Source organism: Ananas comosus, linkage group 24 (genome assembly GCF_001540865.1).
Source record: "Ananas comosus cultivar F153 linkage group 24, ASM154086v1, whole genome shotgun sequence".
In the NCBI taxonomy this organism is placed as follows: Eukaryota; Viridiplantae; Streptophyta; class Magnoliopsida; order Poales; family Bromeliaceae; genus Ananas; species Ananas comosus.
Genome location: NC_033644.1, coordinates 2,680,329 through 2,747,680, shown reverse-complemented (window position 1 = coordinate 2,747,680; position 67,352 = coordinate 2,680,329). Strand labels below are relative to the sequence as shown.

Below are 67,352 nucleotides of genomic sequence, written 5' to 3'. Positions count from 1 at the left end.
TATATATATATATATATATATATATATATATATATATAGTAGGGCTATTATACTCTCATGAGTATAGAGCACTTTGTACTCATAAGGTGTTTTTGATATTGAGCTTTTCGAATCGATAGCTAGACCCGGCTAAACCCTAGCTAGTCATCTACTAATATTCAAAAGTTGGTAGTAAATACTGTTCTTATACTATTAGTAGTATTCTACCTGCAATGTATATATAGATATATTATTACAAATGCGCGTGCAATGCACATTTTACACTAGAAAATTTTAAAACTTTTTTATTACTTATAAATTTTGATAAATTAATTAATTTTATACAATTATAACCCTCTAATTAAAATATAGAATTGTAGTTGGTTTATTTAAAGCTCAATTTTATTTTTTAAAATTTAAATTAATTTAAAATTTTAAAATTGCATTAGAAAGAACATAAGAATATAGAATTTATGTGGTTTACCTATCAATGTGTCGACTTATATCCACAGATCAGACCAGCTCAATACGTTATTCGATAAATTCTCAGAATAAAAGTACAACAAGTAAGATTTGATTATAAAAAGCTTTGTAGCTCTAAGAAGCGCTCTCCACGTTTTTTTCTCAACTAATTATAAGGTATCTATAACGAAGCTCTCTATTTGATAAACCTCAAACAATAAGGTTCTAAATTCAAAAACATGAATTACAAAGGTTTATAATTGTAAAATCCTAATACTAATAGAAAACGATCTTCGTCATCAATTTGAGTCCTTGATTCATGTCTGACTGTCGATTTTCTCTTAAATATTCTCTCCAAAGTGTTGCTGAACCATTCACAATATCAAAACTCCATGTGTTAGATCAAATTGGAGTCAAATCCAATATATCAAACTCGTCATGAAGTTCAGTATTGATACTTAGCTTGGAGTACTAGACTGAAACACATCCGGGATTTCAATACCGATACTCAGAGTCGCGTTTCGGTATTCAGTATAAAAAAAAAGTTTTCACAACTTCAGATTTTAAGAAACTTCTGAGTTATTTACACAAATTTCAAATTCCGATACTTAACATTCAGAAACTTCAATTTTTTTACTTTTTTACTGTTATATTGTTTAGGAACGTGACTTAATTTCAATAATCCAATAATAGACTCTATTATATATGATTTACAGTATTGGAACTGCTTATTCTAGCGATGAGTCTAAGTTCAAATATAAACTTGGAATAGACCAATTTTGTATTTAGATAAAAATTAAGTTGTTTCCGGAAATAAGAAAAATAACGTTTGAATAGATATGATGGAATAAGAAAAATAATAAGTAGTTACAAATAGAAAATAATGATATTGCCCTATACATTATATTTGAATTTAATTTTTTAGTTTTAAATATATAACTTTTAAATTTAATAAATTTTAAATTTAAATTTAAATTTCTAAATCTCAAATTTAAAAATTCAAATTTCTAAATTTTAAAGTTTATATTTTAAATTTATAATTAAATCTAAATTTAAAAATCTAAAATATCAAATTTTAAATTTATAAAACTTTAAAATATCAATTTAAAATTTAAAATTTATAGTTTATAATTTAAAATTATAAATTTTAATTTTAAGATTATAAATTATAAATTTTTAAAATTTATAATTTATATTTTTTAATTTAAAATTTTTAATTTAAAATTTTTTAAAATTAAATAGGGGTGGGAGCAGCTACGTACTCCGACCCCTATTCCGGGGGATGGGGATTGCTAACCCCACCCCTAACGGGTTTTTCTTGGAAATCCTTGGGTAACCCGTGAAGGGTGGGGTTAGCAATCCCCACCCCCAAAAATCTAGTTTGGGGATAGGGGGGATAACCCCTTATTCCCCAAAATTTACCAACCAAACGAGCACTTATAAAAAAGTTCGCTTGTACTTTGACCTATTTTATAATGAATAACTATTTTACTATTACAAATTTAGTCCTTTATCTCTTCCCCTCACAACATTTTGTTTTGAGACATTTGGAAGCCACACATGCATATATAGATAGATGGGATTTAAATTGGCAACTGAATGCTGATATTGTGGTACTTCAAACTAGGCATACAGTTAGTTATGTACGTCTAAAAAGAAAAATAGTTATATTTTTCACCATGAACTAGGGGAAATGAATATATATAAATATTTTATTAAGTTTTAAAATATAGAGAAATATATTGGTGATTTAAACTTTGTCCTAAGTTCGAAATGTTTATTATTAAGCAAAATGGGTTTGAATTTCAAGCCGCGGAACGGTAGATTGAACGGCTGAGTTGCTGCTACAGGTACCAAATTAACGTGCAGAAGATATATATAATTTGTACTGTCCCTTCAATTAATCCATATATTACATGCTTTTATGCTTTTACATATGCATATTTTTAGGCTGATCGCGCGATCTTAATTCGCCCTTGCATTGGCTTCGCTTTGCTCATCAATATCCCACCAAACCCTATAGTTGTACTCTTTTTGGTAACATATGACGCGTATCACGATCGAGAGACGTGGGCCCTTGATTCACGCCGTGTCGTAGATACACGGTAGAATGTTGTGATAAATAAAAAAAATAATTATTTTTATATTGCACGTTAGAGTGTATCTATAGCATTGATATTGTCGCATCCTAAGACCGTCAATTTTTCATCCACACATCAAATTTTATGTCTAGAATGGAAGGATTAGAAGAGTTATAAATTTTTTTTTTTTTTTTTTTTTTTTTCGCTTTTCTTTTATTTTTTTAATAATATTGTCTAAAGTAAATTAAAACATAAGGGCTTTTACTTATATATACCTTATTACTGCTTAAAATTTTTAAATTTATTCCTCAATACCTAAAATACTCTTCTAAAAATCAATTCCATTATAAAATCCTAAGGGCAAGAGCATATTTGAAGGAAATTTTTATAATTAATAGGAGCATTTTGGAGGGTCAATTATAAATTAGATTCCTTTGAAGTTTTGAACGGTATATTAATTAAATATTATCCCTGAAATATTTTATATTATCTTTAAAGTATATTAATTATAATTATATTATTTAGGAAGAATTTTCTAACTACCGTTACATGTCTAGGAATAAAACTATATGAACCAGTACAATAATATAGCTTTATGAACCAGTATAATAATAGCCTTAAAAGAGCACGTTTAATTATCATCATCATTACTTATATTAACAGGATATCGCACTAAATTATAGTTTAAATAGTAAAAGTTAGAAACACCATAATAACCTTTTCTCTGTGCAAATTCAATATTTTAAGAAATGGTAACTTTCTCTCTACCATCTATCAAAAGAAAAAAAAAAGAACAAAACAAAAGTCAAAACCAACAAAAAGAAAGTGACTAGATGTTTAAATTAAAAAGTTGGGTAGGCCAACATTAATTATCTATATAAGCACTTAAGTCATAAAAATCTTCCTTTATAACTCGTCACATATTTTCGTACAAATTAAGCTACATATATAAAGATCTTCAGTACATTTTCCTCCCTAATCTCTGAAATTATCCCGTGTATTAAACGAAAATGAGATGTGTACTCAGTACAAGCTTATTACTAATTACTGGTGAGAGATAATGTAGGTGAGTGGTCCTTTTGACCCTTCCTACATATATTACATGTCAAAATAATTAATATTTGAAGAGTCCGGCTACTATACTATTATGAGTATAGATCTCATTATATTTATAAGTTTCTAACCGTTAGATCTACCTTTTTAATTTTCACCTGTTAGAGGCATATTATTCAAACAATCACCCACTCAACCCTTGAGGACTAGTATCATTTTAACCATAGACCACTATCATCCTAATCGTATATCTTTTTATCCAACGGCCGAAAACTATGAATACAAAGGGGTCTATACTCACAAGAGTTTAGTAGCCCCAGTCAATATTGTAGTATCTTTGGTGTTCAGCTTTCTAAGGCTTGTCGACACTCCGTGAGGGTGTCGGGACAAGTCCGAGTCTCGTTGGCGCGAAATAGACGCAAACGGACTCAGCGGGGACGCGAGAGCAGGGGTTAGTATTGGAATCTGCGAATTTGCAAATTTTCTGCTTGTTGTACCGGTACAACATCAGGGTTGTACCGGTACACTTTCTGTACCGGTACAACATCGGAGGTGTACCGGTACACTTCGCCTGATTGGCGAGCAGCTGCTCTCGGGTTGCCATCTGTACCGGTATAGGTGCCCGTGTACCGGTACACGGGGGTAGGTGAGGGGCAGATTTGTCTTTTCATGTCTTGTACGTGTCGCCCACTCCCCCCTTACTACTTAGTTGCGTAGAGAGGAGATGAGGGAGGGTTTTATGCTGGTTTCCTTTCCTCTCTCTCTCTAGCTTGATCCGAGCGTGCGGAGGAGCTCGGGTGGATTTGTTTCGTCGCCGACGTCGCGCCGCGGAGCCGTTCGAGCACACGAGCATTGTGGTGGCTGCGTTGGGAGGCCGAGCGAGCGTATGATTCAGCCGTTTCGACGTTGCGCCGGTGTTCATTTAGCGTTTCGAGGTGGGTTAATCGTCGGTTTACCTCCTAAGTAGCTATATAGTCGGCATGTGTTTATCGTGTTGTTTAGTATATTTAGATTGCTCGATTCATGGATTTCATGTCGTTATTCTTTAAAAATCTGAATTGGAGCTTTGTCTTTGGCTAGTATCTACTACACATGAGGGACTTGGATATAACTTAGGAGAAAACTCCGATTATGACCTGTCATATGCTTAAACTATCTGATTTAGCTCTAGGAGCTGTTGTTATTTTGTATCGCAGCAGTATCGGCGTGGTGGATACCGCAGATAGTTTAGATCTCTGTTACGCTCGTGCTAGGATGCCGAGTGTATTTTTGCAGTAGTGTTCAGACTGTTCCGGATAGTTGGGTGCCGTCGGGATTGACGGTGGACCCCGTTTGCCGTGTTGGCATCAGATTGTGCCGAAGGCAAGTGACTTGTTCGTTGCTAGACCAGTTGGACCCTGTTTCTTGACTTTAGTTTGTGAGAGTCTGATTGAGCTCGACAGAGATACGCTTGCATACTCGTTTCGGTCGCGCCCACGAGTGTCACTCCCGAGTCGGGCTTTATACTTTTGCGTTGGTGCCGTTGTGTCCTGGTTGGACTTGCTCTCCACTAACTACCAAGCGTGGTGGTTGTTAGTGTAGCTTCAATAGGCGGGACGGGTGTATCACAGTCCCTGGTGAGATTGGGTCAGGATTTACTTTTACTACAGTTGGTTAGTGCAGAGCATGATAGTGTAGTGGCATATAGCTGTAAAATTGTCTTCCAGTTTTCCCTACTATCTTTACTTCCTTCTGTAGACTTAGTGGGTGGACCGATGATATTGAGGGCGGCACCCACTGAGGACTACTTGTTTTACAGTAGTTCTCACGCCCAGTTGTTACCCTTCTTTTGTAGAGCCATCGGTTCCGGCTGCTGTATCTTCTGGGGCTGATCGTGGCAAGGGCGTTGCGAGCTAGAGCCCTACCCGACGAGTTGCTGAGATAGAGGATCCCCGCTGCAGGTAGATTTACTTCTGTTTCATGTACGTACAAATGTTATAACTCGCTGGGGCGAGCCCTTTTTGTACCTGGATATTATGTATGTATATGGAGCTCGCTTTTGTTTTACTTGTTCTTTTTCTTTCTAGCAGCTCTATACTACTGGTTGTAATGTTGTTTAATTATAGTTTCAGTACAGCTTCGCTTCGTATACAGGGAAAACTCCTTTGTATACGGCGGGTCTGTTGGCGCGCTCGGGGAAACGTGTAACCCGGGCGTGACAGATTAAGTTGGTATCAGAGCTTAGCATTAGGTCGTTGGGATCTAGGAAACCTAAGTTTGGCAAACCTTAGGAAGGCAAGACGCGAGAGGCGTGATTTATCGCGAAAGTTGCTGATTAATTGTTTTAACTCCTCCTGAAGTGGAGAGAGTGATTGAAGGAGTTTCTGTTTCGGTCCAGAAAAATTATGTTGGCTGCAGACGACATAATTTTGAGGAGAAACAGGAGCCCGCCTTCTAGACTTTCTTTTGATTGGGTCGAGAGTGTTTGTGTTTTATCTGACCCTGTTTTTATTTATTGCAGCTATGTATCGCTGCCGAGGTCGACCGTCGTTGCAGGAGCGTGCCCAGTTGGCGCAGGATCGTGTGGGACCTTCCGAAATACCGGAGTAGTCGGAGGCGAGTGTACCTCCTGTTGTGGAGCAGAGTGTTCGACCGGAGGCGAGTGCATCCCCTGACTTGGGTGCACAGATAGCCGCCCTAACAGAGGTGACGAGGCGACAGGGGGAGTTATTGGAGAGGTTGTGCGAGAGGGTAGCTCTGCCACAGAGTACAGTACCGAGAGAACCAGAGCCGGCTGTTCTACCTTCGACTACTTCAGCCGCAGCACCAGCCACAGCCGTACCCCCGCCAGTCGATATTCTCGCAGCGTCGGTTGCGCCTTCTAAAGGGCCAGGACAGTTGACTGAGGCCAAGCAGGAGCGGATGACCGAAAGGTTGGCTCGTTTTCGCCGTTTTGATCCGCCGACCTTCGATGGCAGTGGCACTGAGGTCTGGGTTGTTGAGGGTTGGGTCAGTGCGATGGAGAAGCTATTTGAGGATCTATTCATTCCTGAGAGGGAGCAGGTATCTTTAGGAGTTCATTGCTTGGCAGGCGATGCACATGCCTCGTGGAGAAGAGTGAGGCGAGATCTGGGACTGGTAGCGTTGCAACTTAGATGGGATGAGTTCTGTGGAATGCTGTATGGGATGTATTTTTTCAATAGTGTGAAACAAAAGCTCGAGGAGAATTTGAAGAGGATTCAGCAGCGGAATCGGCCAGTGCAGGAGTACATTCGGGAGTTTACTCGACTCCTGAACTGTGTGCCGTTTGTGGCAAGGGACGAGGCACACAGGGTTTATCTGTTTGAGCAGGGGCTGAGTCCCGACATCTTCAGGCTTGTGTGAGCGCAGAGGTCGAGGACCTTGGATGCGTCCATAGAGCAGGCCTTATGGGTGGAGAGAGGTGAGGTGCCGCTTCAGGAGAGGACTCAGGCAGCGGGACAGAGTCAGGACAGGAAGCGCCCAGCTCCAGACGACGGAGGACAGTCGAGTAGCAGGCGTCCGCCGAGACCACGACGATCACGCTCTCAGGGTCATGGGTCTTCGGGGCGTCAGTGTTCTAGGGGATTCCGTCAGCAGAGGCAGTCGCAGGGGTCGCCACAGTGTGTGATTTGTGGGGGACCACACGGGGCCCGACAGTGTGAGCAGCGTGAGGGCCGGTGTTTTGGATGTGGATAGCCAGAGCATATGTGTAAGGACTGAGATTTTTGCAGTGTAGCTAAACTCTCAGTTGATGATGTTTTTGTGTGTAATTTAATTACAAAAGCACTCGTCAAGTTTCGGGCGAAAACGAGTTAAAACGAAAATTCTACGCGATTTCCAAGTTTCACTTAAAGTGAATAGTAACTCGATTTTCCGGAGAAGCCGCGGTGAGAAGTTGGCTTCTGGCTCGTACCGGACTCTGTTCATAGCAGTCCAATAGCTCGTTTCGACCGGTTCAGCTGTTCTGGAACTACTGGCGCTGACGGATTTTGAGTTTGACGCACGGATTTCGAGAAAATCCAAAAATACATGTTTTATATGTATTTATGTGTGTGTTTCCTTCTATTCGAAGAAGGTTGGATTTTGTCGTGAATCCGTGGTCGATCAAGACGAAACGAAATCGTAGCTTTGTTGTCTCCGTCGTGCTGATCGCACTGGTGCAATCCGTTCGCAAATCTGACGGACGGATCTGCGGAGATCGCGCGTTGATCGAGGAGAGGTCGGTGTTAGCAAAACGGTATTTTCGCAAAAGTCGCGATATTTTATGTACCGTTTCGCGTGAGATCGCACGTGGAGGGGCGTTCATGCGTTTTAGTCGTACTGTGAGGGACTCGGATTGAAATTCCGATGTTTGAGGGGCTTTCTCGCTTAGTTGCACCCTGTATATAGTTGTTTTCTAGGGTTTGGAGCCATCTAACCCTAACCTAGCCTTGCCCTAGCCCCCTAGCCGCCTCCCCCACTTTCCCCTGCTCCTCCTGCGCGCGCCCCGGCCACCTGAGCAGCGCCGCCGACTGCCGGAGCTCTTCTCTCCATCTTTCTCCATCTCTTTCTCTCTCCCTCTCTCCTCTCGGGTTGTGTGAAGGCCCGGGGCTGCGCCTCCTGCAGACCCTCCCCCGGGATCGCACCGTGCTCCTGCGACCTCCCCCGCCGACCGCCGCCATCGCCGGGTGCCGCCGCTGCTGCTCCTGCGGTCTGCTGCAACCCAGGCCGAGCCTGGCCGAGCCGGGTTGCCACAGCCACCAGCGCGCCGCCGCCGCCTGGAATCCCTCCCGCCGACGTCCACGGAGCCCCGGCACCCCTTCCCGCCGGTCGCCGCCGCCCCAGCGCGCCGCCGCCGCCGCCTCGGCCGGCTGCAGCCGCCCAACCCGAGCCCGAGCCGAGCTGTGTGCGGCTCCTTTCCTCGCGCCGCCGCCACCCTAAGCCACCTGTGCCGCCCTTCCCCGACCTCCTGCAGCCCGCCTCCGCCGTCCCGGAGCTCCCCTGCCGCCGCCGTGGCCGCAGCAACTCCTGGAACCCGTGCCCTAGCCCGTGCGGGCTCATCTTGCCCCGTCGTCGCCGCCGCCGCCTCCAGCCGCTGTCTGAGGTGAGCACCTCACTCCTCACCTCCCCCTCACCCGACTCAGGGCCCCGCGCCCGCCGCCGTGCCGCCGGAGGCCGGCCGGAGCAAGGTTGCTCCGGCCAAGCCCGAAATAGGGCTTATTTGAGTGGGTTTCTTATTCTTGGCTTCCCGAGCTTCCCCGATCTGTACGAAAGGGAGCACGATGATCGTAGCTAGTTGCTGATCATCGTGCTCACCTTGGTTTCTGTCGGGAAGACTCCGTTCCGCTGTTTTGGCGATGTCGCTCCGTTTCAGCCTTGTTGGCTGCTGTGTTGGGGTTGCGCACGCTTATCCGGGGATCCGAGGCTGTCCTGATGCCTCCGGAGGTTAGCACGGTGATCGTTGGTCAGTGCTGATCACAATGCTCACCTCCCCTTGGATCAGAAGTGTCCGGTTAGTTCTGTACGGCGCGATCTTCCCTGACTGCGCGCTATTCGCTGAACCTTCGGGTTGCTCCCGCGCTTCCCACAGCGAGCCGCTGTGCTCCGGATCGTGAGCACGGACTCCGGTACGTCGAGACCTGTCAGTACGTGTCTCTGCGGACTTCGAAAGTCCTCGGTTTGCGTGAACGAGCCGCTTGATCGCTCAAATTACATAAAATGATGATATTTTATGTAATTAGAGGGTCTTTTATGCATTTGTGCTTTGCGTGGCTACTGTGGGCAGTGTGTGGGAGTTTGTAATGACCGCTGGACTGATTGTCCATGGTCCGTTAGCTTTCGCGGAAATCGGTAGGTCGATTTCGGTGCGTTTTTCGGCGAAATTCGCCGAAAGAACGCGGTTTCGGTTCGGATTCTTTCCGACGGTGTTTGGTTGCTTCGTGTTTTGTCGCTGAGCCTTGTTGGCTGGTCACCATCGTCATTTTGTGGGTTCGATGATGATAGGTGAGCGACGGAGGGTTCCGGTGTCGAAATAGACACTTCCGGGAACCCGGATTCGTACGATTATCCGGCGATGATCGTATTGTTGTGTGACCTTGTGTTCGCTGCCAAGGCATCCAAATTGGAATGTTTTGGGGCAGCGGGTGACTCGTGGTACGAGTCGGTGAGTTCGGGACACTTAGTGGGTCCCGACGGCGTCCCGGTGTGGTTTTCGGGACTTCCGGTGAGTTACGGTAATCGGTTTTGGGAAACCGATTACGGGGATCCTGTGTGGGGGTTTGTGAGTCTCGTGCTTTGGGTTAGTGGTTTGGATACTGACTTGGTGGATCTTCTTAGGTCCGGTAGACTTGTGCGTACCCAGTGTTCCGACGCGACAGTGACAGGTGGGTGCTTCGAGCTGGTAGTCGGTGAGAGCGTTTCACCTCCTTCTCCTGTTTTTCTATTCCAGTATATTAGCTCTACATGTCAGTTGTTTGGTTATCGTTTGGTTATCGTATTTCGTTGACTGCATTGGTTAGTGGTTGATAGACATGTAGAGCAGGTTGCATTTGTATTTCAGTATCTCTGTGGACCTTGGGTCCAGGCAACACATCGACTCTCTTGTCGTGTGTTTCGATCTGGTTGATCGAGGTTCGGCGTTGTACGCCCTAGCTTCTATTTCAGTTTGGCATTGTACGCCCTCGTTGTTGGCTTCGGCCTAGGCACCGGCTTTAGCCGGGTTTGTTTTTGTTTGAGCATACCAGCATGACTTAGTCACGGCACTTGGGGGTATTCATGACACCGGATCGGTTTGGCCACCGATCGGAGGTGTACTTATCCGGATAGGTCGTCCTGCGGGGCGGATGGATCAGGTCGGTGCAGTTAGTGACAGGTAGCGCTTGAGGTCTGCGGACCGATACAGCAGGCACAGATTGGGTACAGTTTCTGGTTCAGTACATTGAGGCATTCTTTGCATTGTTTTCTATACAGTAGCAGGTTTATTTATTGCTTCCTATTTATCTGTTGTAGCTACTGTAGTTCTATTTCATATCAGCTTACAGATATATACTTGTTTATCTATCTCCTTTGGTTTCCGGTGATTACGACTTGCCTTCGTGGCTCTGTCGTACCCACTGAGAAAACCATGGTTGCGGTTTCTCACCCCCCTTTCCCCCCCAGGTGACAGAGACGAGGAGTTGGTTTTTGGGCTCGACGAGAGGACGATCTAGTTAGACGGCAGTAGCGACCGTCACCCTGGTTATTTCTTTCCCGCACTTAGTAGTTTTCTTAATAATGGTTCAGTTAGCTGATCTTATGTATGCTTGAATGTATGTGAACTGTGGTGTTGGTTTCTTTCATACATGAGATTGGAGTTTTCGATCTGTGGTTTTGGTTCTGTGGAGATTTAGTTTTCTTGTAGTTATACATCGTGGTTTTCTACCCCTCGAGGTAGTCGGTTTTCAAAATAGAGTTTTCGTGTGGGAAACAGTTTTAAAAAGATTTTCGAATAGTTTTTATGAATGAATGAATTAGAGTTTAAAAACAAAAGCTTCCGTGTGGGGAGCACTTTTAAATAGGATGTTTGTTGTACTGTGCATTGCATCATCCAGCGCCTAAGGAGTGCCTAGAGGCATGCATCATTCTAAGGATTGTTGGCTGTATGAAAATGCATATCATGCTTTGGTTGTTGATTGGTAAATGTAGGTTGTGGTTGAGATCCTGTTGTATCCGTTGGTACGCCGTGCAAATACAAAGGAGACTCTGCCCGAGTGGACAGAGGAACTTTGTATTTGTGGCGGGTCTGTACGTCACGTGGGCCAGGTTGAAAAAAAAAAAAAAAAATGGCACGCTTTCCGCAACTCTATTTTCAAAAGACTTTTAAAATCGGCCCCGGGGCGTGACAATATGTGGGGACCACACGGGGCCCGACAGTGTGAGCAGCATCTCCAGCACCATCTTCAGCATCCGCACAGCCAGCACTCCAGCAGACTTACGGAACACCACCGAGTTACCGCCAGGAGGATAGAGCGTCTGTGCCGCGGCAGAGTGAGTGGCGACAGCAGACTCCGAGTGGCAGGGTCTATGCAGCCCAGGTAGAGGACTCTTCGGCAGCCGACCAAGTGGTGGCAGGTATCATTTTGATTTCTGGCATTAAAGCTCGTACACTTTTTGATACCGGTGCATTACATTCCTTTGTCAGCCGAGCATTTGCATTGTTACAAGGTCTAGAGTTAGCGTTATTGTCACAGGCACGAGAGGTGCAGATCTCCGGCCATATTTTGTAGGTTGCAGAGTGTTGTTGGTCATGTCCGGTGCAGATGGATTCGTGGGTCATGCCCACAGACCTGTTGGTGTTAGGACAGCTGCAGGACTTTGACGTAGTGCTCGGTATGGACTGGCTGTCGCGGTACTATGCTACTATCGATTGTGGAGCGAGGACGGTGACGTTCCGCCAGCCAGGCCAGGAGGAGTTCACTTTTAGGGGCTGTAGGAGCACGTTGTTCGCTACTTGGATTTCTTCCACGAGGGCTTGACAGCTGATGCGTAGAGGATGCATCGCTTTTCTAGCAGCAGTTGCTGAGTTACCTACGGCGGCGCCGGGACTCGAGGATATCCCTGTAGTCCACGAGTTTTCGGATGTGTTTCCCCCGGAGTTGACGTCGATGCCGTCGAGAGGGAGATTGAGTTCGTGATTGATGTAGTTCCTGGAACTGCACCAATCTCGAAGGTACCTTATCGGATGGCACCGGCAGAGCGGAGAGAGCTAAAGGCGCAGCTTCAGGATCTGATGGATAAGGGGTATATAGACCCAGCGTGTCGCCTTGGGAAGCGCCGGTGTTATTTGTAAAGAAGAAAGATGGTTCACTCAGGTTATGTGTGGATTACCGGGAGCTGAATAAAGTGACCATCAAGAACAAGTATCCTTTGTCGCGCATCGATGATCTGTTTGATCAGCTGCAAGGATCTTGTGTCTTCTCAAAGATTGACCTCCAGTGCAGTTACCACCAGCTGAGGGTGAGGGCCGAGGATGTTCCCAAGACGGCTTTTCGGACTCGGTACAAGCATTATGAGTTCACGGTGATGCCTTTTGGATTGACCAATGTCCCTACCGCATTTATGGATTTGATGAACAGAGTGTTCAAGCCGTTCTTGGATAGATTTGTGGTAATCTTCATCGACGATATCTTGATATACTCCCGGAGTGACACCGAGCATGAGGAGCACTTGAGGATTGTGCTACAACTTCTGCGAGAGAAGAAGTTGTATGCCACGTTGAAAAAATGCGAGTTCTGGTTGCGGGAGGTTGCTTTCTTGGGCCACGTGATTTCTGCAGAGGGAGTAGCAGTAGACCCGAAGAAAATTGATGCTATTCGAGATTGGCCCAGACCGACGACGGTGACAGAGGTGAGGAGTTTCCTTGGACTGGCAGGATATTACCGTCGGTTTGTGGAAGGCTTTGCAGAGCTTTCCACACCCCTCACTTGATTAACTCGAAAGAGGGTTCGGTTCATCTAGAGTGAGGATTGTCAGAGGAGCTTTGATGGGTTGAGACAGAGGTTGATGTCAGTTCCTATCCTTGCCCTTCCAGTGATGAGGGAAGGATTTGTTATCTATAGTGATGCATCGCACAGTGTGTTGGGCTGTGTGCTGATGCAGCATGGTAGGGTAATTGTTTATGCTTCACGACAGTTAAAGGATTATGTGAAGAATTACCCTACGCATGACTTGGAGCTTCCTGCGGTAGTCTTTGCTTTGAAGTTGTGGTGACATTACTTGTATGGCGAGCACTGTGAGGTTTTCACCGATCATAAAAGTCTCAAGTATCTGTTCACCCAAAGGGAGTTGAACCTGAGGCATCGCCGGTGGATGGAGTTACTGAAGGACTATGACGTTAGTATCCAATATCATCCCGGCAAGACGAATGTGGTGGCAGATGCGTTGAGCAGGAAGGCAATGCAGAGCTTGAGTTTGATGATCACACAGTAGAGGCCGTTACTCGAGGAGCTGCAGCGGCTGAGGCTCGAGATAGTGTCCCCTGGGTCTACTGCAAGACTGATGTCTATGGTCTTGCAGCCCACTCTGTTGGATAGGATCCGAGAGAAACAGAGTAAAGATCTACATTTGTTGAGGATTCGAGAGCAGCTAGATAGGGGACAGGCAGAGGGCTTTGTTGTGGACAGTTCGGGAGTACTGCGGTACAGGGACCGACTGTGTGTGCCTGTGGATTCAGAGATCCGAGAGGACATTTTGAGAGAGGCTCATTGTTCACCTTATACAGTTCACCCTGGTGGAACCACGATGTATAAGAATTTGAAGGCATAGTTCTGGTGGAATGGAATAAAGAGGGACATTGGTAGATATGTGGCTCAATGTTTGACTTGCCAACAGGTGAAGGCAGAGCATCAGGTACCTGCTGGCAAGCTTCAGTGCCTGTCAGTACCTAACTGGGCCGGGCTTGGGTCGGGTTATACTATGCCCAAGCCCGGCCCAAAATAAAATGTTCGGCTTCGGGTCGGGCTTTTACCCAATTGTTTTTGAAAATTAAGGCCCGGCCTAAGCCCAAGCCCAAGCCCAAGCCCAATGCCTAATACCCATCGGGCTTTGTGGAGGCCCATTTTATGCATTTATCATATAATAACTAATTAGCTATATATAATAATATATACCATATATTTCTTCATAGATATGTATAATTAATTAATTATATATAATAATACAATTAATATATCCTAATATGGGACTAAATATTTTGCTAGTACATAATATATCCTCATATATATAAATAAATATCATTAATAACAATATATACTATATATGATATACTATATCATTTATTCTTTTTATAGATAAATATTATATATATATACATATAATTAAATATTTTTATTTGATAATTAATATATCGGGCTTTTGGGTCGGGCTTGGGCCGGGCGTGGACATGCCCAAATTGGCTTAAAATTTTTTCGGGCCTAAATTTTTAAGCCCGGCCCGAACCCAAAGTTATATATTTAATACCCAAAGCCCGGCCCGAACATGACCTATCAGGCCGGGCCTTGTTTAGGCCCGGGCCCAGTTCCACCCCTAGTGCCCGAGTGGAAATGGGAGCAGATCACGATGGACTTCGTTGTGGGGTTGCCTAGAGCATAGGGTGATTTCGATGCTATTTGGGTGATAGTGGACAGACTGACCAAGTCTACTCACTTCCTACCAGTTCAGACCACATGGTCCAGAGAGAGGCTCGCGTAGCTATACCTGGATGAGATAGTCAGGCTGCATGGTGTGCCGGTGTCGGTTGTATCGGACAGAGATCCGAGATTTGTTTCGTATTTCTGGCGGAGTCTTCAGACCGCCTTAGATACACAGCTACATTTCAGCACGGCGTTTCACCCACACACAGATGGTCAGTCAGAGAGGACCATATAGACTCTGGAGGACATACTGAGGGCATGCGTTCTGGACTGTGGAGAAGGGTGGTATCGACATTTGAGACTGGCTGAGTTTTCGTACAACGACAGCTATCAAACGAGTATCCAGATGGCTCCGTTTGAAGCGTTGTATGGACGCAGATGTCGATCTCCTTTGTTTTGGAGTGATGTGGCTGAAAGGAAAACGCTAGGGCCTGAGATTTTGCTAAAGGCTGAGAAAAATGTGAGAGTTGCTCGATGACACCTTTTGACAGCCCAGAGCCGCTAGAGGAGCTACGCCGATACCAGGAGATGAGACTTGGAGTTCCAGGTTGGAGATCATGTTTTCCTCAAAGTCTCGCTGTCCAGAAGGATTCGCAGATTCGGAGTGCGTGGAAAGCTCAGCCCACATTTCGTTGGCCCTTTTGAGGTATTGTAGCGAGTTGGACTGGTTGCTTATAGGATTCCTCTACCTCCCCAACTGGCCGGTATCCATGATGTTTTCCACATCTCGGTATTGAGGAGTTATGTGTTCGATCCTTCTCACGTGATCGACTTCACTCCACTAGAGATTGACGAGGATCTGAGATACGAGAAGTGACCGTTGCGGATTCTTGCTTGGGAGACGAAAGAATTGCACAATCGGATCATTCCATATGTAAAGGTGTAGTGGAGTAATCACAAGGAGCGGGAGGAGACTTGGGAGCCGGAGACGGTGATGAGGGAGTCCTATCCCTATCTATTTGATACCCTAAGCTGAGGTACGCTTAAGTTTCGAGGTTGAAACTTTTTGTAGTGGGGGTGGGTGTAGTATCCCTGGTGTTCAGCTTTCTGAGGCTTGTCGACACGCCGTGAGGGTGTCGGGACAAGTCCGAGTCTCGTTGGCGCGAAATAGACGCAAAACGGACTCAGCGGGAACGCGAGAGCAGGGGTTAGCATTGGAATCTGCGAATTTGCAAATTTTTTGCTTGTTGTACCTGTACACTTTCTGTACCGGTACAACATCGGAGGTGTACCGGTACACTTCGCCTGATTGGCGAGCAGCTGCTCTCGGGTTGCCATCTGTATCGGTACAGGTGTCCGTGTACCGGTACACGAGGGTAGGTGTGGGGCAGATTTGTCTTTTCATGCCTCGTACGTGTCGCCTACTCCCCCTTTACTACTTAGTTGCGTAGAGAGGAGTTGAGGGAGGGTTTTATGCTGGTTTCCTCTACTCTCTCTTTCTAGCTTGATCCGAGCGTGCGGAGGAGCTCGGGTGGATTTATTTCGTCGTCGACGTCGCACCGCGGAGCCGTTCGAGCACACAAGCATTATGGTCGCTGCGTTGGGAGACCAAGCGAGCGTGTGATTCTGCCGTTTTGACGTCGCGCCAGTGTTGGTTTAGCGTTTCGAGGTGAGTTAATCGTCGGTTTACCTCCTAAGTAGCTATATAGTCGGCATGTGTTTATCGTGTTGTTTAGTATATTTAGATTGCTCGATTCGTGGATTTCATGTCGTTATTCTTCAAAAATCTGAATTGGAGCTTTGTCTTTGGCTAGTATCTACTACACATGAGGGACTTGGATATGGCTTAGGAGAAAACTGCGATTATGATCTGTCATATGCTTAAACTACCTGATTTAGCTCTAGGAGTCGTTGTTATTTTGTATTACCGCAGTATCGGCGTGGTGGATACCCCAGGTAGTTTAGATCTCTGTTACGCTCGTGCTAGGATGCCGAGTGTATTTTTGTAGTAGTGTTCAGACTGTTTCGGATAGTTGGGTGCCGTCGGGATTGACGGTGGACCCCGTTTGCCGTGTTGGCATCAGATTGTGCCGAGGGCACGTGACTTGTTGGTTGTTAGACCAGTTGGACCTTATTTCTTGACTTTAGCCTGTGAGAGCCTGATTGAGCTCGACAGAGATACGCTTGCATGCTCGTTTGGGTCGGGCTTTGTACTTTTGCGTTGATGTCGTTGTGTCCTGGTTGGACTCACTCTCCACTAACTACCCAGCGTGGTGGTTGTTAGTGTAACTTCTACAGGCGGGACGGGTATATCACAGTCCCTGGTGAGATTGGGTCAGGATTTACTTTTACTACAGTTGGTTAGTGTAGAGCATGATAGTGTAGTGGCATGTAGCTGTAGATTGTCTTCCAGCTTTCCCTACTATCTTTACTTCCTTCTGTAGACTTAGTGGGTAGATCGATGATGTTGAGGATGGCACCCACTGAGGACTACTTGTTTTACAGTAGTTCTCACGCCCAGTTGTTACTCTTCTTTTGCAGAGCCATCGGTTCCGGCTGCTGCATTTTCTGGGGCTGATCGTGGCAAGGGCGTTGCGAGCTAGAGCCCTACCCAACAAGTTGCCGAGATAGAGGATCCCTGCTGCAGGTAGATTTACTTCTGTTTGAGTTCATGTACATACAGATGTTATAACTTACTGGGGCGAGCCCTTTTTGTACCTAGATATTCTGTATGTATATGGAGCTTGCTTTTCTTTTACTTGTTCTTTTTCTTTCTAGCAGCTCTATACTACTGGTTGTAGTGTTGTTTGATTTTAGTTTCAGTACAGCTTCGCTTCGTATACAGGAAAAACTTCTTTGTATACGGCGGGTCTGTTGGCGCGCCCGGGGAAACGTGTAACCCGGGGCGTGACAAATACTTGAATATATTCACTGTATTATATATAAATACGTTAATAAATGCTGTTAGGTTCATGTAACGATGAGTAACAATCAAGCACACATTCAAAATCTCTTGGAACAAAAAGCACGGTGAAAACCTGAATCTTATGTAGAAAAATGTGACGAGAATGATCGTAGGAAAAAACACGAGAATAACAAAACAATAAGGAGAATAAGAGAAGACAAGAACATAAGAAATTTTTATGCTTCGGCCAACAATGTATCGACTTATGTCCACGGACAAGTTCTCATCAATGCGTTCCATTATTACACAATAGCTACAAGAAATAGTTAAATTACGATAGTCTCTCTATTTAGGGCTCTCCAATATTTTCTCTTTCAACTGTAGTTCTATAATAAAGCTTTGAGAGACGCCAAACCCTAAACAAGGATAACCTAAAACCCTAAACAAGAGAAAAATGATCAGCTGTCCATCCAAGTCTCCTGTTGTCGATCTTTGCTTAAGAACCCTTCATAAGATATTCTTAGTCAACTTTTGATCATAAAGCACAAGATCAGATTAAGATGGAGTTAAATCTAACTTAACTTGCTCGTAACGGCCACTTGGTTCTGAAACCTATACAGGGTGGTTCTAGAACATGACACTAATGAAGTTAGCAGTGGTAGTATGATTAACATAAAAAATTTTACTGCTATTTTTGATTAATATATGATGCAGAAGAAGATATCAACATCTAGTACACCTATAAAATCCGAATTGGATCATTACTTAGAGGAGGATACTTTACCAAGAACAGATAATTTTGATGTGTTGGCTTGGTGGAAAAATAATGGCCTCAAGTACCCTACATTGATGATGATGGCTAGAGATATCCTTACAATTCCTATTTCTACCATTGCATCCGAGTCGGCATTTAGTACTAGTGGAAGATTTTTAAGCCTACATCGAAATCGGCTTCATTCTGATATTTTAGAAGCATTAATGTGTACTCGTGATTGGCTTTGGAAAAATTTCATTAAGAAGGTTTTTTTTTCTTAAATTTAATGATATACAATTTAGTATTTTAAAATATATCTATTATAGTTATTATTTATATTGATATGTAATATATCATTTGTAGATTCCTCTACAGCTACATCGTATTATCGATCTTCGTTGGATGATGATGATGAAGGTTGCATCATTGATGTGGATGAGGTAATTTTAATCAATTTTTTTAGAAAATAGTATGAGAATTTATTGTTCTAGAAGTACTTTTAATAGTTTTTGTATCTTTTCTTATGTACAGGAATAATATATAATTTGCCAACGTATCTAGGAGGATTAACTAATGACGAGGAGGCTAAGCGAATGTCACGCCCCGGATTACACATTTCTCCGGGCACGCCAACAGACCCGCCATATACATAGAAATTTCTCCTGTATACGAAGCGATAGCTGTACCTGTACCTGTAATCATACAAAATTACAACTAGTAGTATAGAGCTGCTAGCAGAACTATAAACATATGTAAATAAACATCGGGTTCACTATACATACATAGTCTCCAGATACAACATCACTCGCTCCAGCGAGTATGTAACTTCAGTATGTACATGAACCAAAAATCAAAACTACCTATAGCTGGTACTCCTCTAAAACAGCAACAAAACCGGAAGGGATCTAGCTCGCGACTCCCTTTCCACGATCAGGATCAGAAACAGCAGCAGCCGCAGAAGAAGGCTCTGCAAAAAGGGGTCAACAACCGGGTGTAAGAACTACTGCAAAAAGAAGTAGTCCTCAGTGGGTATCGCTACCGACCTCAATGGCTTACCCACTAAGTCTACAGAAGTATGCAGAAAGATAGTAAAGGAAGCTGAAAAAACTCTACAACTATATGCCACTATACTATCGCTAACCAACACTAGCTATCTGTAGATATAACCATGATGCAATCTCAGACCCAATCTCACTAGGAACTGTGAACGCACCCGTCCCGCCTGCCGAAGCTACACCAACTACCACCACGCTGGGTTGTTGGTGAAGAGCAAGTCAAATCAGGACACTACGACATCAATGCAAACGCACTAAGCGCGAATGGCACTCGTGGGCGCTACCCAACCGAGTATGCAAGCGTGTCTCTGCCGAGCTCAATCAGCCTTTCACAGGCTATAATCAAAGTAAATGGGTCTAACTGGTCTAACAACCAAAGCTCACGTGCCCTTGGCACAATCTGATGCAAGAAACAGAAATTTGGGTTCACCGTCAACCGAGACGGCACCCGACAATCCGAAATAGTCTACACGCAACTGTAAAATAAGCTCGGCATCCAAGCATGAGCATAAATTCATCCTACACTAATATGAGTATCCACCGCATACAAACTGCGACGATACAAACAAACTACAGCTCCTAAAGCAAAATCTGGTAGTTTTCAGAAAATGACGGTGTAGAACGTTTAGTTTTCTCCTAAGTCAAATCCAAGTCCAACATGTACAATAAAACTAGAATTCAAAACTTTAATTCAGATTTTATTTAAGAACAATGCAAATCGATGAATCGAACTACTAAACATGATATACGAAGCCAAAAATACATGCTGTCAACTCCGGCTTAGGAGGAAATCTGACGATTTCGGTAAACATGTTCGAAGGAGAGGAAAATACGCGCTCGCCCCATCTCCAATGGCGCTACCACGACGCGTGCACGCTTGAACGACTCCCTGGCGCAACGTCGACGTCGATCCGAACTCTAACCATGGTCTCCACCGTGCACACCGCTCCAACCTAGAGAGAGAGAGGAAATAGCCAACAAAGCCTCACTCGCTGCCTCTCTATACATATAAAAAAATAGTGGAAAATGGTCGATAACAATGAGGCAACAATTGACCAAAAGGCTCCTCCCCTACCCTGGAGTACCGATACCAGGCCAATGCCGAACCGGTACCCAACATTAGCAATCGCAACCCGAGAGCAGCAGTCGAAAAAATTATACTGGGGTACTGGTACTCCCCTGTGTGGTACCGGTACTAAATACTAACAATCTGCAATTTGCAGATTTCAGTGCTGAAATCCTGCTCTCGCGTCACAATGAGTCTGTTTTGCGTCTATTTCACGTCAAAATGACTCGGGCTTGTCTCGACACTCTCCAGATGTGTCGACAAGTCTCAGATGCTGAAATCTCACGGCTGCAGAACACCACTACAGCGAACGTTGCATTAGATAACTTATATAAATTTTATGTAACATTTTGATATCTAGAAATTGTACTAGATATTTAGCGAATGTATTGTTGTCTTTAACTATTTGAATTTATATTTTTCTTATTTAAATATTGATATTGTATGGCATGAATGTTTAATATTGTATTTGATTGTGTTTTGAAAATTTTGATTTTACTATAATATATTTTGAAATGTGGTAAAAGAGAAATCATTATTTCAGGTTCGGGTTTTCGGGTTTTGCTTTGGGTTTCGGGTTTTTGGTCGGGGTCAGATATGGGTATGGATTTTTAAAACCCACCGGGTTTGGGTCCGGGTTCGGGTTTTTGAAAACCCGACCTAAACCCGACCCGTTGACATCCCTACTGGCCGCCGAGTCTACTAGCATGTCAACTATGGGCATTGGATATTCATCTTTAGGTGTGGCTAAATTCTAATTTCTAAAATCAATACAAACTCTAAGTTTGTCATTCTTTTTTCGCACTGGTACTATAGTAGACATCCAACATAACGGGCCGCTCTAATAAATCCGCCCTTCAAAGGATTTTCAATTTTATTTTTTATTTGAAATACAATACTCGGCTCAAACTTACGAGCCGGCTGTTTGTAAGGCCTATAGCCCTTTTTAATAGGGAGCCTATGTTCGACAATTTCTCGGCTCAATCCTGGCATTTTCTCATAACTCCAAGTGAAGCAATATTTGTATTTCATCAACAACTTCATTAGCTCCTCCTGTTGCTGAGCCGAAAGCCTTACGATAATATACTCAGCTGTTTGTCTTCGTACGACCCTAAATTCACTTCTGTTAAGGGATCTTGAGTTTCTAGCTTTTTCTCGCCAACTTTGATTAGCAATTCTTCCATGGACTCTCTCCTGATTTCATGAAGTTTAGCGCCATTTTTTTCGGGTTCGATTGTAGTCTTTGTTCCTTGAGCCGTATGATTTTTATTTGAATCTGCTCTAGAACTTGAATTTTCATTAAGCATCTTTTCATCGGCCGACATGGCCGATTTAATGCGTGATCTTTCCTCGGCCAACCTGGCCGATCTAATACATGGTATTTTATCGGCCAAATTGGCCGATTCAACGGAGTATCCGACGCCTTTGGTCGGCTCGTTTTGCCTGAGCTCACTTAGAGCTTTGGCTCCTGGCTTTTGATATTGTATTTCAACCAATTCGGTTGCTCTTCTACAGCCACCAATACTTCTTGGTCCTTCACGAGCACTAGTTGTACTCCCTCTTCAGTGACTCGTATGAACGAAATATGATCTGGGTCAATGTCGGCCCAGTTGATATGGCCGATTTCTCCTACATTAATATCTATTATATGAGGTCGTCCCTTGGCCCTAATTTTCTCCATGTGATCTCCGATCCATTGGAAAAGCTTCTCGTGCAGAGTGGATGGCACACACTCATTTGCGTGAATCCAATCACGCTCGAGCAGCAGGTTGTAATGACTATCTGCATCCGCCACGAAAAAAGCTGTTCGAAGGGTTTTAGATCCGACCGTAAGCTCGGTCGTGAGCACATCTCTTTCCTGTTGACCGTTCCTAGTGAAATCGGTCATAATTGTATCGGTGGGCTTGAGTTCGTTCTCGTTCTTGCCCAATTTCTTAGAAAAATGATGTAGGCATGATATTAACCATTGCCCATCTATTATTACTAGGCCTACAAGTTGTCCTTCTATTAAGGCCCTTATGAATAAAGGGCTGACAAACCTTGTTTGCAAGGCTGATGGCTTTTCGAAAACCACTGCATTGGCCGCCTTTGTATCTTCAAGCTGAAGTTGAGCCACTGTAAGCTCCTCCCCATCATAAATCAGTTCCTCCAACTTCGTAGATTCTATCTTGAATGAGTGCGGCAGAGCATAGATCATGCTTACATCGGCCGAAGTTTCTTCTGCCGATTTCTCCTACACTTTATGTTTCTTCTCTTCTGATTCTTTCGCTGTTTCGACTGAAGAGTCACTTTCCAGCCGAACCTCCCTCTTCTTGGGAGGCCATCTGTTTCACTTGATGATCGTCTCCAATGAGGCAATCTTTTCCTCCAGAGCCTTTTGAGTGACTTTCGTTGTCAGCTCGCTTGGTGCCCACTGTTCAATCTTGTATTGCAACCATGGCACGGGCCTAGAACCGCCCGCTTCATAATCATTTTTCATAGGCTGTAAAGATGGTTGTGATTCAAGCCGATTCCAAACATTTGACCTCATGCCTTTCGCCTCCTCCAAATGACGTCTTGCCTCGGCTTGTATTCTTTGCAGCCGACGCTTTTGAGTCTTTGTCAATATCGGCCCCTGCCATTTGGCCGATGCTTTCGTAGTGAGCCACTGATCAACTGGCACATTGGCAGGTACTTTGACAGTCCTGAGATGCTATCTCAAAATTTCTCGTCTCTCCTACGGTCTCGGCCATGGCTGAATGCTGAGTTCGTTTACTAACCTTCGACCGAGGAATTCAATATCACCCTCGGGCATTCTCTCAAATTTTGGTTCTGGTCGTAGCCTGGCCTGATGATGCCTGTTAGGCCGGTACCCCGGATACCTTTGTTGTGTGCCGAAGGGCTTCTCATGATAACCCTGTAAGAAAATTGCGTACGGTAAAAACGCAGCGGAAAAAGAAATCAAACAAATTTGATTTTGAAAAACTTTCGAGATCCAATCTCAAAAACCACGCAATTAGGATCCCTCATGTTTTAAGATTAAAGAAGAAAAACAAGATCGAATCTTTACCTTTTTCGCGGATAGATCTTCCCCTCAATTTGATGATCGTGGAATTCGGTTCTCTTGAAGCCGCACACGCGTCCGGCCTCTATAGGTATCCACACAACGTTCTTGATTTGATTGATGTCCTCACCGGGGTGCTAGCTCCCTTGCAAAAGGACGTCTTTCTTGCTAGAAGATGGAAGAGAGAAGAGAGGATAGATGACGGCTAGGGTTTTCTTAAAACTCCCGTATATTATATATAGGAATATAATCCTATTCCTAATAATATAATGACAATTAAGGATAAGTATAAATCTAGATTTAAATTTATCTTTTCCTTAATTGGTTAGATCGATCAAATCCTAATTTGATTCGACTTGAATTTTATATTAATTTGATCTTATCAAATTAATAATGCAACATTTGCACATAACTCCTCTTATAATTTACTAACTATTAGTAAGTCCTCTCTTGTAACATTTACACCTTAATACCACTAATTTGTAACAATTACAAATTAGTCCAATTATCATTATATTGACAATTAGGTCCTCCGACGATTCAATAATCGCGATCTAGCTATTCGATCAATCACAACCTCTTATGTGTGTGACCCCATAGGTTCTATTCTATCTGGTAGTGAGATATATTTTGATCACTATCAACAATATCACTGAAACTCCTTTCAGTGGATCGGAACAATTCCAACTCAGCCCAATGAGAATTATCGATCATCTAGATAATTCTCATGAGTCTCACAATCCACCAGTGACGCCTAGCAGCATGTAGTGGCATTCCAGTAGAATGGAATACTGAACCTCTTGGTGCAGTTACCGTGTGATACAATCCTTCTATCATGAGTCCCGACTAGACGGAGGTTATGGAATAACTCGTCAAACCCCATCGTCTGTCATATGTTAAATTTATTCGACTCGAGTTTCTAATATCGGAAACCCTTTTCCGCTATTTATTCTGCCCTGGCCAAGGTCTTCTAAACTCGGTCTCATAAATCACATAGGACTAACACCCCTATCTACCAAGGGAGATAGATTCCATCTAAGTGCGCACCCTATTCCTACAATGAACCTACTGCAGCCAACATGCACCGCAAGGACCCGAATGGCTAGGGACCAAGTGTATGTACAGTCAAACTACAGTAACCTCATTGTGAATAGCCGAGGCACCGCAGGTCAAAGGACCAGTCACACTACTGCAACAATTGAGTAAGTCACTGACGAGTGAGTAGACATCCAAGTGACTTCTCGCGTTGGTCACGCTCGGTACCCTTGTTCTCTAACAACCACCTGCATATTCGCTTCAGTGTCCCCACACTGTCGACTCGAAACTCGTCTACCCAAAAGGGAAGCGACCTATGCACCAATCTCACCGGATCAATCACCGTCCCCGTGATGATCCATTGATCGGGAGCATTTAGGAATTAACCACCAATGACACATGTCTCAAATTCTCAACTCTTGAGAATATATGTCATCATTTATTAATTCCTTGGACGATTCATGGACACATACACAACATGAATGGAAATATAAAAAACCCAAAGTTATTCATAATATTTAAAGTCAAATACAAATTTATGTCCTAGAAAGAATACATGTGTCGGCCTGGTTGGCTTCTAGGGCATACATCTAACAAACCCCTCGGCTCATTCTTTCTTCAATCTCCTTCTTATCCTTCCTAGACTCTACTTCTTCTTCAGAGTCATTCAAATCTCCTTCTGAACAGTCATCCAGATCATTCTTTGATTCAGGGAGATCTTCCCATTCTTCAGGGAATGCCATATACTCTTTCCATTCTCCGTACAACTTCTTCTCTTTAATAATCGTCTTCTAGTCGCAGCTAGTCATCTCGGCCTTGCATTGTATGCACAGCAGAAGGGATCTCTTGGTATTGGCAATATCTTGATCAACTTTTCCCTCCAATGATGCTTTCCCTTTGATGCCCAGCATTAACCTGTGAAGGAAACAGATTTTGATTAATTTTCATATTTTTATTTTCTTGGTCGGCAAATATGAGCCGGCCTTCATTGATTTCTTTTTGAATTTGCCTTTCGAAGGCGGTACATTCGTTAGTTCTGTGACTCCATGAATGATGCCCACTTACAATACTTTCTTCTTTTTAATTCTTTTTCAGAAGGTATTGTTGACCTTCCTGAAGCTTAATTCTGCCATCCTTTAATAACCGATCAAAGATCAAATCGGTCTTTGTGACGTCAAAAGAATAGGTATATGCAGGAATGCGCGCTTTCGCTTCGCTAATTCTAGCTAGTTTCAATAGCGCACATTTATAGGGTTGTTGATTTTTGACCATTTTCTCTACATATATTTTGGCTTCATCAGCCGAATCTTCTGTCTCATCGGAAGTGTTCGGCTCATCATGAGCCGAAGATTTCTCAATATAAGAGATATGCTTCTCTTTTCCTTTGTTCTAATTTTTATTTCCGCTCCATTTGGTCGATCCTCATTATTACTTTTCCTGAATTGTTCATATTGAGCAACCCGAGCACCCAAGTTGAATAGATTCGGTAAATACTTATCTTCAAAATAATTTTTTATTTTCATGTGCATGATATCGAATGCCATTTTAACAAATTTCGATTCTGGCATTCTAACAAAACAACGACTTCTTGCCATTTTGAATCGGTTTAAATATTCTTCTACCGATTCTCCCGGCTTTTGTCGGTATTGGGCTAAATCAATGATCAATAATTCTGATTCTGATCTATAAAATTGTTCATGGTATTTTCTCTTCAATTCGTCCCAATCTTGGACAGAATTGGCAGATAACATAGTGTACCAAGTGAACGCCATTTTAGTTAATGATGTATTAAATAATCGGAGTTTCAAAAATGGATCTACGGCAGCCTCCCTACGTTGGGCCGTGAACCGCGCCACATGTTCGACCGTGTTTTCTATCTCATCGCTAGAGAAATTATCAAACTTTAGCATTTTTCAATTCGCGGTGTAAGGATGTTCTGCGTCTATATTGTCACGCCCCGGGGCCAATTTTAAAAGTCTTTTTGTAACGAATACAAATTTAGAAACCAGAGTTGCGGAAAATGTGCTTTTTTTTTTTGAATTCAATCAGGCCCACGTGACGTACAGACCCGCCACAAATACAAAGTTTCTCTATCCACTCGGACAGAATCTCCTTTGTATTTGCACGGTATACCAACAATAGCATCAGGATTTCAACCACAACTTACATTCACCAATCAACAACCAATATATGCGATGCATTTACATACAGCTAGCGATCCTTAGAAATGATACATGCCTCTAAACACTCCTTAGGCACTGGATGATGCAATACACAATACAACAAGCATCCTATTTAAAAGTGTTCCCCACCTGGAAGTTTTATTTTTTAAAATCTATATAATCATCCAAAAAACCATTCAAAAATTTTTTTAAAACTGTTTTCCACTCAGAAACTCCGTTTTGAAAACCGACTACCTTGAGGGGTAGAAAACTACAAAATATAAATACATAATTCCAAAACCGAAGATCCAAAAACTCCAATTGCAAGCATCATAGTAAATCATCAACTCAAACCAATTCACAAATATCCAAACATTCATAGTGATCATCTAACTGAACCATTTAATTATTCAAATTACTAGAAGCGGAAATAAAAGTAACCCGGGTGACGGTCGCTACTGCAGGCTAACTAGAACGTCCTCCCGTAGTGCCCAATACCAACTCCTTGACCGAACCACCTGGAAAAATGGAGGGTGAAAAACCATAATCAAGGTTTTCCAGTAGGTACAACAGAGCCACGAAGGCAAGTTGTAATCACCGAAAACCAAAGAAGGTAAAGTAAACAAAGTACAGATGCTTTAATACGAAAGAGAACTACAGTAGCTATAACAGATATAATAAGAAGCAAGTAATATAAACTGCTACTGTAAGGAATACAACTCCGAGTATGCCTCAAGGTAATCAAATCACAACTAAACCCAATCTGGTGCCTGCCATATTGGTCCGCAGACCTCAAGCATTGTCTGTCACAAATTTGCACCGACCTGATTCACTCGTCCACTGGACGACCCATCCGGATAAGTACACCTCTGGTCGGTGGCCAAACCGACCTAGTGTCAATGAATACACCCAAGTGCTGTGCCTAAATCATGCTGATATGCTCAATACGAAAGCCGACTAAAGCCGGTGCCTTGGCCGAAGCCAGATACAAGGTCGTACAACATTGAACCATGATCAACTAAATTGAAACACACGACAAAGGAGTCGATGTGCTGCCTGGACCCAAGGTCCATAGAGATACAATATATATGCAAGCCTGCTCTGCATGTCTATCAACAACTATTATCATATAATCAATAAGGTATAGATAAGCAAACGATAACCAAAACAACTGACATGTAGAGACTACAATGTTGATATAGAAGAACAGAGGAGGGTGAAACAGTCTCACCGATTACCAGCTCGAACCACCTACCTGTCACTGTCGCGTCGGAAAACTGGGTGCGTACAAGTCAACCAGACCTACGACAATCCACGGGGTCAATATCCAACCCACAAACCCAAAGTACACGACTCACGAACCCCACACAAGTCCCCCAAAATCGGTTTCCCAAAATCGATCACCGTAACTCGCTGGAAGTCCCGAAAATCACACCGAGACGCCGTCTGGACCCACTAAGTGTCCCGAAACTCACCGACTCGTGCCACGAGTCACCCGCTGCCACAAAACACATCGATTTTGATGTCTTGGCAGCAAACACAAGAACACACAGCCAAACAATTATTGCCGGATAATTGTTCGGATCTGGGTTCCGGAAAGTGTCAATTTCAACACCGGAACCCACCGTCGCTCACCTGTCATCTCCGAACTCACGATATGACGAAGGTGACTAGCCAACAAGGCTCAGCGACAACTCTCGGGCAAATAGACACCGTCGGATGAAGTCTGAACTGAAACCACATTCTTTCGGCAAATTTCGCCGAAAAACGCTCCGAAATCGACTTTTAATTTTCTTGAAGGCTAACGGACTTTGGACAATCAGTCCAGAGGTCACCACAAACACATACATACTGCCCACAGTAGCCACAAGATGCACTATTGCATAAAAGTCCCTATATTTAATAAAATCTATTATTTTATGTAAATTAGCCGATTTTGTGGCTTGATAACACAAACCGAGGTCCGCCGAGAAATGTATTGATAGGTCTCGACGTACCTGAGGCCGTGCTCACGATCCGGAGCACAATAGATCACTGTAGGAGGCGCGGGAGCGACTCGAAAATTTTGCGAACAACGTTCACTCAGGGGAAATCATGCCAAAAGCGCAATTTCGGAAGCTGCTGATCCAAAGTGAGGTGAGCACTGTGATTGGCATTGACCAACGATCACCGTGCTCACCTCCGGAGGCATCGGGACAGTCTCGGATCGCAGGAAAAGCGAACAGCAACCAAAACATAGCACTGCGAAGGCTTACCGGCAGTGTGAGCTAGGGCACGGCCGACAGCGACTCTGCGGCGGGCGCAACGGCGACTGACGGGTGCTGCCGGTGGCCGGAGGGAAGCCGCGCGGCCTGTCTCATGCGGCGGCGGCTCGAGTAGGAGGCCTTGCTTCACTCTCAGCCTGTGCAGGTTTGGGGTGGCCGCAGGTTGACAGAGGCGGGGGCGATTGGCGGGGAAGGTTCCGGGCTCGAGGGAGGTGGAAGGAGCGGCCTCAGGCGACGCCGGCCGAGGGGGGGAGCTGAAGCTCCCTCAGCCGAGCTGACCTAGCGGGCAGCAGGGTGGTGCCAGCGCGGAGGTTGCGCTCCGGCGACGGCGGCAGCGGCGGGGAGGTCGCGGGGCTCGGGACGATGCCGTCGAAGAGCGAGGAGGCAATGCAGCTCTGGGCTCCCTCAACCCGAGAGAAGAGAAGAGAGAGAGGGATGATGAGATGTAGAGAGAGAGAGAGAAGAGATGGAGAAGAGCGAGAGACGATCGAGAGAGAGAGAGATGGAGAAGGAGGAAAGGTGGCAATGGCTGCGGCTGGCCGGCTGGGGCCGGGTCGGCGACGGCCAGGACGCGCGGCACACGAGGTGAGGAGGGTGTAGGACGGCAAGGGTTAACTGGGGGCTAGGGTTAGGGTTTCCTGGTGCAAATCCCTAGATGGGCTATATATACGCAAGGTGTATAAATGCGAGTTAGTCCATCGAAACTCGATATTTAGAACCGAGTCCCTCACATTGCTTGTAAAACGCGCGAATACACTCCGACATCCAATTTCACGCAAAACGGTACATAAAATGTCGAGCTTTTCGAAAAATTACCGTTTTGCCATTAATGACCCCTTCTCGATCAACGCACGATATCAGGAGATCTGTCTGTCAGATTTGCGAACGGATCGCACCAGTGCGATCAGCACGACAGAGACATCAGATCCACGATTTAGTTTTGCCCGGTTTGGTTGCGGATTCGCGACAAAACACATCCTCTCTCCCAAAGGCAAAACTACACATAAATACATAAAATATATGTATCTAGATTTTCTCGAAATCCGTGCGCCAAACCTAAAATCCGTCAGCGCCAATCGTTCCAGGATAGTCGAGCCATTAAAAACGAGTTATTGGATTGCTATGAACGGAGTCCGATATGCGCCAGAAGCCAACTCTGCTCATTGGCCTCTCCGGAAAACTGGGTTATTATTTACTTTAAGTGAAAAGTAAAATTTGCATAAAATCTGCATTATAACTTGTTTTTCTCCGAAACTTGACAAGTCTTTTGTATTTAAAATACACACAAAAATATCGTCAACAGAGAATTTAGCTATACTGCCAAAATCTCAGTCCTTACATACATTCGCAAGGTAAGGAGATTGAAACATGGGTCGCATTGCCGGCCTAGCCCCTACTCCGAAAGTATTTCGCATGGCTTCTTCGATTTGAGCATACAACTCGTTATTGTTCCCTAGTGTAGGAACCAAGGCTTGTGCTTGAGCCGAATTCGGCCCTAGAAGGAGTCCATAGTTTTGTAATGCAGGATTCGCGCCCTGCATAACATCAGGGGCCTGCCCCCATGCTCTTATCCCTATATTTTTAGGCCCGATATGCTGGTGACGGTGGTGGAGGATGTAATCCCCATGCCACTTCAGGTTGTTGACTGGTATTTGCATTCGCCGATCTATAGGCGGCCTGAAACGGTGTTACCTGCGGCTGAGGAGTAGCCGGTGTTCCTGGATTTTGCAACACCGGCGTGCTCGCAAGTCCTGGTGGGCCCCCGTATGGTTGTTCGTTTTTAGTCAATATCTGTCCAACTCGGGCAATATTTTCATTAGAAGCGTGATAACGGCTAAAACTGCATCTAGACGAGTAGTGCTCTGATGACTATGTTGGTTTAATACTTGTAAGATGCGAGTCATCTATACAAGTGCCTGAGCCAATGTCACGCCCCGAGACCGCTACCAATTTGGTCCGGTTCGGGCGCGTCGAACAGACGCCGGACGGACAGCACCTCCCCTGTCCGCCCAAGGCTCAAAAGTAAGATCATGTACCAAGAATTGCCCAGGAATAATTCAATACATACACGATCCAACAAGGAGAGAAGCACAAAGAGTGCAATACAACAAGAGCAAGTAACACAAGTATACATACAAGTGCATAAAGAGAGATACATCTAGCTATTACTTCACATTCTATTTTTACATCTTTGATATATTACATTTTCATCTTCCAAAATGTAAGTACATGTTTCTTCAAAATATAAGTAGCCCTCTCATAACTATCCAAAACATTCTCTAGTACACGAGGGTACTCTAATGCATAAAGGAAAAGCTACTAACTAGGCTCACTTAGGGCGCTATGCCCTTGCCGCGGTCCTCGCTTGGCTCGCCTCTGTGTGTACCTGTACCCCAAAACCACACGGGGTGAGAACTATTAAATATAGTTCCCAGTGGGTTCGGCCGCCGACTCCGCCGATCTTCCCACTAGGTCTAAGCAGGCATAAGCAGATAGATAGATATCTGTAACTGTAATTGATGCATATAGAAAGAATTGCAAGGTTCTACTATGCCTGGAGAACAAGAGTAAATCACATAGCCATGTAATCTCTAACATGCTATAATAACTCTATTAAGTATACATGCAATTCTACTATGCCCAACATGCTCAACATGCTCAATATGCTTACTATGCTCAATATGCATAATTTCCTGAGTTCATTACCCAATCATCTGGCTGGCCCAAAGGCGCGCCCTCGACTCACAACTCAAATCCGTCTATGAAGGGGGACTCGAACCACCCGAGGGATTGTCTGCGGGACCCCACATAGGCTATCCCTTGGGACCCCACATAGGCTATCCCAATCGTTTCACGTGCCAAGACTCCGGAGCTCGCACTACTTGTGCGGGGCGACCGCCACAAGCGCTGAACAGACTGTGTGAGTATGATCAAATCCGTTTCCAACGAAGGTACCCGGTCACTATGACCAACATGCACAAGTATTCTTTTAACACTACGTTCTAATGCCACTCGTCAAGTTGTTTACTTGGTATACATATGCCACTCGTCAAGTATGTACTTGGTTCACATGTCACTTGCCATAATGCAATTGTCCCAACTATACTAGTCATATGTCATCCATGCAAGATCAAGTTATTGTTTAACTTATCTCTATAGGGTTCTATGTCACAAACTCATTCTCATGCACCCTAAGTTCACATGCCAAGCCTACTATGCCGCAATACAAGGGAGCATGCAAGAATAGTAAAAGTAACATCTAAATACCCTAACATGCATGATACTATATATGTAGTATGTTCAACATAGAAATACTTAGACATAGGGAGAAGCCCAGTTGCTTCGGGATGACACCCCCCACCTTTTATCGCTATCACGAGGCTAGGATTCCGATTTCGTGATTTTTGGAAGCTTTCGCCGCAAGTTGCGGCAATCTGTACCCTAACAGCTTCGTTCTTTAATATCTTCGTGTACGCTCGTCGTATCGCCGAACCGACTTCGCCAACGCGTCAGAAAACCTAGCAATTAGGTTTATACATGATCAATTTAGATCAAACCCTCACGTATTGCAAAATCCCATTTTTGAGCCCTAACATGCAATTAGCCCCAAATAATCCAAATTAAATGGAGCAACATGCTAAGAATGCTCATTAGAGGCTACTAGAATACTTAAGGTTAAAGATTAAGCCAAATCCCAAAAGTTTACCCCAATGTGAACGCCGCAATGAAAACACGTCGCTCCAACGGGCGCACGAAAGCTCAATCCGTCGCCTCCAACGCGTTCGCAAGCTCGATCTCCACCAACGCCGCGAATTTGGGCGAAAGATCTAGAGAGATGAGAGAGATATTTAGAGAGAGAAAGAGAGGGTTTCTCTCTCCTTCACCATGTGCGTGTGATGCTTGTGCTGGCTGCAGCTGAGGAGGAAGAAGAAGCCTAGTAGCTTCTACTTATAGTCAACACCTCAATAGTAGCATACACTATTCACATCAGGCAGCTCAAAATCTGATATCTTTCGCCGGAGCTCCCTGAATATCCGTTTGAGCTCAAATTTGACAGTCATGTTCGGTTTTGCTTAACTTAACGAAAGAAATTTTAATCTTTCAGTTTCGACCCCATTTGGTCACCGAAAACTGTGCCGAACTGCAATCTTTATCAGATGGCTTTCGGATTTTATTTCTCACTCTACGGGTGTCAGAAAAATACGAAACTTTAAATCTAGCCTCATAAGAATAATTCTGGCTTATCCTCCAGTTTTCAGAATTTTCTGACACTATGCGTTTTCTGCTAATTTATCTGCCCCGTTTCACACAGAAAATTCTAAATCTTCTGTTTTCGCTCCGATTTCAACACGGGCCATTCTAGACTTATATTTTATGTCTATAAGTCCAATAAAATAGTATCTCACACTATTTTTATTTATATTTATTTTTATATTCAAATTTCAGCATATTACATCCCACCGTAACTTCATAATTTAAGAAGTTCGGTACCTTACAGCCAAACTCGGCTTTTGCTGGTCCGATTGACCACTAGTCTCACTTTCTACCGTTAATACTGCATGGCGCTTATTCACGTTCTCAGTATTATTGGCTTGATCATTTCCGAATGCGTGAGGAACAACTCGATTGCAGAAATTCATGGCATTGTCATCAGCCATAACTTGCAATAAGTAAAATAAAATTTACATGAACAAGTAGTCTCATTAGGCGTGCCAAAAAATTGCTACGAGCCGAAATCTCAGACCATTGACCCAATAAAAGATCCTCCTTTGGGAAGCGTGCGACGAGAGGAAACGGCTATAAATGATGACCCTCGAAGTTTGCGCCCATTACGAATGAAGCGATTCGTTTGATGAGGGATCAAATCAACCGAGTTTGATATAGTACAACAAATTCGGTTTGGCCGTATCAGCCGAGTCTACGGGTTGCACAGTACTCTTTGGTTTGGCTAAAGAGACGAAATACCTATGTATTGCTTAAAGCTGAAAAATGTTTACAGGGAAGGTATGCCAGTACAGTGTATAATCTCAAAGGAGGCTCTAACTTAAACGCTACTCCTGGGAATGACAATAACTGCGAGAACAATAAAAGAATTACAAGTAAACTACTCCTATAAAGCGGTAAATGCAAGGGAAATGGAAATCAGTCTTCTTGTTTCTCAGGAAAAAAAGACTCCTCTTTCAGGCATCTTCTGTTTATAGTCCGCCTGTTGTTATTTAGTTATCCTTATGATTGGCCACTTCTCCAATTTCGTGGGCCACTAATAGTCGATTTTAACCGTATGGACCTTAACTATTTTACAATTTGATGCGGCTCTTTTTCTGTTCCTGATGCATCATCTGTCATTTATCTCAAGCTTCGAAGACCCTGTGGTGCATCTCGGTTTACCATGTGACGCGATTTTTTTGGCGCCAACAATGACCAACCCAAAAAATAACGCCAACTGAGTTTCACGTGGCCCACTGTCAACATCCATACTCGACTTCCCTTAATTATAAGAAAATATTAATGGTAGAGACGAATTAAAAAAAAAATTATGGGTTGGAACTATTTGCATAATGTACCAAAAAAAAATGGGCTCCATAAATTCAAGTGGATGTGGTTGCTCCACGCTCACTTCTAACTGTGGTTTCATTATATTTAAATAGTTAATAGGTTAATAGATAATAGGGTTAATTACACCGTTAGTCCCCAATCTTTCCACCAATTTTTACTTGGGTCCTCAACTTTTTTTTTTTGCAATTGAGTCCCTAATCTCTTGATTTTATTACAATTAGGTCCCAACCGTTAAAAAAACTGTTAAAATTAACGGAATCGCCACGTCAGCGCCTATTTGGCATACCTTTGCATGTTAATTTAGATCCCTAAATTTTGCACATTTTTCACTTTAGTCTGCAAAAATAAAAATTCAAAATTTTAAATTTAAAATCAAAAATAATATTAAAATTAAAATTTTAAACTAACGAGAAATTAGAATTTAAAACTAATTAAAATTTTGAATTGAAATTCAAATTTTAAATTTAAATTTTTAATTGAATCTAAATTTTGAATTCAAACTTAAAATTTTGATTTTGATTTTGATATTTCAATTTATATTTAAAATGAAAGTTTTGAAACCAAAATTTAAATTGAAAATCATATTCAAAATTTTAATTTTAAATTTTCAACTTGAATTCAAAATTTAAATTTGAATTTAAGATTTGATTTCAATTCTAAATTTGAATTTAAACTTCGAATTCAAATTCACATTTTGAATTTGAAATTTCAAATCGAGTTTGAAATTAAATTAGAATTTAGAATTCGAAATGTGAATTTGAATTTAAAATTAAAAATTTAAAATTAAATACAAAATCAGAATTTGAATTCTAATTAAATTTGAATCCAAAATCAAAATTTAAATTTAAAATTTAAATCTTAAATTAAAAATCTTTGTTTTGAATTTATAAATTTAATAGGTTAATTATACCACTGGTCCCCAAACTTTGCACAGTTTTGCAATTTGGTCCCCAACTTTTTTTTTTTTTTTGCTATCCCCTGACACAACGTTACCGTGGCGCTGACATGGCGCCTCCGTAGCCCTTATATGGTGTTGACGTGGCATTTTTCGTCAATTTTAACACCTATCTAACAGTTGGGACTTAATTGAAATGAAATTAAGAGATTAGGGACTCAATTGCGAAAAAAAAAGGTTGGGGACCTAGGTAAAAATTGGTGGAAAGGTTGGGGACTACTGGTGTAATTAACCCTAGATAACAGGTGTGCAACTTTCTTAAACGTATATTCGTGGGAACTGGTCTCTGGCCTTCTGGTATATGATTAACTAACTAAGATTTGCAATCTAATTGGTAGTATTAGCTTTTCTTCGGAATGAGACAAACAACTCAAAGGGAGGCTTTATGGTGCCCTTATTGTCAACAGTTATATTGTCCAAAAGATCAAGTGGATCGATGGAAAATAATTCAGAACTATATGTAGCGTACATATATAAAATATTATCCTATTAGATTCAATATGGGGATTAAAAATTAAATATGTTTGGAAAAATTGACTTGAATTTACGAACTCATGGAAGGGTTTAATATTGACCCTGATTCTGATATGAAACATCCGAAATTATAATTGGCCCCCGCTTTGATGCATACCTATATATGCTTTTTGGATATCACATTAAATTACTTAAAAAATAGGGACAATTGCTTATACACCCCTGAAAAGTTTCTGATTTTTTGATTTACCCCTCTTACAAGACTAATATTGAAAATACCCTTTCTACATTCCAACTTATTTCTAATATACCCCTAGAGTTAAAATCTGTTAATTAACTCTATTATCTCTGTAAAATTACTATTTTGTCCTTTCAAATATACCCTTTCAATATACCCCTCTACCGTCACCAATATTTCTTATTTGCACTTAAGTTAAGGGTAAAATTAGCATTTTAATTTTTTTTTAATTGTGGTAGATATTTAACTCACGTTTAACCCTAGTTAACTTAATAGGAAATAACTGCGGAAGTATTTTGTAATAACAATGGAACATATGAGGGATATTTTAGAGAGAAAAAAGAAATAGGGGTAAATCGGATATTTTCTAATGTATGAGGGGTATATAGGCAATTATCCCTAAAAAATATATAATGATTTGTCATGCACCAGGTTAGGGTGGAATTTTGTAGCACACTGAACTTTAACAAATTGCAAGTTTCCAGTGTAAGAATAGTTTTTGAGCTATTCTGAAAGTTTTGATGGTTGTTTGGAGTGTGTCGACCTGTTTTTGGAGCTAAATGAGTGCGAGAACAGGTTTTTGACATTAAAATCAGCAAACTGCAATTTTGGTGTTGAGTACCGATACTAGCTTGAGATACCGGAACTCAGTAGAGCATAGAATTTGGCTGCTCTCGGGTTTTGCGGAACCGGGTAGTGAGTACCAGTACCAAGTCGTGTACTGGTACTACATCGGGCAGGTACTGAAATGTAGTAGAACTAGATCTTTTCGGTTTTAGTTCTAACAAACTTGTATCAGAGCCGGATTGTTCGTTTGGGTGTTTAAGGCGTCAACGAGATTTGAAATCAAGAAGTTTGATTGCTCCAACAGTTTCGCTCTACGACAAACTATCGTTCTTATGCAACAGAGGTTGCAAAAAGCGTAGTTGGAGAATGAGAAGATTGGTACTTAAGAGAATCTCGCGGATTTGCTTATTAAGTTTTTAGGCGATTAAGTTCAAGTATTCCGTAAACTTGTTTGCATCAGCAGTAGCACTTCAGGAGCTTTTGGGATTTTGGTAGAGAAGACAGAAAATTCAAACCAAGGTGGAGATTAATTGTTAGATATATCTCGAATTCTAGAATCACAAGATCTTCTAATCTTATTCTGTTTTGATTATCCCATTAAGTTAAGTTTAGATTATGCATAATCTATTTAAAATATTCCTAATTTTAGTGGATTTGTATTCCTAATTGTATTAGAATTTAGCCACTAAAATAAATATTCTCTTTATTCTATTGATTTGGTGCGACAGATGAGAAAAAAAGTATGGATGTATTTTTGAAATTAGGGTTTTGTGAAAGAGTCATATTTTGTACACCACTTTGTGTTTTAATAACATTAATATTACTAGAGTAAGTGGCAAAGGGCTTGGTGGTTAGTATAGAAAATAAACTTTCTAAATGAAATAAACGAAGCAGATAGCGTACTATCTATCTCTCTCTAAAAAAAAAAATATTACTATATGTTAAATATATAATCTTACCAAATCATAGGTGCAAAAGTTTCTCAGCAGGTAAAAAATTAATTTATCAGCTGGGAATCATATTAGAAAATTTTTACGTGAAATAAATTATCATCCAAAGCTTTATTTCAACATTTAAATAGGCCTTAACAAGTTAAACTCCAGGCATGATCATCGTTTTGAGGACAATAAATGAACCAATTTATTGAGGTCAAATTTTTAGGGTCCCCAACCCATTAAGCTTCCATAAATATAGCTTGGAGCAAATGTGACCCTATTGACGTAACTCAGCCTGAAGCAAAGGCGTTGACCCGCGAATTATATATCGGCTGAGCATGTGAGTGCTTCGTTTTTCTCTTCTTTTCTTTTTTTCTTTTTTTCTTTTTTATTTTCCCCTATTGAATTATGTGAGAGGTTCGGTCCATGAGGGACCAGCAATATGGAGCAATAAAACAAACAGTGTACGTACATGTACGGTACGCTGTTTTATTTAATTGTGCCTAGTTTTCACCTGTTGTAATAACCTAGAATCACTTCAGCAATGCTTGGTAAATGCCACAATTAATATTTTACCGTGATCATAAGTTAAAATATTTATATTTTAGTGTGATCATAAGTATTTAATTTTGAGTCTTCTACATCTCCAATAGAAATTGTTAGAAATATTCAAAGAGTTTTCGCTTCTACTTTAACACGCCGTCTTTTTCATGGTTCATATCATTCAGAAAGGGAATCCTTCGTGTTTTTCATTCAAAATGTATATTCAAATTTTGGATCATTTCTAGTGCAAGTGACAAAAAGCTTGATCATTTGGCATCGATGATTTCAAGTTTGAAGTCTAATTACTTCATATTTTTAACTAAATTCATTTCTAAAATAAACAAGCGAAGTGAAAAACATTCCTACCTTTCTCTCTCTCTCTCAAAAATATATATATATATATATATATATATTCACATCGTCATCATGCAATTCAAGTTGGAAAATTACAAGAGGAGTTGATGAAGTTCTGCGATCATGATAAATTTCTAGATAGTGAACATTTTAATACATTATGGCTTTTGAGGTTCTTTTTGGTTTCATACTCGATGAGAGTTTACAATATTCCGTTAACAGGGATTTGCAAGCCTCTAAGAACCTTCCAACATAAGTGGGATGATAAGTTGGAAGCAAACAAGCTATTGGACATAAATTGTAAGTCATACATTATTTCTGAAGATCCTGTTTGGATGTTAGAATAAGTTATCCGATAAAAATTTAATCAGCGTAAGAATTTTTTTCATACCAACTACTAGATACTGTATAGGCATGTTTGGTTCGCTGCTTTTGCACTCTGCAAACGGAATCGGAATGGGCGATTCCTTTTGTGGGTGTTTGGTACGCGGAAGTCCCATTTCGATTCCGATTCCCGAGTGGAATGGGAATCCCCCAATCACTTCCTTTTCCAATAGGCCGGATTGGAAGTTGAATCAGGACGTAATGGATATTTATTCGGATTAAATTTATTTTTCAACTTTTTTAATTAAAATATGAATTTAAATTTAGAAATTAAATATATAATTTTAAATTTTAATGTGAACTTGAATTAAAAATTAAAATTTAATCAAGTATTTTGAAAATAACTTATGAATTTGAATTTAAATTAAATTTTAATTTATATAAATGTAACGCCCCGAATTATCATGTTTTTCCGGGCACGCCAACAAATCAACCGTATAGGTAGAAATTTTCTGTGTATACGAAGCGATAACTGTACCTGTAATCAAATCATAGCTACAACCCGAAGTATAGAGCTGCTAAAATTAAAACATGTATATATAAAAGCAAAGGATTCACTGTACATACAACATCCATAACTACACCTCGCTCCAGCAAGTATACAAAACATAAGGTATGTACACGAACCAAAACACCTCAAAACTACCTGTGAAGGGTACTCCTCTAGTACGGTGACACGACTGGTAGGGATCTAGCTCGCGACTCCCTTCCCGCGGTCGGAATCAGCAACAGCAGCAGCCGTAGACGAAGGCTCTGCAAAAGGTGTCAACAACTGGGTGTGAGAACTACGAAAATGGAAGATTTGAGCTAACGTGGGAAGAAAATGATATTGAAAAGGAATTTACAGAAGTGGGGATGTAAAAGAGTTAGTGAAGATCATCTCTCACTTTTCTATAGAGGTAATGGAACGACAAAATGAGCACCAAGAAGTCAAAAATTAAACTTGTCACTAGAGTCCAAGACATGATTCGGGTGACCTAAACCTAGAATTGGTGCCCAAAACAGCTTGCCTCAACATCCTATTCCAAAATGGACACTCACATGATGATTCGGAATGCTAACCTAGTCTAACAGCCCTTACTTACCACTTGTCACATGTCGAAACGATCATTAATCATGAGAGAGACTACCAAACCCAATCTGGGCACACTTGTGGGTGCCTGAAATGACTTCAATAACAAAGACCAATCTGTATTCCGAATCTGGATGCCCTAATCCACCTAATTCTGTCAAAACTTTAGTTTTGGCTTAATTGAGTGCGTTGAGTCTATTTTCACATTCATTTCTCACCAAAATGACTTTAGTTCATCTCGATACTCTCCGGACGTATTGATCAGCTTGTCACGCCTCAAGCCTACAATGGAAGCACACCTCGGGCACGTGCACGAGACCAGTCGAACGAACGGGATTTTTCTTACCCGCCCAAGGCGTCACAACTACATATATAACACACATTCCAAACAGAAATTAAATACATGATTACATAAGGAGAGTATTTTGAAACTAAAATAATTACTTCCATTACAAGTTTGAACCATTCAATTACAACATTTTTTAAATTCTTTAAATTACAAGTTTGCTTAATATAACTTTTCAAAATAGGGCCCGTTACATGAAGCACCGAATTGGGAAGGACGCTATCTATGCCTTTTCCTCCCTCTGCCATGGCACCGATAGACGGATCTGCAAAACATGGGAGTGAGAACAATAATCATAGTTCTCAGTGGGTACAGCCATCCAAGTGAGATGCTCGGCCCATCAGGTCCAAATATTAAACACAAAATAAGGTTAGTCTAACATGTATGTAATTATGCATGGGTAAAGCCATGTTCGTGCATCCGTGAATGACAATGAAGTTTCATTAGTAAGTTTGTCATTTCCCTACTTGCCACTTCATTATCCTATTCTTTACTACCCGACTCAGTCGTGAGTCAATCAAGAACGGAATCGCTGCACTATGGCTCGAGGTAGCAAAATTGCTGCGTCATCGTGCCATTAGGTCCACAATCATGGAATCACCGTGCTTGTTGTGTGTTGGGTGAATGGAATTGCCATTTTCCTTTTTGCCCCCTATGTCACAATAGCGGACTCGCTTCTTCAATTGTCTCATCAAGGATCTAAGGTCCACCCTAAGTTTAGCCTATCAAGATCTAAAGTTAATACTCATGTGGTCATCCTACTACTATATTCACATCACTACCTATGTCTAATGGCACTGCGTTTTCTAGGTTCAAGGTGAATTCGCAATACACTAGAGATGTCTGCACTATCATGAAGTCCACGACGTAAGTAGAATTCCAACATGCACGCATGCATTCATGATATAATGACAATATATGTAGTTATTACGCATGCAGTCATTTACTTAAAAGACATGATACTGAGTACGATGCAACTCATGCAATAGTTCATTTTATCATGACTATTCTTATTTAGTCATGAAGGTGACCTAATCACTTTGGTCAAGTACTAACCCAGCTCAAAATGTTGCCAATTGCTTGTTGTCACTTGCAATTGAGCCTATCCTCTTGAACTTCCTAGCTTGCTCCCAAGTTTCTCTTGCCCTAGACAAGAGATCCATTTGTTACTCATTTTGACTTCTCAATAGATTTTATTTCAAGAAATCAAGTTGTCCCACTTGATTTCCTACCTTTTAATTAGAGTTTTAAAGGATCGAAAGATTTTTAAATCTTTCCAAGGCAAAAACTCTCTTTTAACTTAGGATTTCCCAAAACTAAGGCAAAACCCCAAATATCTTAGTGAATCTCTATCATTTGTGGCCTACATTATATTCACCTAGGGTTTGTTAAAATTCTAAAACAAAGTCCAAAACCGAAAACTCTAACTCAAATCTCTCAAGCTTACCTCTATCCCAAGCTCCCAAGCTTCTTCTTGCTCCAAGAAGCCTCCCAGACCACCCCAAGCTTCCCTTTTGGATCAATCCTTAATCTCTTCTAAGGGTTGGAGAGTTCCTAGAGAGAGAAAGAGAGGGAAAAGAGGCTTGGAGTGTAAGAGGGAGAGTGGGAAAAGGAGGAGGAAGAGGCTAGGATCTTTTAACCAATCTCCTATTTCAAAATTATCATAATGCCATTATACAGGGCATTCTACGAGTTGATGGTCCGGATCCTGCATTTAAGGTCCGGACACCATACCGGGTGACACACTATGTAGGCAAGGTTCGGACCTTACTTCCAGGGTCCAGAACCCGTACGCAGCCTTTGAAAATTTGCAGCCAAGGTTCGAATGTTGATGCTACTGTCACGCCCCGCGACCGCTAATTTGGTCGGTTCGGGTACATCGATCAGACGCCGAACGGACAGAGCCTCCCCTACCCGCCCAAGGCTAACAACAACGAGATCATGTATGTAAACAGTTGCCCAGGAAATATTAACCTCATACATGATCTAAGCAAGTACCAATACAAGCAATCAACAAAAGAGAGAAAGAACTAGTTATTACAATTCCATTCAATATAAACATCGAGTTTACATTTTTCATCTCCAACATGTATACATGTTCATCCACAACTCTCCAAAATACATATACATCATGTCCTCTCATCTATACAGGGTGTACTAATGCATAAAGGAAAGTTGCTAGTTAACTAGGACGCTATGCCCTTACCGCGGTCCTCGCCCGATACGCTCGAACTCGGCCCTGCAATAAAGTGAGGTGAGAACTATATAAATATAGTTCCCAGTGGGTTCGACCGCTGACTCCGCCGATCTTCCCACTAGGTCTAAGCAGGCATAAGTAGATAGATAGATAGATATGAAAATGAGCTCCTACATAGTAACGAAATCTACAACATGCTACTATGCCTCAATAAACAGAATGAATGCATGAACATAGTAATGTACTCTACTAACATGATGCTATGTCTCAATCTGCAGGATGTAAAGAAAATGTCTACATAATAATGAAACCTACTATCAAGTACTAGTCTGATATCCAATCTCATCTCGGCTAACCCGGAGGTTACGCCCAAACTCACATCTCAAATCTTGCCGGTGGGTAGACTTTGCGCTACACACACGCTCGAGACCGTCTGCTGGGTAATCAAGTTGCCCAAACGCGACGACGACTCCGGAGCTCACTACTTGGGGTGGAGCGACCACGCCAAGGTTACATAGACTATGTGAGTACGATCCAATCCTCTCACTCAAGGATAGATAGTGCCTCTGCTGCACTAGTTCACATGCTACTACTCAGAAAATCATCATCTAATCCTAAATTCATGTCATAGTGTTTCTACTACACTAGTCCAAATGCCACTCTTTAAGTTCATTTACATGTCCAAGTTCATCTTTTGTTCTTTGGCACTATAGGATTCCATGTCAAGACCTAATCCTCATGTGTCCACTAAATCAAGTGCTCAACTCACTATATGATTTCTACTATGGAAACATGCAAAGAATTGAAGTACAACTACTTAACACAACCTATAATGCATGATAACAATATATATGAACATATACTATAATAAACAACTCAGACATAGAAGGAAGTTCAACTGCTTCGGGATGGACACCCCCCACCTTCTGGTGATGCCACGGAGCTAGACCCCAACTTTCGTAATTTTTCGCCGCCTATCTCTCGACTGCGGCAAACGAAGCCAAAAACAGGCTTTCCTTTAATATCTCCGCGCAGACTCGTCGGATCGCCGAACCGAGTTCACCAACGCGTTCGATTACCTAGCAGATAGGTATAAAAGAGATCAATTCCAACTTTGGATCTCAATTTAACAAAACCCTCTTTCAGAACCCTAGATAATCAATATTGCAAGAATACACCACAAAACCTCGTAATTCAAGCAATTATCATCTACTTAGCACTAACGGTTTCTACTAAAACCAATTCTAGAATTTAAAAATGAAACCCTAGAAATCTACCATTAAAGCTCCAAGAGCTTACCTCTCCACAACTCCTCCAAGCTAAGGAAGAAGATGAAAAAGACGAAGATCCACTTCCTTGCTTCAATCTCCACCAATCCCTCCTCTTTTATCTACCCTTGAGAGAGCTTCTAGAGAGAGAGAGAGAAAGAAAAATAGAGTGAATAGGTGTTCTCTGGCTGTGAACAAGAGAGGGGGAGATGGGGTCCATTTATAGGCTACCACAATTGCAATAAAACCCCTCAACAATTGCTATTTTCAACATACTGAAATCTGCAATTTTCTGCACTTGGTACCGGTACGCGGGTTTTTGTTACCGGTTCACCAATTACGCAGCAGTCAAACCCGAGAGCTGCCTTCTCGGGTAGTTGATCTGGTACCGGTACGCACCAGGGGTGTCACCGGTTTAACAGCCTAAAATACTCAAACCCGAGAGCTGCTACTCTCGATCTGCTACGGGGTACCGGTACCACCCTAATGTTTAACCGGTTACAAAATGTCCAGACTGCAGTTTAGCACTTGTTCGACCTCTACTTCGCGCCGAGCAATACTAAAACTCAATTATCTCTTTTAGAACTCAACTTTGACCCTTCCAATATTATTGGAATGTCACATGGACTACGTCCAAGCATCTCTCTCGCCACACTTTGGTCACTTTGACCAAAAGTGGTTTATTACGGCGGGGATTCAATATCTTACAGCTAAGGTCTAGACTTTGACATTTTCTTGGCCAAATAGTAACTTTAAGGTTCGAATCCTTGTGCCAAGGACCGAACCCCAAGAGTTCATCAGCCCAGACTTGCCTTTTCACAAAATTTCTATTTTTGCTCCACTCGCAATCATTCCAAAACACTCAGAACCCGATTCTAAGCAAGTGTAATTCACTCTTCATTGACTTTATCCAATTTGGCTAAAGTTCAGTGTAGTTCCCTGAGATTCAGTATACTACATTTCTCCCCTTTTAAAAGAGTTAGGTCTACGAAACTAAGACCATAGCTCAAGTCAAATCCGTGAAGAGGTAGCGAAAGTACTCTTTTATTGAGCTTTCCAACCCAATGCACGTTAACATACGAAATTTTGTGATTCTATAGTTCTTTCACCTCGCATGTCAAAAGCGATGCAAGGACTCCCCGTAAGTCATGTCCTCCTGTAGTTTGGGTGGCTCATAGTGGAGGATATGTGTTGAGTTATGCACATTCTTGCAGAGTGTACACACATGGAGTACATTGTGAACTCCCGCAAGTTTCGGTGGCAGTTTGAGTCGATATGCAAGAGATCCCACATGCTCCAAGATCTCATACGGTCCGATGTATTAGAAACTAAGCTTGCCCCGTATTCTTAACCATTTCACCCCTCCCATAGATGATGCTTTCAAGAAGATGTGGTCGCTCACCGCAAACTCCAACTCTCGCCGACGCTTAACGGCATAGCTCTTTTGTTGAGCTTGCGCTGTCAATGGCCACTCGGGTGCCATGCGGACTTTTTCTTCCACATCAAGTAGCACATCTAGTCTCAGAGCTGCTTTCTTGCTGACTTTACTCTAATGGATCGGAGATCAACACTTCTTTCTATAGAGGGTTTCAAAAGGCGCTATCTCTACTTGTCTGATAGCTATTATTGTAGGCGAACTCTGCCATCGGCAAGTAGGTTTGCCATGCACCTCTGAAGTCCAGGACACATGCTCAAAGTTTATCCTCCAAGATCTGGTTTGTCCTCTTTGACTGGCCATCTGTTTGAGGATGAAAGATTGTGCTGAAGTTGAGCTGTGTGCCTAAGACCTCGTGCAAGCTCTTTCAGAATTGGGATGCAAATCGGGAATCTCGATCTGATATGATCGATATTAGAACCCCGTGCAATCTCATAATTTCATTTAAGTAGAGGTGCGCTAGCTTATCCCTCGACCATGAACCAGCAAGAAATGAGCCAATTTCATTAATCAAACCACAACCACTCAAATGGTATCGCGACCTCCTTGAGATCAAGGCAAGCCTATGATAAAGTCCATCGCTATGTTCTTCTATTTCCACATCGGAATTGACAAATTCTACAGCTTCCCCACCGAGAGGCAATGTTCTGCTTTTACTTGTAGGCACACTAAGCATTGTGCCACGAAGTGCCTGATATCTCGATTCATTTTCGGCCACCAATAATGCATTTTTAGATCCTTGTACATTTTGGTGCCACCAGGATAAATAGAATACAAGATGGTATAAGCTTCTTTCATAATCTCCTAGTGGATCTTCTCGTTCTTAGGCACGCATAATCGATCCCGAAACTGAAGTATGCTCTCCGAGTCCAGACATTAATTACCGGGCCCCTCCACTCTCAATATGGCCCCACACCTTTTGGAGTTTTGAGTCTGAAGATTTCCTTTCCTTAATCTGCTCCAATAAAATCGGCCGCACTACAAGAGTCACAATTTGGCGGAGGCGCCTGGGGTAACAACCTCCAAGTAGAAGCGTCGTATTTTCAAAACCAATTGCGGCTAGGTTGTGATCATGGTTGAGAGATTTTTCACGAATTTCCTATTGAGCGTATCGGCTACCACATTTGTCTTGCCTAGGTAGTACAAGATGGTTAAGCATGTAATCCTTCAACAACTCCAACCATCTCTGCTGTCTCAAATTCAACTCATTCTAAGTGAATAGATATTTTAAACTTTTATGATCCGTGTACACCTCACAATGCTCCCTATATAAGTGGTGTCTCTACAATTTAAGTGCAAAGACCACTGCCGCCAGCTCCAGGTTATGGGTAGGATAGTTCTGCTCATAACTCTTCAACAAACGAGAGGCGTAGGCGATGACTTGCTTGGTTGTATAAGTACACACCAAAGACCTTGATGTGATGCATCATTATACACCACAAAGTCCTCATCCGCAACCGGTAAAGCAAGGACTAGAGCTGAGGTTAGCCTTTTCTTCAATTCCTTGAAGTTTCAAACGCAATCGTCGCTCCACACAAACTTGGTCCCTTTGCGGGTGAGGCGTGTTAGTGGGTCAGAGATTTTTAAGAATCCCTCCACAAACCGTCGGTAATACCTGTAAGATTAAGAAAACTACGTACCTCGGTGACATTGGTCAGTCAAGGCCAATCCTTGATTGCCTCAACTTTCTTCAGGTCCACCGATACCCTATTCTCGAAAATCCCATAGCCCAATAAGGCGATCTCTCGAATCTAAAAGTTGCACTCTTTTAACTTGGCAAATAACTTGTTTTTTCGAAGAACTTGTAGCACTATCTAGAAATGCTCTTCGTGTTCTTCATCGCTTTGGAAGCTGACAAGGATGTCATCTATGAACACCATCGCAAATTTATCCAATAGTAGCTTGAATTCACGGTTCATCAAATCCATGAACACCACCGGGGCATTCGTAAGCCTAAATGGTATGACCATGAACTCATAGTGTCCACACTGCTTCCTAAACGTGGTTTTATGCACATCTTCCAGCTTGATTTTCAATTAATGATAGTCTGATTGCAAGTCGATCTTCGAGTACACCCTAGACCTTTGACGTTGATCGAACAAGTCATTAATTTGGGATAACGGATACTTATTCTTGATGGTCACTTTATTTAGCTCACGGTAGTTTACACACAACTGTAGTGAACTATCTTTCTTCTTAACAAATAGCACTGGAGCTCTCCAAAATGACACACTTGTTTTAATGAAGCCCTTATCCGATAAATCTTGTAGTTGAGCTTTCAATTTCTTTAGGTTAGTCATTGCCATTCTATATGGGACCTTCGAGATTAGGGCCGTCCACGGAAGTAGATCTATCATGAACTCGATCATCCAGTCTGGTGGCATTTCGGACTACTCTGCCAGAATACATCTAGGAACTCTCAACTATTGGAATGTCCTCGAGTGCCGGACTCTCACTTTGAACTTCTACTACCATCGCTGGTAGGCAATGCAACCACTAATGATGAGCCTCCTTGCTTGTGACATGGACAATGTGGTGGCGAAGAGTGAGCTCTTATACCCTCGGTAAATGAGCACCTCGTAATCCGGTTCCCTAAAGATTACCACTTAGCTCTCACAATCGATTATAGTACAATACTTGGAGAGCCAATATATTCCCAACACCAAATCGAACTCGGCATTTGGTTCAAAACCAACAAGTCTGTTGGTATGACCAAGTCCCTTATCCTAATAGGGCAAGCATGATATATATACTCTTGACACAGAATACATGTTCAGGCACCTGAACCCATCTAAACTGTTCGGTTTCTACTGTGCCTATCCCATAAGTGATAGCAAATGATCGACTAATGAATAAATGTGATGTTCCCGTGTCAAACAATGTTCTGCATCTTATGTCATTAATTAAAATGATACCTACCACGACGTCCTCTAAAGCAGGTTCCTCTACCTTGGTCGCGAATACTCGGCCACTCAGTGCCTATTGCGAACCCTCTGCCTATCTCGCCGATGGTGTGCGTCCCACCGACATTGCTGTGGGTGGAATGCCTATAAGATACCTCAAAGGGAAGAGTGTTGATGCCACTGATGGGGCCCGTCTGCCCTCTTGAGGGCAATCAAATCACATGAGCCATGGTTGCCCATCCCGGTAGCACTTGCCTTTGCACTGGTCACACTGGTTCGGCTTATGGGGACCACCGTATATGATTCATCTTAGCACAAACTCAGTGGACTAAAACTCTTGAGCTCGAGACTATGAGTGCAGGTGCCTAAGGGATTTCCTAGAGCTGGACTAACCCTCTAAGCGACCCGTCCACTTCTTTCTTTTGTCCCTCTCCTTTTCAGTGGACTCCCGTTCCTCCTGCATGAATGCATTGCCCTGTTCCATCCATACGTTCGGTCCAATATCTCAACAAAGGTCTGTAACATGAAGGAGTGCACAATCTTGAAAATTTTCGGCCGAAGTCTACACAAGAAGCAGTTGACATTGTCCTAGTTATCCCGCACCACATACAGAACGCAGACTGTATGATTTGAGAAGACTCCGCTCTACTCTCTTACGGTATAATTCCTTGCCTCAACTTCGAACTGCTCTTAAAGCTTCTTCTTCTCACTATCGGGAATAGGTGGAAAAAACTTGTCCCCGAAACTCCTTCAAGTTTATAGAAGGAGGTTAGAGGTCAGTCTCGCTTGACCCCTTCCACCAAATCTCGCCGAATTACAAACTTGGCCAATTTTCAACTCAGCTTGGCTGAGTCATATTTTTTAGAATCTTTAACGCTAAATTGACTACATCAATAACAATACATACATATATAAATAGGGGCAATGCTTATATACTCCTGCAAAGTTTTCGACTTTCTGATTTACCCCGTTAGAAAGTATATTAAAAATATCCTTTTTACCATCCACCTATTTCAAATATATCCCTAGAGTTAATTTTTGTTAGTGAGCTGTTAGCAACAGTCATTATTTATGTGAAATACTATTTTGTCCTTTCAAAATATACCTTCTACATCACAACTTTTCTTATTTGTCCTAAGTTGAGGGGCAAAATAGACATTCTAATTTTTTTTGTTAACTGTGTTATTTAACTCACATTTAACCCAAATTAACTTAACGAATGATAACCTGGTAGAGTATAATGGGAGGAACATATGAGAGGTATATTCGAAAGAAAAATTAGATGTTAGTTATATCTCATATGAGAACTAGATGTTTAGTTATAGTATCTTCATTTATATTAATATATTATCATTTAATAATATATATAATACATATATATATATAATTATATATATATATATATATATATATATATATATATATGTGTGTGTGTGTGTGTGTGTGTGCAGAATTATGCTACTATACTATCGATAGTACCAAATGCTTGCATGGTGCTATCGAGTTTTCAACTGTTAGTGCTTGCTGCTGCAATTTCTGCAATAGCAGCAGTAGGGAGAGGGGAGGGAAGAAGAGAAGAAAAGGGGAAAAGAAGGAGAAAAATAAAGGAAGAGAAAGAAAAGAAAGAAAGGAAAGGAAAGGGAAAATAAGAAGAAAAAAAAAACCACTTTCTTCTTTGCTCTTCTTCTTCTTCTTCTTCTTCTTCTTCTTCTTCTTTCTTTTTTCTCTTTCTTTGGTTTCTTCCTTAGAAAAATCTGAGAGGAAAAGAGAGAAAGAGAGATATTTATCACTTCTCTTTAGAGGAATTCCACTAAGATGTCACATTGCAATTTAGCCCACTAAATTTTCCTACTTGCCCTTTAGTCCATTTCATGAACAATTGGTCTATTTCATCCATTTTCGCGTCAATTTCATGCCAAATGAATTCACCTCAATTGCACCCTCGTGCTCACATGCGCACAAGTAACAGAAATCAGTATTCTATGAGTAATTTTGCAACGTGGTACGCTATGTTTGCTATTTGCACTTTAGTCCGTCGTAGTAAAAACTTGACCCAAATCATCCATTTTTTCGTCAAAACGGTTTCACCTCAATTCAATTTCGCACCCACACGCTCCCAACAACCTACACACAAAAGAAAAGCCGTATTCTACAGTGATTACCCTCTTCTCTCTTGCTACTACACGGTGCTTGCTTTATCTTTTATATATTCATTATCCTCTTGTAGTTGCATAAGTAATTAGGATAAAGCAGGTTTATGCAGTTAATTTGTGTTGTGACTGATCGGCCGCCTTTGTTAAAATGGAAACACTGTGCATCCATTGCTACTTTCGGCAATGCAGTGTATGCTCAATCGGGCCCTACTTCTCTCTACATGCTTGAATCTGTGGGGGCTAGTGTGCGCAAAATGATACTTAACACTAGACTTGCAAACGTTGCGAACAAGTCTGCATTTGCATGCTAATGTGATGGCTCCGAATTACTTTCTAGCTCCTTAATCTAAGGACGCGTTTGGTTCGCACTATGAAAGATTACTTAGAGTAAAATGATATCCGAGAATCTTATTCCTATTCATCCTATTACTAGAAATATAATATTTCGGTATTTGGTTCGTACGGTCATATTGTTTAGTCAATGTTATTTAAGATTACGCACTACAACAAAAACGGTCTATAGCGACACTTTTAAATGTCGGTACAGGTCAAAAAAAGTGATGCTGGCTAAATTACCGATACTTTTAAAAAGTGTTGCTATATGTGGGGTCGCTAGGTATATAGTGACAGTTAAAGAGTGTCGCTATAACCTAAAAGAGTGTTACTAATTTACCAACACTTATTTAAGCATTTAGCAACCGCCGAAACTCTATCTCGTTGGCTGCGGTGGCGGAGAAGGACGATAGTAAAGGCTCTTCGTCTAGAATTTTAGTGGATTGAGTGAATAGAGAAGAAAAGATGGTAATTGATTTTTCTTTTTTTTTTTCTTTTCTGTTTGTAATCGGGCCAAATAGATTGGGTGTGGTGGGTTGAGTAGAGTAATCTTTTATTTTTGGTTGGATTGGGCTTTATATTTAGGCATTAGTAGATGTGTTTTTAATTTTTAACATAAATGGGATACTTACTCAAAAGTGTCCCAAACATGTGTCCCTATAACCTAATTCTGTTGTAGTGTTGTTTTCTTTAACTTGCATATTTAAATTTTGGGACCAAATTTATTCATTAAAAATTAAGAATGTGTTTGATAGTTTTCTTACATGACTGTAGGCCCAGAGTGTGTCAGTTAAATTAATTCTAACAATCTTTCTATATTTATGTATGTTATCATATTCTAAGCAAGAATTGGAATAATATTTAGTACTTACATGTCAGTTATATATATATAGACAGAGAGAGATAGGGAGTCCAACTATGGTGCTTGTAAAAGCAGCAAGCACTTGGTGCTGGTAAGTTTTCTATCTTTAGGTCTACCTTTTTTGTCACTTTCATCTATTAGATCATAATATTCAACCAACCATCCACTCAACCCTAGAAGACTATTATCATCTTAACCGCACATTCCTTAATTCAATGGCCAAAAACCTACGAGCACAAATGATTTAGAGGCTCCATTATCGAAAATAAATGGAAGACAACGGAACACATTTGCTACTTATAGCATTCTAGCTCAACACTATATATATATATATATATAGTGAGGCTACTATGCTATCGGAAGCACGGAGCCTTCCGTGCTTCCAGCTCATTTTCGATGTTGCGACTTTCGAATCGTCGATCAGCTCCGTTAAACTTGATCTAGAGTATTTGAAGTACCTAGAAAATAAATTTTATGATTTTACGATATCATTTGCCTAGTGAACGAAGGGGCTCAAAATCAACGACAGAAAATAAAAATCTTACAAAATATAATAATATGACATTAAAATTTTAAATCAAAGATATTGATCTTGTTTTATATAGTATAAAGAATTTTCTATCAAAATTTCACGTGATTTGAATATTTCTACACCATTAAACTTGCAAACGGCTTACTACGGCTATTGAAATTTGTTGATTTTGAGCCCATTCGATCACTAGGCAAATGATATCGAAAAATAATAAAATTTATTTTCTAGGTACTCCAAATACTCTAGATCAAGTTTAACGAAGCTGATTGACGATTCGAAAGTCACAACATCGAAAACGAGCTGGAAGCACGGCAGGCTCCGTGCTTCCGATAGCATAGTAGCCTCACTCTATATATATATATNGGTTCGTACGGTCATATTGTTTAGTCAATGTTATTTAAGATTACGCACTACAACAAAAACGGTCTATAGCGACACTTTTAAATGTCGGTACAGGTCAAAAAAAGTGATGCTGGCTAAATTACTTATACTTTTAAAAAATGTTGCTATATGTGGAGTCGCTAGGTATATAGCGACAGTTAAAGAGTGTCGCTATAACCTAAAAAGAGTGCTGCTAATTTACAAACACTTATTTAAGCATTTAGCAACCGCCGAAACTCTATCTCGTTGGCTGCGATTGCGGAGGAAGACGAGAGGAAAGGGCTCTTCGTCTAGGATTTCAGTAGATTGAGTGAGGGGAGAGAGGGAGATGGTACTCGATTTTTCTTTAATTTTTTTTTCTTTTTTGTTTGTAATCGGGACGAATGGGCTGGGTGGCGTGGATTGAGTAGAGAAATCTTTTCTTTTTGGTTGGATTGAGCTTTATATTTAGGCATTAATAGATATTTTTTTAAGTTTTGGCATAAATGAGACACTTACACAAAAGTGTCCCAAACATGTATCTCTATAACCTAATTCTATTGTAGTGACGAAAAATATATAATTAATTAATTTTTTTTAATTAATTTTAAATAATACTATAAAGAAATTTCAACATCTTTTTAGAAAAAAAAAGAGATAATATAGATTAGAAAGAGAGAGCATAATTAAAGAAATATGAGAGAAATAGAGTCGAGATTAAAGAGAATGAAAGGGTTGAGATTTTAAAAAAAGAGGGGGAGAAATAGCTTAGTTTAGAGAGAGAAAAAGAGTTGAAGTTTAGAGAGAAAAAGATAAGTTTAGAGAGAGATACGAGGTTAGAGTGTAAAGAAAAATAATACCAACTAGCCGGCGGATAGGAAGAAAGAAAGAAATTAGACATATTATAATTATCCCAATCCATTAATATAAGGATACCCACCCTCCCTCAAAGGAATGAGATTAGTAATTTGGGATGCATCTCATTCCCAAGTAAATCCAATATTACCAACTAGATTACTTAGTGCGTTTAGCCAAACACCGTCATATTTTTTTATTTCTATTAGATTACTAGAAATTTTAAAAAGATAGCGCAAACCAAACGCACCCTAAGTGGATTGAACTTTACCCCCTTTAATATATAATTATTCTCTCCATATATTATTAATTGGTTACTCCCTTTTGAATATATTGGAGAACTTCACCTTTTCTTTTTTTTTTTTGGGTTGGTCCTGGTCGGGCTAACCTCCCCTTTAATTGGATCTTCTTTTTCTTAGTCCCTTGTATTTGGGTTGTGTTAGTGCTCTGATGCCATGATGATCAAAGAAAGCAAACATTAGAAAAGGTTTATAGGTTACAATTAAGCCCTACTACACCCGATAGTTTTTGTGTCCAAAGGCATTTTTACATCGCCTAAGGATAAACATATTTTAAAACGTTCACTAGTGAATGCTTGGAGTATGGGTTATTAATTAATTGGCATGAGCTTCTTGGAGTAGGCCTCACAAACACGCACAGCTTTTCGGATTCTATTACACTGCATATACATGATACACTGCAATGTTGGGTCACAAGAAGGGATTAGCGACTACTCGTAGGCAGCATCAGGAGTTGGGTGGTCCTCAACGGAATACAACAGGATGCTTCAAATTCAACTCCCCATCTAGCCGATGCTATCAAATCACTAAACCTTCTGCCCCAACAGCGGCCTCTCATTTTACTCAATCTAAGTCCAATCTGAAATGCCAAATAATTATGCCTATGTGCCTCCATTTTGTAAAAGCTTCTCTACTTTGGAATGATATAGTCAGCATTTAGCCAAGAAAAGCACAGGCTAGAGTTTTGATCGCCTCTGCTCAAATATCAATTCTGCAGAAGATCTACCCTGGCTGAAACAGACCCCGAATAAATCAACCCAAACATTTTGAAATCCTTCTTGAGAATATCAAGTAGGTACTAATACAAGGGGCCTCATTTTTCTTCGCACTTTATATTCTTTCCCTCATGAGAGAGACCGTGAAGCAAAGTGCACACTTGATAGGCCGAGGCTGCAAAAGCCAAAGAGCCCCAACTTGTCGACCCAGCCACGACGACCGGTGAAGAAGAGTTGAAGCCCGAGTCATCAGCAGTGGTGCCGGAAAAGCCCGAGGACAAGGAGGATGCACCAACAAATGAAGTAGCAAAAGAGAGCAAAGAAGAGGAGAAGAGATCTCAAGTTGTGGATCACCCGTTGGCCGCCGCCTCTGAGGGTTCAAAGACTAGCTGAGCTTCATCAAGGAACAAGAGATACGTGATAATCCGCCATTCAATTGGAGCAAACAAGGATGAACTCTTGTATTCTATACTTCTTCTTTTTAATGGATCAAATGGAGTTTTTTCCTTCTCCTTCATTGTGCAAATTCTGATATATAGGTGACGAGTTTCCGACACTTTGCAGGGCAAAACTACATGATAAACACTAGATTAAATAATTTATGGCACATCCTGATGCAATGAAAAACAAAACTAACATGAACAACAGCTCAATAAAATCAGGTACCACCAGTGTATCGTTATCTAATGAACAACAGTTTAATATTAAGAGTTACCATTGAACTAAATACCACGACGATCCTCCAGAAGAACAACACTAAAATACCGCAATGATCACCAACAGGGGCATATCAAAATCATTAATCATCCATGCAGTATTTTTCATCACAAATCAATAAGTTCATCAATGCTTTCAAGTGAGATTCAACACGAAAATTTAACAGTGACTTCCCTCTCAAAAAAGAAATTCAAATCCAACATAAAAGCAAAGAATATAAGCTCGTCATGTAAGTTATGTAAGATCAGCATAAAGCCTCACCTCCTTTTTTGGGTGGGGACGGTTTCGGCCTCCTCTCCTTCTTACCCTGTACGGAAATTTTCACGGTCTCAGTCACCGGCAAAGGAGTCGTCGGCTGAGCAGCCTTCGGATCTTCAGGAAGAGTCGAACAAACGAACTTTTTGGAAGAGCCAATGTGGGTACATGACAGCTTCAGCATCTTGCAACCTGTCATCCATTTAAGCATTATCTTCATGTGGGTTTTGCTGTTAAAGCCATTAACACTCACATCCTTATTGATAGTTAAATAGCGTCATAAGTTTCTGCCTTCAGATAAAGAAGAATCTTACACATTGTTAAATGAAAGAGGATAGCCAAACACCTAAGAACTCTGTTTATTAGAAGAGAAATAGGCATGCGTATGTTCTTCATGTCAATAACTAATCATGGTAGATGAGTTGTTTAGAAAAAGGTTCAGGGCCTAGATTGCTTAATGAATGAATCGAGCGCTAGTTGCATAATACAAAAAAAAAAAAACAGCAAAAGGGTCAAAAGAAAAGTTACAACATTAAAACTTTGTGACTTTCCAGAAAGTAAATAAGAACATATTCCATAAATTCGCTCATACCAAAGAAACAAGAAGAAGAAGAAGAAGAAAAGAAAAGAAGAGAAGAGAGTTTCTGATGGTTGATACAAGTATTTCTATTGCGGTTGTCATGGTGTAATTGAAAGCTAGACAAGCGGAAAAAGTTACAAATTGATATTGAAGAGATATCACTTCCTCTCCCAGGTAAAATGTAGTCAACAAATTAGCTAGCCAAAACCAATATACATAGCAAAAATTCGATCGGCCAGCTAGGTGTTCAAGTATAGAACTGGGAACTTTTTAACTACTCATTCCTTCGCATTGTCATCACCCTTTCTCAGGCTCCATTTTGAAAAGCTTTATCAGATTTACCACCAGAACTAGAAAGTAATGAAAAATTAGTAACTAAATGATCTCTCTAGCAAAAATATATATCATTATTCAGATTATCGCATATGGATTTCGCTTCCCAATATGTCGAGCAACAGCACATGCAACTACTGAATAAATCCCTACAACCTTAATTTCAGAAATCAAGATGCATTATGACATCACAAGGACTTGGCGACATACTAAAACAGTAAATAGGTACAATGGTAAAAGCAGGAAACAAAAAAAAAAACTGCTTTTAAATGATAAAGAAGTTAGTACACAATGATTTAGCATTCCATTCTGACATTAACCAACATAAGTGAACTTACGACGAGTAACCGCGTCCAATCAATTCCCACTAAGTGCATTATTAAACCAATCAGGTTTCTCCTCTTATGTATGATCAATAACATATATGACATATTCCTTATCAACCAACTGAAATTCAGGTCACAACACGAAACTAACACAAATATATAGAAATGCCAAAGAAAACACAATGATAAAGGAGCTAGCAATACAAATCGATTATAGCAACTATTAAAGGTTAAATTTCCAAGACTCAGGATCAGACAGACGATTCATCGAACACATTACATGCATGCCCAACCCTCACACCTATACTATTCCACCCATCAAAAGACCCTACAAACTCCAAATTAAGTCAGATAAACGAAAAGCCACTTTATTGATTAAAAAAAAAAAGAAGAAAAATAATCTTTTTTTCAACGCCACTGAAGAGGAGAAGAGAAGGGAAGAGAAGAGTAGTAGCCAAGTCGCCATTTTTTACTACATTGGCGAAGTTCCAGGTGTTGGCGACAGTGAGAGGCCCGTGATCCTTGACGGATCTGGTATAGTCCCTTAGGGATCTCCGACGCCTCCTCCCTCAGCACCTTAGGGTTTATCCGCCGCACGTCCTGGCCCCGCTTCCTCGAGAAACACCTCACCAGCATCCTCGCCATCGCCACGGCTGCGGCGGCACCACCATCGCTGCCTCCGCCTCCGCCGTGGAGTAGCATGTGCGCCAGCTGAGTAGTTCGTGTCTCTCCCACTCTCTCGTCTATAGTGCTATAAACGAAGAATAAAGCATTTGCGGCTTCCTCCTCCCCTTTCCCCCCATCAGTTGCGCGTTATTATTACCAAGTTTCAGTTGGTAAATAATGGGCTGTGAACGAGCCCAACATAGGCCTGCTAATGGTTTATTTACCAAACTTAGTAAAGTAACCGGATCTCGAGCCAATCCTTCATTAAATTATATATTGAATTGAGCACCAGATGTGCTCGCCAACTATACATACATAGGTTGCTCAAATATAAATTCATTATTATCAGTAAATAGATTTGTTTTGGTAAAATATTTTTATTTTTGTTGCCTAATAAATATAAATACCATAATAAATGTCTATAACATTCGACCTTCTACACTTTTAAGTTACAAAAGAATGAAAAAAACAATACTCAAAATGAAGCTTTATTTAACAAACATTTATTTCAACTATGTATGTGCATCACATCAAACGATCAGATTGTGCATAATGTAAAAGAGAATAACAATTTTGGAAGAGGTTGTTTGACTACTGAAAAGCTTATCGAAAGCACGACTTTATTTCTTCCAAGTGGAGCTTCTTATCTAATCTAATCTCGAATGCCTGAGTAAGCTCTCAATATATCATCTGAGATACAAAACAAGAACTTACATGCAGCCGACAAGGATTCTAACCCAATCCAGGGTTGCATGTTTCAACACACCAACTCATCCCTCTGTAATGCAATTATATGTACACAAACTCTTGACAAGTTCTTTTCTTGTACACTTCTTTTGCCCATGAACAATTTGAATAATTCGTAGTTACATGTCAAAAGAAGAATCACAGAACCAATGGGAACCTTTAGCAAGGAACTAAACCATCTGCAACTTGCTTAGTCAACCAAAAAAAAAAGAGAAAATAAAAAAGGAGCCACATAAGTGTTGACTAGAACCTGCAACATGCTTAAATGGAATTGTAGTCGGTTCATTTACTCCTAATGGTACAATGAAATTAGAAATCATAAGAGGTAAATATCCAAATTGATGAAAAGCTCTGTACATCCTTCACATGACACAGTAACAGCCTTTACTTTGCATAAATAACTATTCAGCTTGATTTCAATAACTTAAGCATCATAACAAACTGAGATTTATCATCTACAAAAATTTCTGGTGACCTTGCCTTTAAGCCACTAACAAACTGGAGATTTAAGAAGAAGAATAACATAACAATAACGTGGAACATAGGTTATTAATTGATATATATGCAAAAGAACAGGAAGATAAGCTCACTTATGAATTTGATGCTACACTACTATCATGATATCCAGACTTTATATGACTAAGGTAATACACCCAAACATGATGTGCTATGGAAGAAAACCACAAATTTAATATCCAAAAAAAAAGAAGTATCTCAATGCTCAAAGAAATCAAGGCAAATCCTGTCACTGGAGCGCCAGGAGTCCTCTTATTGGTTGTTTTCTGTTGTCTAGGGGATAATGGAATATGCAGTCTTCTGATACATGCACAAAAAACAGTGAATAGCAAGGCTTCTGAGCACATCTGGCCCCAGCTTGTGTAATAGCTTTGCTAATAGATCTAAGCAACGTCTGAGCCCAGCCACTTTTTGTGCCAAGTTAAATTTGGTTGGCCTGATTCTGGCCCAATCTAGCAATTTATATAGTCCTTCTGAATCGCTCCCATCATAGATTAGATGTAAGCATTACCCCTACTCTATTTCCATATGGTGGTAAAGAACAAAATTTACATTCACCTAAGGATTGCGCTTCATAAGAGTGAATATTATTTCTATGGAATGATGATATAACTGCATTTACCTTATTCTGGGACTTCTATTCCTCGTCAGAGGAGCTACTCTCCATAGGAAATACATCCTGACCAACTGATGCAGCAGGATCCTAAATGAAAAGATTATTATGTTTTTAGAGAAATAATAGTTGAAAATAAAACTATACACCTTCAGTTAATTCTGCAGAAAAGAAAAATAAATAAATGCCTAGTTAATTCTTACTGGCATTTTGTCCCAGTCCTTCAACTTGGAACTAGTAAGCATGTAACTATCACGTAATGGCGCCCACCCAAGTTCATCATCATTTTCTTTCTCCACAGAATTAGAAAGCTGAAAGCAACCACGCTATTAGTATTACAGTCCAAGATAGTCAAAATCAGCCAAATGATAAAAAGCCATTTGATTAGGACATGACTAGATAAATTAAGAGGCCAAAATTACTGTTCGACAACAACTTTTCGTAAATTCGACCACATTTTATCCCAACAGTTTGATTACATAGTGTGAGGATATCTCATACGCATATTCAAGAAACTGTATCTCCAGCATAATGCAAAGTAAGCAGTGTCTACCAAATTACTGTCCGACAACAACTAGTGGCCTTATGTAGTTGACCAAATGGTCTTTAAATCCTATTTTCCGATTTCCAAAGGGAGTCAGCTTCTCTATTATACTAAATAAGGAAATGCCAAATGTGGGCATCATAGGAAATGTTTAATTTGTTTATCATTAAATCAAAGTTTTTTAAGAAATAAGAACGAAAATTGATAACATCTTTGCAAAGAAAATTTGATAACATCTTCTTTCCAACAATATATAATTGCTTAATCTATATGAAAATCTGGAAGAAGCAAGATAAAAATGTGTTACATGAAACACTCAAGAAAGGAACATCTGCAAATTGTAAAGCAGAGAAAAGGTAACAAAGTTCATCAGAAGCAGGGCACTTGAAAAACTTACTATTTCTTCCTAGTTAAAGTCAAACACAGAAATACTCAACTCTTGTAATAAGTAATCCATTTAAAAAAAAGGTGACCCTACAAATGACAATGAGTACCTTGGATGAATTGAATGGCAAGTGGTCTCCATGACCTTGAGTTGATGACTTCTTTAGCTCTGGTGAGAAGGTCCGTTTTCTTTGCTTTGCCAACTCTAAGAAATTAAAGAAACAATTTTAAGAAGAATATAAGAAGACCAATTAACCACAATAACATAACAAATAAATATTAATTTCGATAGTATATTATAACTCAAAGAACAACTTTTGCAACACCAAATTCGATTGAAAGAGAGTAGAAGATCCCCCTAAGAGTCTTCTTTCTATCTTTCCCTACTACAATAACTCATAACAGTGATTCTTATTCAAATTCATAAGCTATAAATCTCTGTCCTGTGTACATTAGAAACAGGCATATATTCTCACATAAGCACCTGCCTAACACCCTATGCCATCCTATTTGGGAGCTTCAACAAAGTCCACCACCTAGGCACAGCAGAACTATGTATCCTAGGCAATAGCAGATCCTTGTTCTACAAAAACTCTTAGCTTGAATATATAAGTTCGTGCAAAGTAAAGGGCACTACTTTTACATGTCACAGCTTATACGTACATACTTCTATCAAAATCATATACACTTAATAAATTACACAGACGCGTGTGACCTATACAGTGAGTTTGATAGCTCAAAAAAGCTTGAATGTTTTGCAGCTAATAAATCATTCATTGACGGCCTAATATCCTTATTTAAGTGATTTCATTGAAAGATAGTTCATTTACTAGAAGGATTCAGCAACACCAAATAAAGGTTAAGCATAACTGGAGGATAGATTCAAGCCAATCTTAGGATGCGAGAAAAAGCATCTCAACATGGAGGGCTACAAAAGAAGTTGGACTAAGAATAATCCTAAATGACATAAAATGTACATAAGAAATTATATAAAGGATTATGATCATGCTCGCCAATGTTACTTTATGGATGACCCTGGAAGGTTAACTACAGATTATGCTCAATTCTGACTCGAACATATGACAGATTATCTAATTGATAGGATCATAACATACTCAAACTCATACTCTCTTATTATATAGCATAAACCATCACAGGAAAAAAAAAACAACAACAACGACAATTACAATAGAGGAATTCCCATGCTACAACGTTTTCAAACAGAAAGAAGATGAAGCCTACAGTCTCTGTACATTCAATGATTTTACGAATACGTATCCAACAAAGAGTTAAAGACAACACAAGCAGTAAAGGGCATTGAAAAAAGAAGTACCTTTTGCAACTTTTGTTCTTGAAGGATTTAAACCTCTCTGAGAAATTTGTGCCTTGCTAACCTGTGGAAAACAGCTTGAAGTAAAAAATTAAACCCCAGACTCTTTATTCAAATCTTAAAGTAACAAAAAAGGAACTAACCCAATCAAACTATTCAATTACCTCATTAAATAGCCTTACAACTGAAATCTCAGCACCAAACATGCAAGGTGGAATATTTTTTAGTCAGCAAAGCAGCATAACAGTTTTAACTTAGACATAAAGTAGCACATTATTTGCCAACTATATACCTCCTTTTGTTGCAATCTTAATAAGAGACTTCTCCTTTGCATCCAAGAAATTTGCAAGCTTTACATGCCCCTTTTCCAATGCCTGCTATGAATCACAACCACAAGCACATGACTTAATTCAAATTCTCAATATACAAGCATAATATGTCAATAGGAGCTTCTAAAGAAATAACCCACCAAAATCTTCTCCTTCTTCGCCTCCCCTTTTGCCTTGTGCTCTGCTTCTTCCTCCACCAGCTTCTCCACCACCAGCTTCTTGTGCGCCGATAACATAGGACCCTACCACCGAAATAAATACAAAAAAAACAACAACAAAACCCTAATCAGGAAACCAAGCCCTCATAACCAAACTATAAAAAATAAAAAGAAAAAAAGAATCTAAAATTGCTTCGAAGAACACGAACCAGTGCATCATTGGGGAGCTTCCTCTTCATAATCTTCGAGAAAGCAACCCTAAACGCCCTACACCCTTCATCAAACCTCGTGATCCCGCCACGATGTCCTCCTTCGCCATCACCCTCGTCGTCGCCTTCGGAGCCTCCTCCTCTCTCGGAATCCGCCGACCCATCCTCATCATTCCCATCACTAGGCGTCGCTTCTCCTCTTCTCCCTTCCTCGACAACTTCTTCTTCATCGTCGTCGTCAGAGTCGGAGTGGTAGTTTTGGGCCCTCTTCTTAAAAAGTTTGAGCATCCTCTTGCTAGGTTTCCTCCGCTTCGCCTCCGCCACCGCCGCCATGGCCCCCGAGGGCTTCGTCGTCGTCTTCTTCTTCTTCGGATTTTTGCTCTTTATGGGTTTTCTCTTTCGCTTCATGGGATTGGGATCTGCCTGCATTGCAACGACGGTGCGTGCCCTAGCTCCGCCGCCGCCGCCCGCTGGAGCCGAAGAATAAAGCACCTGCAGTTTCCTCCCCTTCCCCCCCTCAGTTGTGCGATATTATTAACGAGTTTTAGTCTCAGTAGTTAGTGCAGGGACCCGCCCGATGCGCCGGTAAAAATTTTAGTAAAAATTTACAGATTAAATGAATAAATAAAAATATGGCGAAAAACCAAAAGAATATAATCATATATGATTGGACTTACTAAGATGAAAAATATAATGAAAGCTTTAATAATAGAATTATAATCCAATGGAGAACAATGAAAAAAAACTCTATGAGAAAAAAAAATTATTATATAAATATACTCAATAAATATTTAGAATATTATGAGAAAAGAATTACAAATAATAAAGAGCAAACTGAAGAGACTCAATTCATATTTAACTAACAAGCAAGTTAACCCGTGCATGCACGGAGTTATAACATAATAATTGAGTAACGGGTGAATGAATAGAGTTTTAAATTATTTTTTTTTTAATTTTTTTTAATTTTTTTAATTTTTTCATGAAATCTAATATTACATTTGGAGAAAGAAAAATATTTTTAAATAGCAAGTTTTTATAAAAGAATATAAATATATTTTAAAATGCTTAATTGTTCGGCAAGAAAAAAAATAAAGTAAAATAAGCCGGCAAGCAAATATTGAAATATTAGAGTTTGAAATTTTTGATTTTAAATTAGAAAAGAGAATATTAATTTTTAGGAAAATGTAATAGCAACAATACAATCATGACAATACGATATGAAAAACATAAAGATGTTAATTCACACTGAAATAAGGTAATATAATATATAACATATTCATTTCTTCTTGATCCGCTTTGCCGACATTATCTCTCCTGTTGCCTCATCTTGTTTCCACGCAATAATTTGGCTACCTTCATTGTACAGACTTTTTCCTTTGTCTTCGTTCTCCGTTAGTAATTTCTTATCCTACATTGTGTTGATGAAATAAAGCAAATTATTTGGAGAATAAGAGACAATCAAGCCTATAAAAGTGTGTGACACCCCAATAATCCTACATCGGATGCGAATGGGATTATCATTAGGTTTATAAGAGACTTAGACACTAGTAATAATAACTGAGCTTAAGCATTTTGGGCTGGTGGTTTGGGCCCAACGAGTTATTGTTACTAGTGGGCTGGATCGTTATATTTGGTATCAGAGCCGGTTCACCAGTTGGACATGTGTGGCGAGTCTCGGCTGAGCTAGGGTCTGGATGACGGGCTAGCGAGACGAGTCTCACATNTATATATATATATATATATATATATATATATTAAAAAATATATAAATATAATATATTTTAATTATATATAGGCTGAGTGAATAATCTGAATTTAGTTAAAATTGGGCCAATGTTGTTGGCCTATAAAAACAAACCCAATAGACAAATAAAAGAGCAAAAGTTTACTAAATTTATACATTTTTCCTTTGTTTCTTTCTTTCACAGAACTCTAAATTTTCAATATATTTTTCTCTTTCTCTTTTTTTGTCTCTCACCCTAAGCGGCCAAGCCGGAAGCCCTCAAAGTTACCAAGTAACAATATATGCCTGCCGTTGCCTACCTTGCTATTAATTGTATGCTTGAGAAAATATACAGAATATTTTTAAAGTAAAAAATTATTATTCATATAAAATTTTAATTTTTGTTATATATGATTGGATAGTTTAATCCAATATTTATCTATATAATTTATTTATTTTTGACTGCATATATGAAAATGAATAATATGGAGATTGAAGGCGGAAGATAAGACATGTGAGGCTAAAAAGATTAGATATTCAACTCATAATTTTTTTTTTCATATTATAAATATATAATTATTTGTACTTTGAACTATTAGACATATTTTTGTATCAAATTATAGATAATGTTCTATACAAATTAAACTATTGATTGTATGATGTTGAGAATTTCAAGCGGCTCGTTTAGGGCTCGAGCTCGCTCGACTCGAAATTAGGCTCGCTCGAGCTCGGCTCGAATTAATTTCAATCCAAGCTTGAGCTTAAATTTAAGCTTGAAATTAATTTCAAGCCGAATTTGAGCCGAGGTAAGCTCGCTCGAGCTCGGCTCGTTTCCACCCCTAAGTGCAGGGACCCACCCGATGCGCCGGTAAATTTTAGTAAAAATTTACATATTAAATAAATAAATAAAAATATGACGAAAAACCAAAAGAATATAACCACATATGATTGGACTTACTAAGATGAAAAATACAATGAAAGTTTTAATAATAGAATTACAATCCAATGGAGAACAACGAAAAAAAAAGAAAAAAAAAACTCTATGAGAAAAACAAATTATTATATAAATATACTCAATAAATATTTAGAATATTATGAGAAAAGAATTACAAATAATAAAGAGCAAACTGAAGAGACTTAATTCATATTTAACTAATGATATAAAGATATTATCTTTCCTATTCTCCTTCTGGACCCAAATTAGATTCTTCTTAAAAGAAAAGATCATTATATTTGCCTATAGACATCATAGTTGTTATCATAAAATTACTACAAAATGCAAAGAAAGCTTAAAAAAAAGTATAAGAAAATTTTACATTAACAATAGTTAGTTTCAACTACCGTTAAATTATAAAGATCCAATTTTCATACATCTATGAGCCAACAATATATATACTATATTTAGTCTGTCGATGCAACATGACAACGTAATCATTGTTCTATACTATGTTTTTCTATGCTCTACCTATTTTGATATTAATTATGAAAAATACTTATTTAACTTTATAAATTTTCTAAATTTAAGTCTCTACCTATTTTGGTATTAATTATTGAAAATACTTATTTAACTTCATAAATTTTCTAAATTTAAGACTGTAGATTACAAAGTTATCAATTTTCAATGACAGATCTTCTAGCATTGTATTTATTATCCATTCCATAGATGCAAACTAATAATGGCTAACACACACTGCATAGTTCATGTAAATTTGCATAGTTCATGTAAATTTGCCAATTACTGATCCCTTACTTTAAATTCAGCAAAATATGCAAACTCTTCTATTATTTTCTCTACAAACTTGAACAATACAATAATGATCCTACCTAGGTAGATTCAAGGGAAAGTGTATTGGAAAAATTAATTTTTTTGCTAAATGTAGGAAGCAAAAGAAAAGAAAAGAAAAGGAGAAAATAATTTTAGGCTTGTACAAATACATTTACAAAACAACAAATTCAAATTTAATCAGATTTCAATTCGCCAAAAGAGATTAACTACATTCATTATACGAAATAATCTCTAATATCATCAAATTGTGTCAATCAAAGAGTGTTAAGTGAAGAAAGCCCTCATATTATCTGTCATCATCACAAAGCCACTGGAAATAATTTGGTTCCAAGTGTCAAAAGGAACAATTCAGCTTAGACAAAATTAAAATACAAACCACCTCCAATACTTCACTCAACAACAAAGAACTAATCACTCAACACGGAGAAAGTATGTAAAGTAAAACAACAACACCATTGAAAATCAAACTAAACCAACTACTGACAGTAGGTGAGAACGAAAAGGAAACAACAGAAAACATTAAAATCAGTTCGCAAATAGAAGCCTAAAGAAGAGCACACAAACCAATAAAAAGAGAATTTTTTTAATTGAAAAAAACACTGTGCAACTAACAATTTGACCACAATCCACCTCAACATGAAAGAAGGAAAAACCAGTCAAAAATAATATAGGAAAAAAAAAATTTATATAACTGCAAGGTGAGGTTCAAAGCCAGGTTAAAAAAAAAAATGATTTTATTTAACTGTAAGGTGTAAAAACATTGGCAATAGGGTAAAAAAGTGCTGCATAAAAGTTGAATCTCTAGCTGTCCTAAGTAAGGAGAGAAAAGATAGAAGATCACCATTATTAGCATTATATAAAGAGATAATACCTTTTTTATCACTGTAAACTTGTGATATTTCCTATTTACTCCTTGGTTTCAAATATACCCTTGAAAAGTTTCTCTTTCTTTCTTATATACTCCTATTTTTTAGGTTTTTTTGGAAGTGTTTGGGTTTTTTGAAGGGTAAGAAAGTTTTTCTTTTTTTGAGGGGTAGATATTAAAGAGGAGGACTTTATAGGGGTATATAAGAAATTGCCCCAAAAATAAACTATTTTTAATAAAATAATAGAAGAGCATTTCAAATCTCATGGACTTTCTTTATCATTATTACCTTGTGCATAAAGACATAGAGAAGGGGAAACTCTAAAAAGTACATTGTGTTATAGAGATTAGACAAATATTACGAAAAAAAGGGACAAAAAGTAAACCTCCAAATAGACAATTGAATTATTAGCAAACCTGATAGATCATAAAAAGTTTCCAAGCCGGCAATAAAGATATTAGATCATCAATATGTGATAATAAACATCAAGACAAATATAATTGAACATATGACACAATATCTCGACAACGACAAGATACTAAGCAAGCCAATAACCAATTGATAGCACACCAAGTCGGTGATAACACCATGATAATAGCAATAAAACACAAATAACTTGATATAATTTTAAAAATTAAAGCATTAGATAAAAAAAAAAAAACAATTTAGGTATATTTACTCAAGGATAAAATATTGTGAGCTTAATGAAATTTTCATTAAATTTAGTATAGTAACCAAATTAATAGATGAAAATAACTCTAATCAAAATAAGCCAGATTTGAGGTGTCGACCGTAAAATATATTAACGGCCTATTTTGATAGATTATCCCTAACGTGGCCACGCTAGTCGTGGAGCCTCTGTTGTTTCGACGCTAAAGCAAATTAGAACTAGCTGGCGCCTAAGTGCTGTTTTAGGTTGGAAAGCAAGGCTAGCTTTCTTTGTGTGTTTTTATGTATATTTTGTACATAAAAACCTAAAAGAGCTTT

The 67,352-nt window shown here is 40.3% G+C and overlaps 2 protein-coding genes across 6 annotated transcripts; both read right to left on the bottom strand.

The window, feature by feature from the left end:
* LOC109728520 lies at window positions 53,879–57,222 on the bottom strand. The gene is made up of 3 exons (XM_020258937.1): window positions 56,908–57,222; window positions 55,262–55,447; window positions 53,879–54,854 (listed from the first exon to the last, which is right to left on the bottom strand). The coding sequence occupies exons 1-3, from the start codon at window positions 57,194–57,196 to the stop codon at window positions 54,634–54,636; spliced, it is 696 nt and encodes a 231-aa protein (XP_020114526.1). The 5' UTR covers window positions 57,197–57,222; the 3' UTR covers window positions 53,879–54,633.
* On the bottom strand, window positions 54,981–62,538 carry LOC109728747 (RRP15-like protein). Of its 5 annotated transcripts, none has more exons than XM_020259260.1 (9): window positions 61,991–62,538; window positions 61,764–61,865; window positions 61,587–61,671; window positions 61,459–61,478; window positions 61,298–61,358; window positions 60,075–60,169; window positions 59,240–59,347; window positions 59,046–59,126; window positions 54,981–55,447 (listed from the first exon to the last, which is right to left on the bottom strand). In XM_020259260.1, the coding sequence occupies exons 1-8, from the start codon at window positions 62,417–62,419 to the stop codon at window positions 59,061–59,063; spliced, it is 966 nt and encodes a 321-aa protein (XP_020114849.1). In that variant the 5' UTR covers window positions 62,420–62,538; the 3' UTR covers window positions 54,981–55,447; window positions 59,046–59,060. The 5 variants fall into 5 exon arrangements, with proteins under 5 accessions (XP_020114849.1, XP_020114854.1, XP_020114853.1 ...); XM_020259265.1 differs by having other exon boundaries at window positions 61,587–61,668; window positions 61,991–62,537; XM_020259264.1 differs by lacking the exon at window positions 54,981–55,447 and adding an exon at window positions 55,470–56,185.

What these genes read in the sequence shown, in the direction of transcription:
- LOC109728520 (XM_020258937.1), bottom strand. Translation starts at nt 57,196, where the DNA reads ATGCTACTCCACGGCGGAGGCGGAGGCAGCGATGGTGGTGCCGCCGCA. An exon ending in CTCTTCTCCTCTTCAGTGGC is followed by an intron (nt 55,448 to 56,907) that starts GTTGAAAAAAAG and finishes AATGGATGACAG; the next exon opens with GTTGCAAGATGCTGAAGCTG. An exon ending in GTCCCCACCCAAAAAAGGAG is followed by an intron (nt 54,855 to 55,261) that starts GTGAGGCTTTAT and finishes TTTATCATGTAG; the next exon opens with TTTTGCCCTGCAAAGTGTCG.
- LOC109728747 (XM_020259260.1), bottom strand. Translation starts at nt 62,419, where the DNA reads ATGCAGGCAGATCCCAATCCCATGAAGCGAAAGAGAAAACCCATAAAG. An exon ending in TGCCATTCAATTCATCCAAG is followed by an intron (nt 59,348 to 60,074) that starts GTACTCATTGTC and finishes GGTTGCTTTCAG; the next exon opens with CTTTCTAATTCTGTGGAGAA. An exon ending in AGGACTGGGACAAAATGCCA is followed by an intron (nt 59,127 to 59,239) that starts GTAAGAATTAAC and finishes CTTTTCATTTAG; the next exon opens with GATCCTGCTGCATCAGTTGG.